This window comes from Phoenix dactylifera, chromosome 2 (genome assembly GCF_051530095.1).
Source record: "Phoenix dactylifera cultivar Ajwa chromosome 2, Ajwa_hap1_PhDact_Kaust_v1.1, whole genome shotgun sequence".
Taxonomy (NCBI): domain Eukaryota; kingdom Viridiplantae; phylum Streptophyta; class Magnoliopsida; order Arecales; family Arecaceae; genus Phoenix; species Phoenix dactylifera.
The window spans coordinates 31,440,412-31,512,010 of record NC_143191.1 but is presented as its reverse complement, the minus strand read 5'-3'; the positions used below and the strand labels follow the sequence as shown (position 1 = coordinate 31,512,010).

Below are 71,599 nucleotides of genomic sequence, written 5' to 3'. Positions count from 1 at the left end.
TGTTTTAATCTTCTCTTTTCTCATCATCATCTTTATCCCCTTTGTTATTTTATTATTATTACTATTATTTGCAATGAGATATTTGGAAGAAGAATCCCTGGCAAATCTATTTTGCTAAAAAAAGGCTAATATCTAAGCTCCAACAAGTCCATTACTGAAATAGCAAATCACTAGCAGCAATGCAAAAAAGACGTATTAGCAAAGAAAGCGAACTTAATCAAATTTATAAGTTGTTATGCCACTAAAAAGGAGAAAGAAAGGCAAATTGGAGAAGGAACGAATACCCGTTCGATGAGGTTCCGCTCGGTGAGGGTATCGAAGGCGCGGACCAGGGAGTAGGCGCCGGCCAAGACGAGGGCCGCGGCCCCGCCATCCTGCACCAGCGCTGCCGTTGCCGCCAGCGCGGCGGGGCTGCCGCGCGGGCGGAGAAGGCGCACGGGAGACGAGATGGGCGAGGCTTTCCGGAGGAGTAGGGAGGGAGAGGAGAAGGAGAAGGGGGCGAGGCGGAGGTCGACGGGGAAGAGAGGCGTTCCCCAGAGAACTCTCGACCGGAGGAGAGGTTGGGGAGAGGATACGGCGCCCCCCGACCACATCGTCGAACGGAGAACAAGAAGATCTACCCAACTTTCTATTGTTCTTTATTTTTCTATAGTTAAAAAGGGTGGCAATTTATTTTTAGTTACTGTATTTGTAGTGGTCATGAGATGCAAACTTGAAACCAAGACCCATAGTGTTTATATTTAAGGTTTTTATTTTTAATATAAATACCTTTCGAAATACCAAATTTTGTATGAATATCTTCTCAACATTAATATTTACATGTACATCCTCGTCAAACACTTATTTTACTATTCTATCTATTTTTATTTTTATTTTTGCATATATACCCATGCAATCTATCACCGTTAACTAAAATATTCTTAATGGGTAGACGTGTGAAAATAAATATTTATAAAATGATCGTGATGGAAAAACAAAAAAATAATTTCAAAATTTTATTTTATTTTTAATTAAAATAAATGTGGGTTTTATTAACGGTGTTAGAAGAACCATTATATTATGGGCATTTGTGCAAAAACAATGTTTTATGAGGATATAGAAATAGATATAAATTTTAGGAGGGTATTTGCGTAAATTTAAATTTTTAGAAGGATATTCATACAAGAAAAATTTATATTTATCCTATTTTGTAGCTTGAACTTGCTTTTTTTGAGTCCCGCCGGTCATAGGGGAAAGGGTAAAAAAAAAAATCTAAGAAAAAAATAAAAGAAAAATCCAAGTACTCCTCTTATGGACCAAAAGATTGTACATTGGATAGAAGGAAAGTGATGGAGCTTCATCCTCCAGCTTTTATTCCCCTAATGCTATCCGACTATATACATTCTTGATCACCTAATATCCAAATATACCAATTGGCTCAAACTCTTCCTCAAATTTCTATTATATAGACAGCTCACCTACCTGACATTTATTAGTCATCCTTAACCAAGCGTTTATCGGCTATCTACAACGGTTTGCTCACAAAGTCATTATCCTTATTAGCAGTATGAATGAAAGGTATAGAAGTTACTTATCCAAAAAAAGGTATACAAGCTTTTTTTTGTCACTATGTTAGTCAACTCTATCTTAAAAAAGTTGCAAATTACAATTTTGGCAGGAACAAATTCCTCAAGTATGATCAAATGACAAGAAAGTAGTACTTGAGATATTGGAGTTAGATTAGGGATTAAAGGGCGAAGGGAAATGATGGAAGTAGCTTCACCTCAAGGAGTTAGTGTGAAGGCATAATCATTTCATTCAATATATAATATCTGCAATAGCAACAATTTCAATTGAACAACTATAATAATGAAATTTAAGATACATGCCAGTCGGCTTGAACAGGAAAGGAACCACCTTGTATTTTTATTACATGCAATCAAGGGGAAAAAAAAGGAAAAATATGAATCATGAGCCTTAATGTTTATGAACCATACAATGTTGAGCTTAACAATTGATTCAATTGACAAAGTTGCAAAAATTAAATACCGAAGATCAAAAGTATAATTTTTTATTTTATCATATATGTCTCTCTTTGATCTATTGATGCTAATTCGTACTATTTGTTACCAATTCCTTCAATTTGGTAGGCTCCACCAATTCTTTGTTATTTTTGTTCGCATTGGCGGCTCATACTAATCTCATATGAGCACAATCAGTTGAATCACTAAAAAATAGGCTGCACCTAAAAGTTCGGAGAATTTTTTATGAACGGTGGACAGTAGAAGAGGTGATGCAATCAACGGATCTGTTTGCCTCACGAAGTGTATGTATGGCCTGAAAGGCGCAGCATTCTTTCTTGGTCGCCGAATATGGTCGGAATGTGCTTAATTACCCGGGATAAGCCTTTATCGAGGATGATGCACCCAAAACAAAAGCACCTGAGTCTTCCTTGTTATGTAGTGCTAAATAAATGAAGGCTTTAGGAAAAAGCGAAAAAGAAAGAAGAAAAGCAGCAGCCGAGTACAGCTCGAGCTCGGTCCTCCTCCTCTTGCCGTCGTCGCGTGTGCCGCGCAGCGGGGAGGGGGCACTCCCGTCATTCCACCGACTTGGAGGAGTCCCACCGCTTTCCTCTTCCAGGCCCCTCCCCTGTCTCCGGCCCTCTCTCTTTCTCGTCTACTCCCATCCCACTTTTAGTAGTAGTTCCAAACAGCAGCAGGGGCGGCAGAAGCGAAGGACATCGATGATGATGGATCCCAGACTGCTCTTCTTGCTGCTTTCGATCGCACTTCTCCTGCCTTCTTCCATCGCTTCCTGCTCCCCTCACAGCTGCCAGGTTCCGCCATTCTCTCTCCTCTCTCGGATCCGAAAGAGTTCTCGCTCCCCGTCTCATTTCGATCTGATCCCCCTCTTCAGCTTTTGGACCCGTGCTCGACGGCGGATGACTGCGCCCCCGGCCTCTACTGCGGCAACTGCCCCGCCTCCGGCAAGACCCAGCCCTCCTGCATCCGAGGCCAGGCCACACTTCCCACCTCCATCGTAACCCCACCCCTAATTCTTTCTTTCTACTTCTTTCCTTAATGTAGCAGTGAGAGTGTGAGGAGGAATACCGGGAGTGGTTTCGCTTTCAGGTGAACGGGCTGCCGTTCAACAAGTACGCATGGTTGGTGACGCACAACTCCTTCTCCATCGTCAACGAGCCCTCCTCCACCGGCGTCCAACGCGTCACGTTCTACAACCAGGAGGACACCGTCACCAACCAATTGAGAGTATTCCTTTGATTTACGCTCCGATCTTTGTTCAAAATTTCTTCTTTTGGTGCACGATTCCTAATTTTTCTTCTTCTTTTGTTCGTTTTTGGTGTTAATTAATACATCATGCTAGAATGGCGTCCGGGGCTTGATGCTGGACATGTATGATTTCCGGGATGATATCTGGCTCTGCCACTCGTTGCAGGGCCAGTGCTACGACTTTACTGCCTTTGTAAGTCCAATTCCATATCTTTTCTCTTCTTGAATGCGTAGTTATCTGAGGCTGAGGCAAAGAAAGAGCTTTACATATAAATTAGTTTGGGTCTAGGTTGTCTAACGAGTTGATGTGATGCTAGGAACCAGCAATTAACACTCTGAGGGAGGTGGAGGCATTCCTGACTGAGAACCCATCAGAGATCGTGACTATCTTCATTGAAGATTATGTGCATGCCCCTAAGGGGTTGACGAAGCTGTTTACCAATGCTGGCCTGGCCAAGTATTGGTATCCGGTCTCAGAAATGCCCACAAATGGCAGGGATTGGCCAGGCGTGACTGATATGGTGGCGAAGAACCGCCGACTACTTGTCTTTACTTCCGATGCTTCGAAGGAGGCTGATGAAGGGATTGCTTACCAGTGGAGGTATATATTGGAGAACGAGTGTAAGTTTCAGAAAACTTGCTATCAACATTTGATGATTATCCGTACTCTTTGTTAAATGTGAGTTCTTTACACAATTAATCACCATCAAAGAGTAATTTGAAAGCAGCTACAGACTGCACGAAGATGATCTTTTGACATGCCGATGTTGCATGATAGATCAAGACTGCTTTATTTTCCTAGTCATGTGCGGACTGCATGATAAGGTAAAGAAGTTTTCATTCTCAAATGCCATGACCTGGATCAGCTTCCTGAACTAAATCAGATCCATCTACCATAGTGTTATTAGCATCATATGATAGGGGTGGGAAGGATGCAGATGCCCTAAGTCATCTATATAAAAATGATTGTTTATGGAAGCAATCTCTATGCGGCTTGATCAGTTTCCTGCATGAAATGAGATGCATTGATTATGTAATGGTCGGTGTATTAAATTTGAGTACACGATAAGAGTGGGAAAGATTTAGATATTCTAGGGCCATTATGTGAACAGGGTTTGTTATAGAATAAATCTCTGTTCTTCTAAAACCAGGTAGAGGGAACATCAGTGAGAAGTGCTGCATGATAAGACAACAAATATAGGATCAAGTTGTCAAAACTCTCTTGACCAAAAATGCCAACCATCAAGCTCAAATAGCTTTTCTATGTTCACCTTTAATTAAAAAAAAGATCTCCTGACCTTTTCTCCCTAATGTCTTATAGAATGTTCCACATTCTTTATTGTAAGCCTATCAACAGCTAGAATTTTAGGCTTTTGCTCTCCCTAACTAGTACATAGCTTTCAGATCCATGTTCTTTATTTCACCCAGCAAAAAGATCCATATAAAGTTAAAAACCAGCCTATCTTGTGTTCACACTTTATCTAATAACGGCTTTCTGGTATTTGTGTGTAGTTTGCTTGTTCTTCACAGCCTTTTGTCTTGCTGCACTTTATCCACCCATTAAGTCAGGAAATCTTCCATCATGCTTAAAAATGCATTTTCTTAGCTAAGCCATTATTCACTTCTAGCAGACATAATAAATCTCCTCTATCCTACATGCAGTCTCCCGTATTCTATGTATTCTTTATTCTGTTCATCTGAAGCTAGGAAGTCCACTATGAAGACTGGAGCAAATCAAATGCTTGTGAAAAGATGAAAAATTTAAGATGAAATGTATTGTGTAAGCAAATATCTGGGAAAGCTCTCACTGACAAGGGATGCCTCCCAAGTGAACTGAAAAGAATCTTACAGAGGAACCCAAGCTGTTGGGATAAGGCTTGTTTATTGTGGGTAGGCTTGATTTAAGTCTGTGTTCATGAGTACCACGGTTTTCTGTTTTACTTTTTTACAAAAGTGGCTTTTGATTTTTTTTCCCCACCAGGAACTACATCTGTTAAATATATGTTAGCTAATTAATGGCGTCGATATCCTCCTTTAGCATTCACTTAATTTTTCCTGAGCATCCATCTTCCTTTTTTTTAGTCATTTACATCTACTGCTGTCTCTATGTAACGGTTAGATATTGCCCTTCTCGACATGCATAAGCTGTTTGCTGTCATCATTCTCCTCGGTTGATGTTATTCGTTGCGCATCAGGTTACTGCCTGGGAATATCCCTTTTCCCAGTTGCTAGATGAATTTTCTTGGAAGGCTAAACAGACCTCTAAATTCCATCTCATCTCACCATGATCAGGTTCTAAACTGGTGCCTCCAGAGGATGCAGAAGAAAGATTCGTCACCCATGGATTGCTGACATTTTGCAGCCATCTTGTTACAAAGAAATATCAGTGGCGCTAATCTTAAAATTATTTTACAGTAATTTGATGAAACTTCAAATCTAATCCTAAGTGGTCTACAGATTGTAGTATTGATATACAATTTTTGGAGATATCTTAAGCTGATCATAGAAGGTACATGTAATGTGTCAGGGATAATGACCAAACCTGAAACTATTATATCCTTATTTTTACATGGTTATTTAGGTGTGGTAGTTACATATGTACAGTAGACCACTTCAAATATTAGTTATGTACATATGTCTATGTACAAGTGTCAGTTCATATTTTGCTCAATTCTAGGCTCGATCAAGCTCAAATTGAGACTAAGCAAGCCAAGATTGATAATGGCTTGTACACTTGAAATTAATTTTAAAATACATTTTAAATATCTAATAGTTAGAATATTTTTTTAAAAAATATTTGATATATAATGTATAACGTTTTCAGTTCATATTTGGCTCAATTCTAGGCTCGATCGAGCTCAAATCGAAATTAAACAAGCCAAGATTGATAATGGCTGGTACACTTGAAGTTAATCTTAAAATACATTTTAAATATCTAGTAGATACTTTAAATATTTTTTTAAAAAATATTGATATATAATTTATAAGATTAGAGTGGGTATGTACATACTACTTTTCACTCAAAAACTAATATCTATATTCAATCGTTGAGATAAATTCAATGACTAAAATCGATAGGATGGCTTATTGAACAATTTGATGACGTCATTAAATTATTACAATTTATGGTGTGATGGGTTGCATGGGCATAGACAGTAACATTTCCATGGTTTAACAGGTCATATGGGACTTTTTTGTCTAATAAACATTGATTTTCAAGCACGAAGAAAGCTTGAATTATGCTTGGTTTAAACTTTTCTCACTTTAACTTGGTTCAAAATTATCTAGGCGGTTGAACTAGTACGTAGCTTTCAGATCCATGTTCTTTTATTTCACCCAGCAAAAAGATCCATATAAGTTAAAAACCAGCCTATCTTGTGTTCCAACTTTATCTAATAACGGCTTTCTGTTATTTGTGTGTAGTTTGCTTGTTCTTCACAACCTTTTGTCTTGCTGCACTTTATCCACCCATTAAGTCAGGAAATCTTCTATCATGCTTAAAAATTGCATTTTCTTAGCTAAGCCATTATTCACTTCTAGCAGACATAGTAAATCTCCTCTATCCTTCATGCAGTCTCTCGTATTCTATGTATCTATTCTGTTCATTTGAAGCTAGGAGGTCCACTATGAAGACTGGAGCAAATCAAATGCTTGTGAAAGGATGAAAAATTTAAGATGAGATGTATTGTGTAAGCAAATATCTGGGAAAGCTCTCACTGGCAAGGGATGCCTCCCAAGTGAACTGAAAAGAATCTTACAGAGGAACCCAAGCTGTTGGGATAAGGCTTGTTTATTATGGGTAGGCTTGATTTAAGTCTGTGCTCATGAGTACCACGGTATCTGTTTTCTGTTTTACTATTTTACAAAAGTGGCTCTTGATTTTTTTTCCCCACCAGGAACTACATCTGTTAAATATATGTTAACTAATTAATGGTGTCGATATCCTCCTTTAGCATTCACTTAATTTTTGCTGAGCATCCATCTTCCTTTTTTTAGTCATTTATATCTACTGCTGTCTCTATGTAACGGTTAGATATTGCCCTTCTTGACATGCATAAGCTGTTTCCTGTCATCATACTCCTCGGTTGATGTTATTCATTGTGCATCAGGTTACTGCCTGGGAATGTCCCTTTTCCCAGTTGCTAGATGAATTTTCTTGGAAGGCTAAACAACCTCTAAATTCCATCTCAGCTCACCATGATCAGGTTCTAAACTGGTGCCTCCAGAGGATGCAGAAGAAAGATTCGTCACCCATGGATTACTGACATTTTGCAGCCATCTTGTTACAAAGAAATATCAGTGGCGCTAATCTTAAAATTATTTTGCAGTAATTTGATGAAACTTCAAATCTAATCCTAAGTGGTCTACAGATTGTAGTATTGATATACGATTTTTGGAGATATGTTAAGCTGATCGTAGAAGGTACATGTAATGTGTCAGGGATAATGACCAAACCTGAAACTATTATATCCTTATTTTTACATGGTTATTTAGATGTGGTAGTTACATATGTACAGTAGACCACTTCAAACATTAGTTATGTACATATGTCTATGTACAAGTGTCAGTTCATATTTTGGCTCAATTCTAGGCTTGATCAAGCTCAAATTGAGATTAAGCAAGCCAAGATTGATAATGGCTTGTACACTTGAAATTAATTTTAAAATATATTTTAAAATATCTAGTAGTTAGAATATTTTTTTTTAAAAAATATTTGATATATAATGTATAATGTTTTCAGTTCATATTTGGCTCAATTCTAGGCTCGATCAAGCTCACATCGAAATTAAACAAGCCAAGATTGATAATGGCTGGTACACTTGAACTTAATCTTAAAATACATTTTAAATATCTAATTGATACTTTAAATATTTTTTTAAAAAATATTGATATATAATTTATAAGATTATAATGGGTATGTGCATACTACTTTTCACTCAAAAAGTAATATCTATATTCAATCGTTGATATAAATTCAATGACTAAAATCGCTAGGATGGCTTATTGAACAATTTGATGATGTCATTAAATTATTACATTTTATGGTGTGATGGGTTGCATGGGATAGACAGTAACATTTCCATGGTTTAACAGGTCATATGGGATTCTTTTGTCTAATAAACATTGATTTTCAAGCACGAAGAAAGCTTGAATTATGCTTGGTTTAAACTTTTCTCACTTTAACTTGGTTCAAAGTTATCTAGGCGGTTGAAATAGGCCTGTGTTCTTATTAGCTTGAAGCTCGGCTCAGTTAGGTGCTTGACCAAAGAGGAAATGAGCCAATCTTGATCCTGAATTTCAGGTTTGAAATTAAGTTTTGGCCAAGCTTTGTGAGACTCAGGGTCCAGCAAGCTTCGCTCAGTTACACCCCCTTCATTTCACTACCAGATGGGCTTAGGACTGACATGATTGAGATTTGGTGCCTCATCATCTTGCAGAAACAAATTTGATGTTAGAGATTATAAATCAGAAAATCGGCTTTTCTACATGGTTACTAAAAGATGAAAAAATTGAATTCTTATGGTTTTAGGCAAACTTTGTTCATTCAATTCATTTACAAGTGATGCAGAATGCAATAAGCATGATATTGGCATTGCTTCTGGATTTCAAACCAATATTTGGTATTTTTAGCAAGCTATACTCTATATCATTGTATAAGGGACTGATTCTCATTCTTTTTGCACTTTTACATCCCTTCTCCCCTAAGATTTTCTCCTTAGATTTTCACTTAGTGTCATCTTACATTCTGGCTTCTTACATGACCTTATGATCTTGGCAGCTGGAGATCCAGGAATGGTACCAGGTTCCTGTCCAAATAGAAGGGAATCACAAGCACTGAATTCAAGATACGCATCTCTATTTCTGCAAAATTTCTTCCCTACAATCCCTTTTGAAAATGAAACTTGCAAAGAGCACTCAGTTGGACTTGCCGAAATGGTTGATGCTTGTTATAAAGCAGCTGGAAATATTCTGCCTAACTTCATTGCAGTGAACTTTTACATGGTATGACTAAATTACCACTTCAAGAATGGAAAGGTATTCAAAAGTAAAACAGGTGGAACTGACTAAACAAAGGACATACTTGCAGAGAAGTGATGGCGGAGGTGTTTTCGACATACAAGATAGAATGAATGGATTAAACCTATGTGGGTGCAACACGGTTACTGCCTGCCAGGTTTGTTTCGGTGACTGTTGTATCTCTTAGAACCCAGAACTTGCTTAGCCAGCATATCTATGACTGTTGCATCTGCCTGCTGCTGGTTTATGTTGCCATTTCTCCATGATCAAAAGAATCCAAACACTGGATCCAATAGTTGTAATTGTTTTTGTAATTATCTTAAAAGACCTTTTTTGACATCTCTTTAAGATCCGTCTATGAAATTTTGCAGGCTGGGGCACCAAAGGCAGCCTGCAAGAACACTGGATCATCTAATCGAACTCCCACAATTAATGGAGGCACCTTTTCTGGGTATGTGCAGCTGTCAGGATCTTCAAGGTTTCACTTTTATGATCTCTTGGTGATCAATTTGCTTTATGCTTTGCTGATGTTAGTGTTCTCATTGTAGCTGATAATTCACGCTCTGTTATTGCATCATTTGTTAATGAGCTTTTTGCCTTCTGGCGGGTTCTCATGTTCATCATTCTGTTCTTCTTCAAAGTATCCATTATTGCATTTCTGACATGGCTATTGAAGATTTGGAAGACAATATGGTGACCGGGACAGTATTTTTAAGACTTCTATTGTAGAGCCCAACACATTATTGTCGAATGATACCAAAATTAATAGTCATCATGTTTTCTGAACCAGTCACCAATTGTAGTTATGCCTGTAGTTACTAGACAGCTGGTAACTTGAGGAGGCAAATAGCTCAAATACCTGTGCGGACACGGAGAGGTCTGATTATATGGTGACCTGCATTAGCATATGGCAAGCTTCACTTTGTGAACTTGCAAAAACCTCACCAAATAAGCACCATCATGGTCTTCTGAGGGATTGATCACGCTGGATTGACCAGTTGCTGGTGATCACCAGATAAAATTAGGCAGACTGAGTTTCACATAAGCTCATCAAACCATGTTTATGAAACCTTCATTCATATTCTATAATCTTTAGCAAGGGAAACACTAAAGATTGATTGATTTTTGTCATTCAATTACCTTGCAAATATTCTTGCCCATGTTAAAATTGCTAGTTCAAAACAGGAATACACAATTGGCTCATGGAAAAACAGGTGTTTCATAGTTTTAGCAAGCATCAAATTATGGTTATGAGGTAGATGTTGGTTGGTTTACTTACCAAGGGATATTATCGGTTGGGTAACAAAATACCATTGTTGGGTAACCAAACGCAGCAAGCCAATGTTTAGTTAAGGCTTAAAGTAGAATAAGGGGGAGAACCTATTTGCTCCGTGTCATTCTGCCACTTTTCTCAGGGGGTAGGTGGGCATTCTAATAAGTTTTAGCCGCATTTTTTCTGGGTAACCTGATTAACCTGGAATCAAATTACTCCACCTAAGGCTTTGCTTCCTGCTTAACTTTGACCAGAATATTCAAATAAATTATCCACCCGGATATTTTTCCTCTTTACCAGCTAAACTTAGAATGTTCATTTCCCCCCTCCTCCGTATAGCTTTAAAACTTGGTTAAAGAGGTACCGGGAAAGATGCTTTCTTAGCTTTCCTGGGATCTCGAAACTACCCTTTTATTTGCTGATCTAATCGAGTGCAGAAAGAGATTTGATTGAATGATATTGGATGAATGCACTTTATTCAGATCCGTCCAAGTTTATCTGCAAGCCAAACAAGTCTTTCAATCAAAAGAGGGGGAGCAAGCCTGCTCCAGATTAAAGCCGGCCAAGGGCAGTTTTTTCTGGGTAAACCATTATTCATACCAGTTTTTTTTTTAGTACAATGGTAGTTCATGTCAGCCTAACATGAACACTGCCCTCAGCGTCAAAAGAAAGAAAACGACATAAAGGTAATGGGGCAGAATCAAACTCAGTCCATAGAACCTCTTCCGAATGATGAAGGCGATCCAGTCTGCCGCTTTATTCGTCTTCCGAAACACATGAGCAATCTGAATTGAACGACAACCCGCCACTAGTTTCTGGATGTCCTTGAATATGGGGTGACCATCTCTCTGGCGCCCAACATCACGAATTCACTCGGTCACCATAATAGAGTATCTCTTCAGGATTAGGTAGTCTGCCCCAAGGCTCCTCCTCGCATAGGTGACTTTCTCTCATGCTGCCCTGAGCTTGGCTTCAATAACTGTCATATCACATATGCGTTGCTTGCCTGCCGGACTAGTCTGGAGTTATGATTTCGAATCACAAACCTAATTCATCTTCTATCTCCTCCTGCTGAGAAACTCTCAAATCCACTCTATGTTGATTGCGTAGCTACTTCATACTTCCTGACCTAAAAGATCTACTTCACTAGGTGTTGGATGCTGATGACCGACCACCTGGGTTTGTCACTTTGGACGAAGTACTTTTTATTTTTGCTCAAAAACTCAGTCTCTTCTTTATCCCTTACTCAGCGTGAAGCGAATTAATAGCCTAAAAAAATCAGTATAATTAGGTGCAAAAGTACACAAGATCAGAGCCATCCGCTGTGTCAGATGAATTGCATGTGCCCCACACGTGCTTGTTTAATCATGCATACTTTAACGAGCATCTTTGGAAGCCGACCTCTTTTCAAAAGCGGCCCTCGTCCGTTGTGGGGCTGATGTGCCCCGATTCATCGCATTCGGTTGATGCAGCTGGCTCCCAACTTAGCCAACTTGGTCCCCTTTGGAGCACCTTTACGAGGCGTCTTGGGTGCGCAGTGTTGCTGCGTGGACGTAAATACTATATCTAAAAGTTGCGATCTTAATCACTTTATGTCGAGAAAAAAAAAAAATCCCTCTTCAGGGGAAATTATTAGACGGATGGCTAGGATGAAATCATCCTGGATGGATTCATTTCACTCTAGATCCACGATGGTATGCCTAATGATTTCTCCTAAAATGTACTCATTCTCCTGTCGATGGCCACTTCTTAATAAAGATCTAGTAATCTATCGACGAATTAGATAAAAAGCTTATAAATGGAACACAAATAAATCATCGATTATCGGGAACTAGATGCGTTGGTTTTCCTACTCCTGGATCCAATTTTGGTGTTATATATATTTGTGCCACTTTGAGATGGTAGGTTGTGCATGATATTAGCGCAAGACAGTTTTTCATACTTTGCTCTGCTCTTTATCTCGTTGAATCTAGATTTTTTTTTTTTAATTTGTTGATTAGTTTGTTTTCCACATGGGATCCTCCAAATCATGCGAATCTAGCTGGGATAATTTTCTATGCAACAATGCTTTTGCTTTTTTTCACTAAAAAAGAATGAAGAGGAGAAAGATTAAGATACGCGATTTCGGTACTGGATTCAATATCGATACCACCTAGTTACTATATCAGCACGTCTTGTACTGAGACCGATTCGGTGTACTGAATATTAAGATGTGTTTTATGCCGCATATTTGATATTAAAATAATTCGGTACGATACGACATATCTTGAGAAAGATAATCAACTCCTTTTTGTCTATCCATGCACATATATTAGAAAATGTGGAACCCAGACTCTCTTGATCCATCGTATCCAACTCTAGAGGGCGACACCTATACCGTTTATTGATGGCATTGGAGCGGTTGGGGGGGAAGGACAGATGCATGGATAGATATGAGAAGGAGAAAGGGAGCAAGAAAAAGGCACAAACAATGGAACGACCGCTTTGGATCCTTTCCTGTTTTGGATATTCAGTTCAATTTTTTATACTTTGAAAAGAGACGAAATTAAGGCTTTGGTTGAAGATAGTCCGGCATAACAGAATAAATTTTATGTCAGATTAGCATGTTTAGTATTAAAAAATAGATAAAAAAGATAGTAAAATAAATGATGGATCTTATATCTATTTTTCTAAATAAATAAATAAATAAATCTCACCAAAAGGATGGTATTTATTTTTTCATGCTAGATTACCAATTGGAGATAATCTGAAATATAGAAATGCTCTTACTTATATTATATTAATTTATCATTTAATTAATATTAATTATATTAACATATTGTCAATATATTAATATAATGATTTAAATTTTTATAAATAATAGTATATATGAATATATTAATTAATAAGTCTTAATTATTGATAAATAATTAAAATATTTATTAATTATCAATAAATCTAACATAGAATTTATTAGTAATTAATATATCTATTTATATACCGAAACATATTAAAATTTATTTATAACAAGAAATATATTTTCTAATATATAATTATTAATTTAAAATATTTAAATTAAATACATAAATGGATATGTTAGGAGAAAAAATGGACCACCCACAAATTAAAGCACCCAAATCAGAAGGCTGCCGAGCTCAAAAAGCTGCCGAGCTCAGAAGGCCGAGCACAGAAGGCTGCCGAGCTCAAAAGACTGCCGAGTTCAGAAGGCCGAGCACAAAAGGCTGCCGAGCTCAAAAGGCTGCCGAGCTCAGAAGGCCGAGACCAGAAGACTGCAAAGCACAAAAGGCTGCCGAGCTCAGAAGGTCGAGCACAGCAGGCCGAGACCAAAAAGCTGCCGAGCTTAGAAGGCTGCCGAGCTCAGAAGGCCGAGCACAGAAGACTGTCGAGCTCAGCAGGCCGAGACCAGAAGGCTGCCGAGCACAGAAGGCTGCCGAGCTCAGAAGGCCGAGAACAGCAGGCCGAGACCAGAAAGTTGCCGAGCTCAGAAGACTGCCGAGCTCAGAAGGCCGAGCACAGAAGGCCGAGCACAGCAGGCCGAGACTAGAAGGCTGCCGAGCTTAGAAGGCCAAGCACAGAAGGCCGAGCTGACCTCAGAAGGCCGACCTCGTCGTCTATATGCTGCGGCCATGCCCTGCAGCAGCCTCACCGCACCATGCTTTACTTGCCGGCCACGCCATGACATATCAATCAGGGACCATACCCTGCTACGACTGTCAACGCCTCACCATTCCCAAGAATGTACTGCACTGCGCGCCACAAGCAAGCTCTGGCTACGCGCCATCTCCTCCCATGATGGGAACGGGCCATCTACGGTAACTCATTACTTCACACGCCCACGTCCAATCGTGACGGTAACCCATTAATTCGCCCAGTCACATCACAGGTAATACTACCACTCTCCCTATAAAAAAGGAGGCTTCTTCCTCCCGAGGGAGGGCTGGGGACTTCTACATACAGTCCCTCTCCTTCTCCAAAATTAAGCCCCCCCTCTGACTTAAGCATCGGAGGGCCGGCGCCGGAAACTCCGACCACTGGCATTTTTGCAGGTCTCCTGGAGGACGCCGCCCGTCGACGGACCGCCACCCGCCATTCTCGCGCCGGAGCTCCTCCTCCTCAGCCGACGGCCGCCCCCGGGTCCAAATTCCAGCAACAGGATAATAAATGGATTGAAAAAAAATATTATTACTTGAATTATTTATTTAAAGATAATGTTGAAAAATTAGTATTATTTTGATATAAAATTATCCCCGACCAACTATGGTGAAATTCTACGCTATGCACGGCGTGCCCTGCAGGCCAGCTCGATCATACTGAAAGGTGACTCGGCCACATGACCAGATAAATCCAGGGCGATCCGAGCAGTAGGGACCACCATTTGATTCGAGACATCTGTGCGATGGGCAAGCCTTCTGAGCCAAGCATGTATTTAGGGAAGCCAACGAAACCACGGATTGGGTGGTTGTATATGTGGCCTGCCATTCTGATGGTATCGTATGGACCCGAAAGGAGGAGCTACCTAGGGCACTCCGTAATATTTTGTTTGCTGATTTTATTGGGTGTGTCCATATCTATATAGTATGAGTCATCCGCTTTAGTAAAAAAAAAAAAAAAGTGAAATTCATTTTTCTTCATAATTAATTTTTTAATAATTTATATTATTCTGTAACCCGATATAGGCGAAGGAAACGAAGCCTAGGAGAAGTTAACATCATTCATACGTGGCCACGCACCCAGAAAGGGCTCCGCCCTTGGCTCCATCTGGATGGATTGTTCAGGCAAGATCAATACAAATTAAAAGATGGATTGTTCACAAGCTAAACAAATCTTTAGGCGGTCCATTGGCCATCTCTTGAGGTGAGGCTCGCAGGGCCATTCCTCCCCCCTGAGACTACTACTTATTATTAGCGTAGAGCATCTTGGCTTGTAGTTTTTGCCAGCCTCCATCATCTCGTCCTGTAGTTGTTGTCTCCTGTTTCCGTATGCACCCGTTGCTTTCGATGCGTTCCTCGAGTGGCTGGAAATATTTGATTACTGCCGACTTTAGATTTCACATGAAACTCACCTACGTAACAAGCTAAAGTGGGGCACCTTCTTACATAACAAGTGCAATAAGTGGGGGGTGACGGCGAAACGACGCAAAACAAGGAAATATTAACCCATCAAATGTTATGCTTTCTTTGCCAATCTATGCTCCAAATCCAGCAGCGAGTCCTTCTCAGGTTGGAATTCCATTAGCAAGGGCTTGAGGAGAATCTCTTAGACCCTGTGATAGCTTTGGAGATGTTCCTTTTTTCCTCGCCATCAGTATTCATTCGCTCACCACCATGATCGAATGCCTACAAATAATGAGTCGTCTTCACTGCATTCAAATAAGTCACCACCTTCCCCACTGCAGTTACCGTAGCCAACTCATCAGCCTATGACAACTCTCTCTCAAGGTGGTACAAGAGAGAAAAGTTTATCGAATCATTAAGAGCTACTGACAACCCATTGTACTGCCTTTATCTCCATTCTTGACTCTTCTATTGAACCATCCACGTTTAGGAGACTATTTGTTATTCCGGATCGAACGGAAGCTAGTGTGAAAAATTTGTCCCTCCGAATCTGATCTATTTATTAAATAAGTCAAAGATTCACATTTAAATATGACGTATTTATGAAACATGCAATCTAATCCGACCTATATAATCCATCTATGAAATAGATTTTTTTTAACCGATTAAATAGATCTAAATGAGTTAAGTAACTTAAGCGGATGAAGTTAAATTAGTAAAAAAAAATATGTTAAGTAAATTTTAAATAGATTAAATAGATTTTAAGCAGGCTAAACTGGTTAAGAAGGTTTAACATATTAGATGTCTAAAACTAAAATCCGATCCAAATGTTAAACTGATTAAACAAATCGGTCTATTTATGTTCTAAATCCATTTAGTCCAAATTCAAATCTAGTTATGTCGAGCATGAATCAGTTTGACCGATTGGGTTACATTTTGCCAGTTCTAAATAGAGCACTCTTTTTTTTAATATAAAACAAAGACTTAGGATGCCTCGTGAATATAGTGGGTTGTAAATGGGTGTTTTGCATCAAAAGAAAAAGTGGGGCCATTGAAAAGTACAAAGCCCGTCTCGTGACCAGTGATTTTAATCGCCATCTGAACGTTTAATCTACGGACACCTCTGCGTCCAGTTATTCAACCATTCCGTATCAAACCATACAGAATGGTTCTAACTATTGCAGTGTCATGAAACTATTCCATTCGGCAGCTCGATGGGAAAAATGCACTCCATTCATGGTCTCCTCAAGGAAGAAGTTTATATGCAACAACATTACTTTCTTGGTATTGAACCTCATTGAATATATAGTGGTTTATGCTGGGGAGAAAATGGATCACTCAAAGTACATGGTCAAATCGCCGAAACCTGATGACGAACGTGACGACGGCGAGCATGCTCTCAGCAGTCCCGACCTTAACATGCACAACCTCAGAGCGCCCGACCTCAGAACGCCCAATCTCAATCCCGGCATGACCTCGGCAGGCGCGGTCTCGGCTGAGTTCACCCGAGATTGACCTCAAGGCCAAGAAAGACCCAGTCAAAGAAAGAAACCAACCCCCACTCCACCGGCAGACAGTTTGCAGCCAGTTTCGCTACCAGCCAACGCCAACGGCGAACATCGGATTCTCTTCTTGACATCAAGCAGAAGGAAGGAGAATCCCTGAAGGACTACATCGACCGCTTTACTGCCGCAACTTGGGGGGTCCGCAAGCTCGATCAATTTATCGCCATGTCGACATTGAAGACAGGAGCTCGCTCATACGAGTTTCTCTTCTCCATCGAGAAGAATTTTTCTACCGACTTCACAGAGATGCTGGTCCGAGCTCGAAAGTACGCAAAGGCTGAAGAGGCCATGGCCTCTTGGTGTGACGCCGTCAAACGACCCTCGAAGGGGCAGAAGAGGCGTCACGAGGAACGCGGTCGCCCTAGGAGCCGGTCACCTCGCCGCGAGAAGAACTTGCCTAGGTTGAGGAGTCCACCTCGCCCGAGACCGCGACCACGACCGAGATTGCCACCTCGGCAAAGAACACCATTGGAGAGGTACGAAAACTATACTCCCCTCACTGCTACTCAGTCCGAGATACTCATAGAGATAGAAAGCCGAGGCTATCTCCAAGCTCTACCACTAATGCGAGAGTCGGAAGCTCGGCAGCGCTCTAGGAAGTACTGTTGTTTCCACTGAGACCATGGCCACGACATCGAGGAATGCTTCCAGCTTCGAGATGAGATCGAATCGCTCATCCATCGCGGAATACTCAACTGGTTCGTGCGGAATCGACGAGATGAAAGAGCACCAGCAGAGAATGCCGCACCACCTAAAATTCAAAATGACAATAGACCTATTGTCGGCACCATCAACGCCATAGGGGGAGGCCCTGCTGAAGGGAGCTCGGCCGAAGAACCAGCTAGAAAAGAAGCCCCCCCGAAGCGTCAACGCACGACCGAGGCCATCTCGTTCTCGGATGAAGACCTAAAAGGAGTCGAGACTCCCCATGATGACGATGTGGTCATCTCTATGATTGTAAATAAATTCGATATAAAGCGCATTCTGGTTGATAATGGAAGCTCAACAAATATTTTATTTTATGATGCTTTCCAGAGAATGGGAATGACGGAGGGACAGCTCCGAAAAATGAATGCTCCGCTGGTCAGATTCACCGGAGATTCAATCCCGGTCAAAGGCAGAGTTAACCTACCTGTCACGGTTGGGCTCGCCCCTAGAGAAAGTACTGTGAGGACAGACTTCCTAGTTGTCCGCGTGACTTCGGTCTACAATGCTATCCTCAGCCAACCAGGACTCAATGCTCTCGGAGATGTGGTCTCAACTTATCATCTGCTCGTGCGGTTCCCCACCAAACAGGGAGTCGGCGAGGTCCGAGGAGACCAAGCGACGGCCAAACAGTGCTACATAGCAACACTTAAAGCAAAGCAACTGATTGAAACGCCGAGCCATGCAGAACAACCAGCTGAAGCATCAGCCCAAGTTTCGGCCCAGGCATTGCCCATCGAAACCCTGGAGGTACGCAACGAGCTTAAAAAGTAACGAGCAGAGCCTGGCGAGCTTTTCCTTCAAATCCTTTTGAGCAAAGATCTCTCTTCCTCTCTCTCTGGCCAAAGAAAATACCTCTCTTCATTCTTTCTCTCCATCAAAAAGTCCCTCTCTAACTTAAGTATCGGAGGGCTTACGCTGGAACCCCCGGCCACAGGCTTCTTGCAGGTCCGCTGGAGATAGCTGTCCGTCGCTGCACCACAGCCGGAGCTCCTCCTTCTTGGTCCGCGGTCACCTCCGGGTCCAATATCCAGCAACAGCTTATTTTCTCACTCGAAACAAATAGTCTTCTTCACTTTAACATGCTGATATGATGGGATGTAAACCATGTTCCACTCTAGTGGCTAAAAATGTCTCTTAATTATGGCTAACTCTCTGCAAGCTGACCCTACTGAGCCTTTCTGGATATTGTTGGAACCTTGCAATGCTTGCATTACTAAACTAATCTTATGCAGCCAACCAAGTTTGCCAATTCCTGCATGTCCTGGCAACTACACATGGACAAAGCGATTACGTGCATTCTATGCTACCTCAAAGGAACCCTTGGGTTTGGTCTGTTCATCAAACTTGGACCTCCATCTCTTGTTGCCGCATATACTCGGATGTCGCTCGGGCGAGTGGCCCGAATACTAGTTGAGCAAGTATTAGGTTCCATACCTTCTTTGGCTCAACTATTCTAGCTCTCTTTAGGCTCCACGAGACAACCAACAATTTTCAGGTCCGGTGCTGAGGCTGAATACAAGGCATTGGCATGCAATGACTTATCTTCTCTGAGACTTAACAAGTTGTGTATTCACTGTGACAACATAAATACAACCCATATGGCAGCTAATCCAGTCCTTCATGCTCGTATAGAACATATCGAAGTTGGCTATCATTTTGTACGTGATTTAATGTCAAATGTCAACTTTGGATATTATCTCGTAAGATCTTCTGATCAATTGGCAGACATCTTTACCAAAACGCTGCCTACCTCCGGCTATTTTCACCGATGTGCCAAACTGATTCTCCCTCCTCTCATCAGCTTGAGGGGGGGTGATATGGAAATATACTATTATGCCAAATGAACAGAGCATGGAGATGCGATTTATGTACAATTAGAAGCATAATCAGTGGCTATTTGTCCTCCCATCAATCCTTAATTGATTCTGAAAATATACGTGCATGGTGTTTGTTGCTAGTATGATACCGGAACCATTAGTCAATGAAAATGCGCAAATTTTTTCCAGAAATCTTTAGGCAAATTTATTTTGTCATTTAGATAGATAATTTATTTAATCAAAACCCAATCCATTGAATCAGCAAAAACTAATAGAATTAACTTTTGTATATTTGACCATGTAAATTCTATTAGCCCATAAGTACCATCCAACTGTCTAATCAAAGCATTTGATGAATATTTCAAGCTTTTTCTTATAAATTTTTCATAACTTTATAACTTTTTAATAAAATCTTGTATTTAAGATTAGTGTTGAGCATGTGAAATCTTTATACGACCTTTGATTAATACCTTCTTACCCTTTAGCGTTTTCAGAATTAAATTTGATAGACATTAAAATTATTAAGAACTAATCATTTGGAGTCGGTCGTCTAGTTGCGTTATAACGGTAGGTAAAGACAAAGGAGTTGCGTGTGGTTGCTGTGGAACATGCGGACCCACGAGATAAGGTTTCATGAGGCCACGGTCTTTTCCATCACAGCAAGACGCGACGGGCGCAAAAGGCCAAATACGACGAGCGAGCGGCGTTCAGCTGCCTGGCCCCAAGCCTCCACCCACCGACCAAACCTAGCTAAAGCATAGTAGCGGTGACAATTTGCATCCCGACCCGTCAACGTCCACCAACGATTTAGTTCAACCAAGTTTAAATTCAACATAAATAAATTTAAATTTTAACCAAATTAATCTAACTCAATCCATTTAATCTACTTAGCATGTTTAAATCTATTTAATCCGCCAAAAATATATTTCATTTAACCTTACGGGCTCGTTTGGTTCGCGGGAAGCATTTTTCCTCTTAGGAATATGATTCCTGGGAAGGGGATTCCTATGAAGAGGATGTCTAGGAAAGTACTTTTGGCATGTTTGGTTAACCAAGGGAAAGTGATAGATGTCCAAAGTGTTTATGCCATCCACTTCTTGAGAAAGTTATATATAATTCCTATTATACCCTTAATAAAAATTAGGTGTTTAATACCTCTCTAATGTTTCTTTAATATTAAAGGATCTTTTTGGGGAAAAATAAAAATGGAGTGATTCCCGTCTCATGGGAAAGACTTTTCCATGAATGTGGGAATCATATTCCCATGAAAATATAACTTTCTCATCTCTCTCATTTGAAAACTCCAACCAAATAAAAGGCATCTCATTACTTTTCCGTTGACCACACTTTCCTCCCTTTTTTTTCCGCGAACCAAACGAGCCCTACTTGATCGGCTTAATAGACGGATTATATGGGTTGGATCAGATTATCCATTTAATAAGCATATAGAATTTTGATTTGAATTTTTGACTTGTTTAATAAATAGATTGGATTCAGATTGATGAATTTTTTTTAATTTGATTCGTATTCAACCCGATCTGTAGTCAATCCGACTAAATCCAATTGCCACCTCTGCATTCAAGAGAAGTGAAAAAAAAATAGTAGCCGGAACCAAAAAGCATATATTGCTATATCATATTTATCCTTTTTTTTAACCTAATCCATTTAATCTACTTAATATATTTAAATCTATTTAAACCGTCATAAATATATTTCATTTAATCTTACTTGATCGGCTTAATAGACAGATTATATGAGTCGGATCAGATTATCTATTTAATAAGCATACAGGGTTTCGATTTTTGACTTACTTAATAAATAGATTGGATTCAGATCGATGAATTTTTAATTAGATTCGTATTCGACCTAATCTGTAGCCAATCCGGCTAAATCCAATTGCTACCTCTGCATTCAAGAGAGGAGAAAAAAATAAAATAGTAGGCGGAACCAAAAGGCATATATTGCTATAAAATATGTTTGTTAGGAAGGATTGGGCTGGCCTGGATCCCTCCACATACCACCACCACCGAGTCCATCTCCCCTGGCCTCAAACTACCACGTCAGTGTCAGATGCCAAGAATTTGGTTCCTCATATCGCTTTCCCAAACCAAACCTCCAGTCTCCAACTCTGTTCTTCGGTGAAAAGACCCCCACCCCATGGCTTGAGTGAGATCTCCGAGCCCACAAAACCATCTCCTCCAGTTTTTGTCCGCATGATAGAGGCTATGATATAGAAGTCGAGGTCTCCTGTGCTCACGCGTCCGCAGAGAGAAAGTCATGGTCCATTTTCCTGGTTCTCTTCCAATATTCCCTCCCAGCATCATACTAAATAATATTTTTTGAGTTGATGACAAATTCTTGAGTCATTCGTGAAGTGAGTTGATTCTTTAAATTATTCTCAAATAATCGACCTCAAAATGTTTACAAATTTTATATTTTGTGGATGAAGTACTTGTTTTGAGTAATTCAACAAATACTTGATGAATTACTTGCTGTTATCTTTAGCATTTGTTGATTGTTCTTGGCCCTCCAATAGCATATATTGACAAGAATGTTACACTGATGAGTTTCTTATCTTTGTTACTTGTATTTTAAATCAGTCATATACTTTCTCTAAGCTTTTTTTTTTTTGGAAAAAAAAAATCTGAATGTTCGGCTCTAAAAGAAGCGTTATTAAATCCTAAAGTTATCACTACTTAGGATTAACCTTCCTTTCCAAATCCCTTGGCTCTTGTAGTCAAATTTCTGTAGATGTAATGTAGAAAGGAAAAAAGTGTCTACTTTAAAGCTATTTTCCTTTTTTTATTTTTATTTTTTTTTGAATTTTTCCATTTTATTTGATCTCGGACCCCCAAGCTCGGAGCATGTTATGTTTGACCATGGACCGAGTAGGCCACATACTGCAGCACCCTAATTTTACAGGATGCAGGGTTGACCAAAACCTACTTACCTTTATCACCTATACAGCACGCAGCAGATGCTGCAAGTCAAACTACCCATCAATTCTCAAATTAACTTAAAACCTTCCAGCTAGGGTGCAAATATATGGGGTTGGACCAGGTCACAGGTGCCCCTAACCTGACTTGATTTCTTGTTCGGGTTTTATTACTGGACCTAGATCTAACAGAATAGAAGATCGAGTCGGTTGGGTCCACGACTAAAATTTTTTAACCCAACAGATCATTAGAATTGGGTCGGATCTATATATAACCAGGTTCCAACCCAAAAATTCAGATTTGGAACATATTCGAGTCATGCAGAGTTCTAAAATAAAAGAACTGAGCGCATATCTACTATTCCTAGCTTCATCACAAGACATGAATATCTCTTTAGACTAGAAAGTGTATCGGGAACTAATTGCCTCTATTTGTCAATTTGAAATTATAGATAATAGGACCTTTCTGCTAGATGGATGCATATTGTTTCCTTATGCAGTAGGATTTAGAGTGAAGTTTTCTTCGATGTCCTTCTTTCTCATTTTAAAAAAACTGGATGCAATTTAAGCTTATATCCTTCTCTTCCTGCACATGCTTAAAGCACACACAAAACTTAAAATGTCAATGGGCCTGTAAGCATGCCAACAAAAGCTTTTCTATACACCTAAGGAAATGCAATTTAAAATGAGCAACAATCAAAATACTCAACATTTACTGATTAATGGAATGAGAAAATTGGATGCGATATGTCTTAACTCAGCCACAACAATATTCACTAAATGCAGGAGGCATAATAAACTTTATTAAGGCTATAAATGAGAAAATCATACTCCTTATCCATATTATAATTTGTGCTTAGAAAAAAGAAAAGATTTATCCATATTATAATTATTTAGATCTTAATACCTGATAATGCAATATATAATTTTTGAACTAAAATTTCTGATCATTAAATAGATATATGAGCATGACATCATATCATCCTGAGGTCTCTCATATTGAGAAATAGCCAATTTGAGAAATATATGAGGTCTCTCATATTGAGAAATGTTTGCCTCCAAACTTAATTTGGGCTGACCTAAACTCACTTCTGAGTACTAGCTAGAGGTAGAGTTGAAATGATTCACCATCAGTCTATTCAAAGCAAACCAAACTAAATCCTTATTTATTTTTAGATATGCACAAATTATTATTTATGTTATGTCTAAATCAGATCTGACCACTAAACATCCATCATATGGTCGCTCTTCCACTCGAATCAAGCCCTAACTGATTTGGTTAGAACCGACCTACCAAAGCTTGTCACGTGGCCCACCATCCAATAGAAGGTTGTTGTAGCTTGACCCTTACTCATGGATATTAGTAGAAGATCGAAAGTTAAGAAATTGAGATCCAAGTTGAGTTGAGATTCTTTCCCAATAATAAACTCCAACGAATTCCAACAAAGCCTATCTATAAATAAGACTAACCTAAGGATCTTCAAGTAGGTTGATGTGAGTCCTAATCTATCACAGTCTCAAATCTCTATAAGATCTTCTCTATTTTTCTTAGATCCTTAGATATTGGAAGATCTTCTGCCGGACATATTATGTCAAAAAAAAAAAATCTTGCTTATTAAGCTCTTTTTTCTTGAGTACAAAAATCAGCAGCGAGCCCAAACCGGGCTCTCATTTCAGCAGCAGCAGCAATTTATGGAATAAATATTTATTACTATTGTATGCAGTGTTTAGTGCCCACGCTAGCGACGCTGATCCTTGGAATTTTCAACTGCATGCATGCGATGGTTGAAAGCTGAAACATCAACAATAGACTAAAAGACGATAATTAAAATAAAAAAAAACAATAGACTAGGAGACGAAAGGCGGTAAGAAAGAAATAATTAAGATAGCGAAGAAATGCGCACTAATAATCAACGGAGTCCAAACAACAATCTTTTAATTCCGTTTCTTCCGCCGCTTCCCCACCACGCGCTGTTTCCTCGCAAGTCCCGATGCTCATGCCACCGACCTATCGCGTATTGCGGTTCGACGGCCCCCGTCAACCCCCTCCGAGCCGTCAGATCCCCGTCCACCTACTCACACGACCTCCATCCCGTCCGTCCGTCTGACCTCGCCGCCTAACGCGCTGCCGTGACCCAAGCGGAAACGTCCACGTCGGCGGCCGTCACGTGCCGTCGGGCCGCCACGTCGAGACAAGAAAGCGGCCGCGGTAGCTCATTCCCGGCTTTGTCGGCGAGTGTCGTCGTGTCGGCCTCTCCGACCGACACCCGCCATCCCGACTCCCAGATTCCTGTGCCCCTTATCTCCTCCCACGGTCTTCGTCCATCTAACGTCCGTTATTTCCTTGTGACGGCCTGTAGCAGGGCTCTGCAGTTGCGGATTTATCCGTTTGGATCATGACAAACTTGTGAGTAGATAGCTGTTATCCGATAATTACACAATCATAACAGCCCTGATATGACAAAACGTTGGACATCATTTGACATCTTTGATCAATAAAATTCTAATTATCAATTCAAATCACCGTCCAAGCCGATGGATAATTTGCTATTTAATAAAACACATCGTTAATCAATAATCTAAATAAATTGCTGTTTTTCAATCTAAATAAATGATAGTTAGAGTGTGCAACATTGTTACTCCCGCGGGCTTATTCATTACCCTAACTGATAGGGTTGTTGCACGAGCTAGTACTTTTATTTTGATATATTTGGATGGTTACGGTGCAAATAGGTTGAATCGGACTTGACCATGAGCGACTCCAACCCAATGTAGTTTCTTGTTTAGGCTTAATATTAGATCTAGATCCAACCCAATAAAATTTTGCGTGCTTGCTTTAGCTGCATGGAGTATCAACTAGCGAGTACGATTGCCAGCAAGGAACTATCAAACTGCAACTAATAGCTGTGAGAGGTAACTTATTATTATGATACTAATTTTATGTTTCTTGTCTTCTTGTCTCTTTTTTCATAGTTTCCACCATACCTTTCTATCTAACTTTATAGCCTTCTCTTCATATGCCTCTAACTTTTTTGTCTTTTTTTTTTTGCCTCGCATCTTTTTCTTCTTTTTTTTTTTCTTTTCGGTCGAAACACTGATGAAACACTATTATTTTCTATATTATTTTTAATATAGAAAATAATATATCATGGTAGAAACACTGACGATCATGGGTTGGGCCTCGGACCTAAACTATATTTATTTTTAATCGGGCTTCAATCTGAATTTGTGTAAAATTAGATATTTTCTATATCCAAGTCTCGTCTATAATCAGTTTTACTAGTAATTATTTTTCTATTATTTATTATTGTTTTTCTATTTTTCTACATAATTTATCGAGAATACAATTAGAATGAGAAGAGGTTTCCAACTGGAAACTCAGTTCCCATAAATCACTACCAAATCACTGGAATGATACATCATCTATTTTCATTTTCTTATTTCTTATTTTTGAGAAAAAATTATTTGTATTGAATAATCTTTTCAATTATAAATTGTTAGTGCTAAAATTTTAAACTAGTCGGTAAATAATTTCCTGGAAGCGTTTTTATACATTTCCTCCAACCAAAAATGCGCCCAAGTGGGGGTAATTTAGTCACTAAAAGACAAAGCGACAAATAACATCATCATTGAAGCTGGGCGTTACGACAAAGATAACGGCGTTACGGGAAGCTTGTCCTCTCCTTCCGACCTCCTCCACCTTTGACTCGCCCTTTCTCCCCTTAAACTCCTCCCTCTGGAGTCGGATAAGCTATCTAACAGTAATCGAACCACACGTGCTTCCAGTCCCCGCGTTATAAGTATCCAACCCCAACCGCACATGGAAAACAATTATATAGCAAATAATATATAACTGGGAGAAAGAGGGAGGGGCCTCTCGGTTCCACGGATCGACCGAGATCGAGATGGAGGGGGAGTCGCCGTCGCCGCCGCCAGCGAGGAAGGACGGCAAGGAGCGGCCTTACCGGGGGGTCCGGATGCGGAAGTGGGGCAAGTGGGTCGCCGAGATCCGCGAGCCCAACAAGCGCTCCCGGATCTGGCTCGGCTCCTACTCCTCCCCCATCGCCGCCGCCAAGGCCTACGACACCGCCGTCTTCTACCTCCGCGGCCGCTCCGCCCGCCTCAACTTCCCCGACGACATCGCCGTCGACGCCCACGCCGACGCCGCCATGTCCGCCGCCCTCATCCGGAAGAAGGCCACCGAGGTCGGCGCCCGCGTCGACGCCCTCCACGCCACCGCGGCCGCCGCCGCCGCCTCCCCCACCGCCGGGGCCCGCTCTCCCGGCGCGGACCATCGCCGCCGGCCGGCCTATAAGAGGCCGGACCTCAATCAGAAGCCCAGCCCTGAGAGCTCCGACGACGACTGCGAACTCTTTGGCTAGTCCGTTCCGAACCTCCTCCAATCCAGGGCTCCGACGATGGTGATGAGTTTATATAAATATAGCGTTTTATTTCTTTTTGTTTGTTCAGAACGTTAGATTAGACTTTTGTCTATCTTTAGGTTTTTCTAGATGGGGGTTTGAAGACCAAGGGTTGGATAGAGGAGAAGCTCAGCAAAAGGGAAGCGCAGAACCATGGATTGGGGGTCCGTCGTTGGGGTGTTGATGATGGGATGGGAAGATGAGGGAAATTCTATGTGTATGTGTAAATTAAAGAGGATATCAACAAGAACAAATCAAAGAAGGTAATGATCATAATCTTCTTCTTTCCATCTGGTACCTTCAGGCTGAAGGGATGATTTAAAAAAACAAAAAAAAAGTACTTTTTGATCATTCCAATGCTCCTTTTTTTTTTGCGTGTGTGTTTTGTAACTTCTTAGCTGTTCCATACTCTTTGCGAGTAAGACAGTATATACAAGGAGATTAGACTCGAGATCTCTTTGAATTGGATAACAAGATTCTCTTGTATAGGTACATGCTGAATCCCTTTAAAACCAAAATTAAGGCAAACCATTAAGTTTGATTCATAACATATGTGACAACTCGAAATTTTCTTGTGTTTCGATAATTCTTATCTGGTTCATGGTGTAAAGGTATTAGAACCTATTGCACTAGCTTGGATTAGCATGTTCCATGCGTTTCGAGATAAAGACATAGATTAAGAACCAAGGCGGTCGATTACCTTGGTATATATGCGGGTAGAAACATGCTTATTTTTATGTGGGGAGTTTATTTATAATGGGGTTCGGACTTTACCAAGTGATGGTGGTGTTATGTCGTGCCTAAACACTTACAAAATTTTGATTGCAGCAGTGACATTTGTAGTCCTTCTTCTTCCAAGTCAGTTGTAGCTCAACTATACACTGCACTCGGTTTTCTCTTTCAGTTAAGAAGTTTGGTGCCGTAGCAGGTACCACTCCTAGTTCGTAGCATATACTTTGTTGAGATGTACATGTCAATCCAAAAATTGCGTGTAAGGATGTAAAAGTTTTCAATGTCAGCTTTGACATTTGCCGTCACAAATTCTTATGCCAATTTGAGTCTCAACCAAATATGGTTATCAAACACCTTTTTAATGCAAGAAGAAGTTAAATTATGTAGGTCGGTGCATGAGATGTGCAGGGAAATCTGCATATCTGAGATTCTTTCAGGGAGCCTTCTAAGCACTCACCAGAAAAGAAATTGAGACTTCTGAGAGTATGATATTAACCAAATCAATTTACCTAATTTGGCATTGACCAATCACTTCAAAATGCAATGCCTGTGTGACTATAAGGATTATTGATTGATTTCTCCCAAACAAGCAATGAGGTGCATCGAGGGACACGACCAAAATAGTAATAGGCAATGCTTCGGCAATTTTGGTATGAGTATAGCTAGTTATGTGGCAACCTCAGCTCATGACATTGGCAAATAAGGGCTCCACTAGAGAGAGAGAGAGAGAGAGAGAGAGAGAGAGAGAGAGAGAGAGAGAGATCCACCATTAATATAATTAAGTTTCAATACTTGGTATTCACCAACTGAGGCTTGAATCCCGATTATTTGGTTGCTAAACAAAGAGGTATGACCATTCGAACAAGCCCCAATTCGTAGTCAGGATCTAAATTATAGTCCTAGGCAAAGTCTGAAGTTGAATACGAGTCTCCAACCAAAGATGAACACAACTCTAGGCAGGGCCGGCCCAACCCTTAGGCAACTGAGGCGGTCGCCTAAGGCCCCGGACCAAAGAAGGCCCACCGCAGGAAATGCCTCAAAGACAAAATGGAAAAAAAAGGCCCCCTGTGAATTCGTCTTAGGGCGGCCCACTGTAGGGAAGGCCTCAAAGACAAAACGGCCTTAGGCCCCCAAATACATTGGGCCGCTCCTGACTCTAGGTTTTCTTTTCCTTCTTATTTTGTAATCACATGCTACTTTTACTATGATCAAAAACCTTGAAAGAAGGTTCTGTCATTTTAAAAGACTGTGGTCACATCCTCTCCATCCATGTTTGGATTGAAGAGAGTTTGTTAATTTAGCATGATGACCGTTTTTGAATAAGCCCATTGCAGTACATGGATGGCAAACCATGGGAGCCTGGGTCAATCCTGGCCATGGCACCAATCATGGACGACAATGATTGGCTAACTTAAAAGAAATAATGGTACTTTATCTGAAAAACAAAGTGAAAAAGAAATATTTCCGGAAAAAAGATTGTATTGTATTAATGTTGAGGGGAGAGCAAAATTTGAGGAGCATTAAACTGGGAAAAAGAAACTAGCGTAAGAAGAAAGAAAGAAAACTGGACTAAATATCATGTCCCTAACAGTTTGGCCCAGCCTAAGCCTAGCCGACTTAAAAACCTAGCCCGACGTGACTTAGGGTAGCCCGGACCAATTCCAGCCTGTATGAATGTGACCCGTGGCCTCATGGACCAATTCCGATGTTAATATCCTACTGTTAGTGTACAAACCTCCGGATCCATCGGCTTATTTGTCTAAAAATATCTCCAACATCTCCCTTCCCCATTCAATGCCGTACCTTCCCTTTCCTACTAATAGCGCAACAAAAATCACATAGGGCAGGCACCAAAAAAAATAAAAAAAAAAAAATCTATTTTGCTATATTTTTTCTAATACCTCAAAAATTTGTTTTATTAAGTGAGTCGTCAGTTCTGTGATCGGAAAATATATAAGTAATATATATGAAGCAAATTAGTCATTTAGTAAGTCAATACGTATATCTAAATAAATCGATACACAATTTTTAAAATGTGGTATTCACCAGTATAAGTATACGATTAGATGATACACTACTTAGCAAATTAGCCGTCTAGCAATCCAATACATACAACTAAACAATTGATGCATAGTTTTTAAAATATTATATTCACCAGTACATACATACTACATGATTAGTGATACACACTCGTTGACTTTCTGATACATACTACGAACTTATTTTTTTTGTACACATAGTAGTAATTTAGTACATATCTCTAGGTAAATCAATACATAATTTTCAGAACATGCTTTTTACTAATGCACTACATGGCGAGATGATATACTCAAAGCAAATTAATTATCTCGTAAGCTAATATACACTTTTAGGTAGATCGATATATAGTTTTCAGGATATAGTGCTCATCCCAATACATAGTTTTCTAGCTTTGTCTAATATAAGAAACTGTATGCATATCATTTCTTAGATTCCATGAACTCTCAGGTACAAAGATTTTAGAAAAAAAGAGGGATTTAAAGAAGGAGAATGAAATTTGGGAGGAGAAGAAAAATCTTGGCTTGATAAGAAAGAAGATTGATGGAGAGACTCGATGAGGAAGAATAAGGATGCAGATGATTTCTCTTCGTGGACAATCTCCTTTGGTGCATTTATTTTTTTTTATTTTTTTAAAATTTTGGGATTGATGGATTCGGTTAATCGGAGTTCTATTTCTATTGGAGTTTTAGCCTTTTCTCATAAAATAGGTATTAGAGAAAATATGGTAAAATAGAAATTTTATTTTAGATGATGTTGTATTAGGGGTGTACATGGGTCGGGTCGGGTCATGAGTGATTCCGACCCAATCCGGTTTCTTATTCAAGTCCTAATTTTGGATCCAGATCCAACCCAATAAAAGATCGGGTTGGGTCGAGTCGGATCCACCGCTACAATTTTTGACCCAATGAGTCATTTGGGTCGGATCCATATATAACCCGGACCCAATCCAAAAAATTCGAGTCCGTTTCGAGTTCGGGTTTGGTCGGGTGCGGTTCGGGTCAACCTGTCCATGGCTTCAGAACTTGTTTGCATTCCTGCGGACTACGGCCTGCAGGCCTAAATAATTTATAGATTTGGGTCGGGTCGGATCGGATCGGTCGTAAGATTGAAAATTCAAAATTACCCAAATTTCAAATGGGTCGGATCAGGTCTAAATTCAGTAAACCTAGGTCCGATCCAGAAAATGGAATGAGTCTAATTTTAGAATCTGACTAGCTCTATGGGTCCTCCAAAAAATAATGGACTAGATTTAAATAAGTTAGATTAAATCGAGTTAGACCACGGATCAATCCGACCTATTTGCAGTCGTATTATGCCCGCCCCATTTCATATTTGCTCCTAATAACAACTAGGTTGCAACTGGGTCGGGTCGGCTCCTGAGTGACCCCGATCCGACCCGGTTTCTTGTTCCGATCCTAATTTTAGACCCAGATCCGGCCCGATTGAAAATCAGGTAGGTCGGATTGGATCGGGTCTATGCCTATAAATTTTGACCCTACAGGTCATTTGGGTCGGGTCGGGTTCGGGTCTATATATTTTTATATTTAAAGATCTACTACATAATAGTAAATAACATCAAGCAAAAAAAAGGGTCAGATCGGATCCGGGTTTGCGTTGATATTGGGTGGACCCGACCCGACCTGAAAAATAGAATGGGTCCAATTTTAGAACCTAGCCCGGCCCTGCGGACCCTAAAATTTAGATCGAGTCGGATTTTATGCGGGTTGAGCCGGGTCGGATCGGGTCGGGTCACGAGTCAACCCGACCCATTTGCAACCGTAATAACAACGGCTGATGTCCATCCAATCCCCTTCCCTCTATCCTCTTTTGAGCTGACTCTCCTCCTCTCTTCCTTCGCTGAGTCGGAGATCAGGGAGCGTTATAAATAGAGGGGAAGCGGGCACAGAGAGGGGCCGGAAGAAGTACAGGAGGAGAAAAGTTCATAAAGAAAGAAAACAATGGTCTCACTCGTTCTCTCGAATGCCCTCCTCCCCCTCCTCCCCTCTTCCTCCTTGGGTTCGGCGCCCTGCATTCCCCTTCTCTGCCGAGGAATCCTTTCGACGCCTCGCCTCGCCATCTCACGGCGAACTCTCAGAGCGGGTCTCACGGTGGCGTCCGGCAGGCCCTCTGCCATGGCCAAGAACGGGGCCTTCATGACCGACTCCACGTCGGTGAGTCCGCTTTGTTCCCTTTGATCTTTCTTGGAGAGTTTAATTTTTCCGTGTTGATAAGTTTTCGTTTTCTTCTGCTGGAATATCGGTTCATGAACGTTGGAGTGATCACTTCCTTCTAATTAACCTTATCGGACCGCCTTTCTTGGAATTTTTCTCGAGTGCTTAACGTTGGAATATTGGTTCTTGGACGTTGGAGTGACTGTTTTTTCTTCTAATTTCGCGCAAAATTATCTTGAGTGCTTAACGTTGAAATATTGGTCTTGGACGTTGGAGCGACTGTTTTCTTCTTCTAATTTTGATTGCTCGGTGGACTTCCTTTCTTGATGACTAGCCTGAGTGCTTAACGTTGGAATATTGGTTCTTGGACGTTGGAGTGTTTGTTTTTTCTTCTAGTTTTGCTCGGTTGATTTCTTTCTTGATAACTATCTTGAGTGCTTAACGTTGGAATATTGGTTCTTGGACGTTGGAGTGATTGTTCGTGGACGTTATCTCGAATGCTTAACAGGACTATATGTACTCAATATTTGGTGTTCGGGATGAGGGAGTTTTGCGTTCTTTATTATAATCTTATTGTTTTGATGATAGCACTAGACGAGTATGCAACTAGGCAATCACTTTTGTCGATATGTTAATTAACATAGTTTGTTGTATGGTGGTGAGCCTTAGTCCATCCCAGCTTTATGCAGTCAGCTTTTCTGCATCAAGCTATCATTAATATGGTATTGCTATTCTTTAATATTAGCTAGAAGACTAAGTTTAACCCAAACCCCCCTTTTTGAGCAAGAGAATGGGATAAATTCCAATCCTTAAGTTTATCCTTTTAAATTAACAGAATTCCTGGCTGAGGGAACTATGCAACTGTTAGATAATTCAGGGTCATGTAGGTTGGTAATCTCCATTTAGCTATGCGGTTTAAGAAGCTCAGTCATGATGAAAACAATATGGTAAGCAAAAACATACTGGTATATGGTCAGGGATGTTGAAATAATTGAGGTTCATAATGAACTGATACTTATGTGCAGTATCAGGAACATGTTATTACCCCTCTAAATCCTCATATGATGCACAAGGGATCTACTAAATTGAGCCTATGATAGTTGATCAGTGGAACACTAATTTTGAGAAATGCAGAAAGCATATATGTGCAAGAATTCAAGTAATTCCATGGGCCTACAAAATATGATGATGAAAATGCACACTTCCAATTGAGTTGAATACTTGATCTTACAGATCCCATTACAGGATTTAGAATCTTGCTGATTGGAGCACAAGGAGAAGGTCATCGTCAAGGAACGTATTGTTGTCCATGCCTAAATGCGGTGATGTGAAAGAAGGGTGTGGGTTGGATTTACCAAGGGGTAGAAGAACAGCTGCTTAAAGAAATTTGTGCCATCACAGGTGGATCATAGGACCAATATTTATCAAGTCTGTCTCCTAAGAAGACAAATAACCTAGCAACTTCATTTCAATGGATCATATTTATTTCCAACTTCTTTATGAACGTTGTGTATATATATGGGATTTAATAGGAATCATGGAATCATCTGTCGTTGGCAACTGAATAAAGACTGTAGCATCTGTTTGGTGATCTTTGTCTCTATGTGTCTAATTATGAATCTTTGTATAATAATTCTCAGATGGGAGTCTGGTGCAGAAAATTTGGTCAAGGGACTTTTTTGGGACCAATGTTTACTTATTTCCTTGTTGTTCAATGTGCTGAAATAAATGCAAGAAATGAAATGTAAGCGACAAATGGAAATTGTGCTCGAAGAAAATACAATGCGGAAAATGAGAAACGGCAATGTAGTATATGTAAAAGATTATTAAAATATGAAAAAAGAACAAATAAATCAAAGGAAAATCATAGAGAAGCTAGTCCTTTAGGAACCCCTTTTTATTGTTGATCACTCTTCTTGTCTCTTTCATAAAACAGAAAGTTAAATCTACCATAGTAGAGAGGTGTTTGTTTAATCAAGTCTTTCAAAAGAAGACAAATACCAGTACAACACACAACACTCAAAAAATAAAAAATAAAAAAATAACACAACTACTATAAATCTTCTGCCTCACTTTTTCAACAGCATGAAGGGACTTTGGTGAAGTTGTATATCAAGTAGGTAATTTTTTTCTTTGAAGAACCTTTCCCTTTCTTTTCTTCCTTATCCATTGAATTTCTTTATTGGCTTATCTCTGTATCAATAAATCATGGACTTGGGTTAAGTAGAATAACATTGGACCAGCTATAAATAACCATAAATAAAATTTGTGACATACCAAAAGTAAAGAATTTGTTTCCCCATGAGTTTCCGATGCGAATCTTATCTGTTTTCAGCATGTTCCTCTATAACTGTAGTCTTCTTGTCTGAGTGTGATGTGGTGGTGGACAAGAGACACTTGAATTTTCTTGGAAACTCGAATTATGTTTTTCACAAAACCTGCTCTTCATCCATTTCTTAATTCAGTTTCTCAAGAAACTCCTGTTGGATACGGAAACCTATTTCCCAGCATCTATGGATTCTACAAATTGGCTTTCATTTCTCATTTTAATCTGTACATGTTGATATAGTATTGTTAAGCTGTTACATGTGGTGTTGTTTCTTGGTTTGTTGGTTTGCAGCAAAGCAATGGTATTCATACAGTTGGAGATTTTATGACTAAAAGGGAAGACTTACATGTTGTAAAGCCTGCAACTTCGGTTGGTGAAGGTATTGAATGGTTTGTTGGTTTGTATCTTTGTACATTTAATTAGTTTCTTATGACATCCATTCATCATCATGTCAACAGCTTTGGAGATGCTAGTGGAGCATAGGATCACCGGCCTTCCTGTAATTGATGATGACTGGACATTGGTGTGTACTTTTTTCTTTTATTTCTTTTCACTAGTTTTATTTTCTTGGTTGCTTTAATATGACCTTCATGAAACTTTTCTGTGGTAAATGATTCTGTCTTTGTTCTTTTTCATCACTTAACAATTTTATTTTCTATATACTTTACAATCGACATGATTCTTATGGTTGAAAATTCTATTGTTCTACAGATTTAGGGCCCCTCGTCCTCCTCCCTCCCTCTCTTCCCCCCAACCTGCAGTAGTGGATGAACAGTATCATGAATATGCAAAACTAATTGATTATGTTAAGAATGTGATGATTCCATTTTCCATGCGATATCGTTAGAATATGCAGAAGTAAACTATTACTTTTATGTTAAGCATGAAGAGAGATAAGACAACCACAGGTCACTAATGGAGCTAGATCTTGATACATGCATAGCATGTGGAGATATGTTTTTCCCTTGAATGTCAATGGGAGGTTGGTTCACTGATTGTCTCTTTCTCCAAAGAAAGCCCGAAGAGAGGAAATTCAAGGAGACTGATAAAGATGGATGGCAGTTGCATGAATTTATTCTCCCCTTTTATTTACGATTCTCTTATTGATAAGGCATGGTTGTGGTTCTTATTTTATTTTTGATAATACTGATCCTCCTTTTTTTTGATTCTCAACCAATGCACTAATCTCAAAATAAAGTGATTCCAATTTTCCTCTCATTCTTGATCATGTGAGAAACTTGAGATCAAGGTCCGCTGGACAAGTATAGGGACCTGTATCGGTCGATAGCCAGTTCTCCTCCTCCTCCTCCTCCACCTCCTCCTCCTCCTCCTCCTCCTCCTTCTTCTTCTTCTTTTCCTCCTTCTTCTTCTTCTCATTCTTCTTTTTCTTCTTCTTCTTCTCCTTCTTCTTTTTCTTCTTCTCCTTCTCCTTCTCCTTCTCCTTCTTCTTCTTCTCCTTCTCCTTCTCCTTCTCCTTCTCCTTCTCCCTCTCCCTCTCCCTCTCCCTCTCCCTCCCCTCCTCCTCCTCCTCCTTCTCCTCCTCCTACTTCTTCTCCTTCTTCTTTTCCTTCTTCTTCTTCTCCTTCTCCTTCTTCTTCTTTTCCTCTTCTCCTTCTTCTCCTCCTCCTCCTCCTCCTTCTTCTACTTCTTCTACTTCTCCTCCTCCTCCTCCTTCTTCTCCTTCTGTTTCTTCTTCTCCTTCTTCTTCTTCTGTTTCTTCTCCTCCTTCTCCTCCTCCTCCTCCTCCTCCTTCTTCTTGTCCTCCTTCTCCTTCTCTTTCTTTTCCTTCTTGGTGCGGACACCAGTGCCAGGTCAGCCGGTCGCCACAGGATCCAGCCAGCTCAGCGGGTTCCAGCCGATTCAGCCAGCCTGATTTTATTTTAGATTGATTTATTTTATGTTGATTGGGTTTATTTGCATATTGTCATTTGGGTTTATTTGCATATTGTCATTTTAGGAGCTTTTTGGAATTATTTTATTTGTAGGGGTTATTTGTTAATTTGTGACCCTATATATATGGGTCCATCCTGATGTTTAGGTTTTAATGAATTAATGAATGAAAAATTGGTCTTCTTCTTCCTCCTCCTCTTCTCCTCTTCCCTTCTTCTTCCCCTCTTCCTCTCCTCTTTCTCTCTGTATTTCAATCCGTACTTCCGTCCTGCATCAGCTTTGGTATCAGAGCAGGGCTGACTTTGCCTCTGTTGCTGAAGTCGAAGGATCCGGTTTATGGACGGACCCCCGCCGATTCCTTTTCGGCCTTTTCCTCACCTGTATTTTGCTAGATCATTTGCACCGCAAACGCTGGAACGCACGGAAGGTCGTCGCATGGCACGCACCCCGAAGAAGAAGGGTCACTCCATTTCTTCCTTATTCTCTTCCCTATTCATCACCTCACCCGTTGTGAAGAAAAAAGAAGTGAAACCCTCCCGTCGGTCGGCTGCTACCCGGCGTCGATCCACAGAGCTCCTTCGCAAGACGCCGTCGCCGCCTTCATTTCCCTCCGCCGCTGCCTCCGACGCTCTCACCCTTTCTTGGCCGTCCTCCTCTGTCGGATCTCACGCAGAGAAGGAAGGCTCGGTCGCCGGAAACCCCCAAGGCAGCCCGGGAGGCAAATAAGCCGGCCTCCTATCACTGTGAAAGCATCATCCACCGCCACCGTTTCGCCGCGCCGCCGATTTACCTTTGATCGCCGCCGATTCGCCTTCGGTCGCCGCCGTGCTTTCCGGAGGTCTCGAAAGCATTTTGCTGCCACCGACCGTGGCCGGATCCAAGTGAAGGACGTCGCCGCCCCGATCACTGCTGCACCAGCACCCTCTTCCGCCGGCGCAACACCTCCCCGCAACCACCGCCGCAAAATCAGGCGAGATCCGGCGGAAGCGAGCGGACGGTTGAAGGTTGAAGATGATCTACAGTACGGGTAAGGTCTGTACCCGTTAGCCCGTTAACCCATTATCCATTAACCCGAGTCATTTCAAAAAAAAAAAAAAAAAAAATTGCGGGTCGGACTGTCCTAGTGGGTTGGGTCTGTTAACCCGATAACCCGACAACCCGACTTGAGTTAAAAAAAAAAAAAAAAAAAAAAACTGGTTGACGCACGTGACGCATAAGTCGCGCACGTGCGGGAGGTTTCCTCCTTCCTTTTTTATTTTCCCGATTTCCTGGTTTCGTTTTCTTCTTCTCTTCCGACCACCGTCCCCCGTCAACCCCACACTGTTTCCTCTCCGCCGTCAACACCTCCGCCCACCGCCACCGCTGCCGCCGTCAATTCTTCCGCGTCACCACATCTCCCGTCTCTTTCCTCTACCATAGTTGTGTCACTCCGCCGGCATTCATCGGCCCGGCCGAGTCCACCACCACCGTTTTCCGCCCTCCCACCACCGTCAACTTCGGCCTTCCACTGCTGTCAGCGCTCCCCGCTCGCTCCCCACCGCCGCTGCCACGCCTGCTGCTGCACCCCTGCGCTGCGCGCTGCCCCTGCAACTCTTTACTGCCGCTCGCCGCTACTAAGTTGCTGTCGCACCGCCGCGCCGCCGGGTTGCTCTCACCGCCGCGCCGCCGCGTTGCCGTCGCCGCCGTCGACTGCTGCACCACCACTGTCGGCTCTGACAGTCATCACCGCAGACCGCTCCAACCGTCCTGCATCAGCTCCTCCCTGCCAACAGTTGCTCCGACCACCACCACCGGACCCTGCAACGCCGTGACCTTCTTCCCAGCATCATCTCAGCTGGAACATCTTCGGCAAGCACAGGCCTCAATCAGCTCTGGCCCCCAAGTTGCTGATATCAAGTCCACCGAGTTGCTGTGCTCAGACCCGATTCGCGCTATTTGCATCTGATCGTCGCCCCAACCCAGGACAGGTTTCTTCCTTACTGCAAATTTTATTTGTTTGTCTAAATTTAGAATTAATTAACTCTTATGTGCTCTATTGATATTGCTTCCTAAAATTCAACACATCCACTCCAAACAACCCCAAAACCCTAGTAGTGGCCTGTCTTTGTTATTAATTGTAGGGCTACCTAATCTTTGGAAGTTCTTTGAGGCTCTGTGCAATCCTGCAACACACTGAAAACTAGTACTATTTGACTGCAACTACTTATCTAAATTTGTTACGTAATTCAAAGCCAATTTCAATTGCTTGAGTTAGCTTCCGATTATATTAAGTATCTACTTTGCAATTTTGAATTCATTTCATGCATTAGGTCTACTTAGGAACATTTATAGTTGGTCGGATCATACATTTTGACATTCATTTTATGCATCTACGTAGTGGTCGTGACGCATCTCATCCTGAGTCCCAATTAGGCATGGATTCCAAAATCGAAGCCCTATTAAAAGCTATCCAAAACACTAATGCCCAAGTCCAAAAAACTAATGCTCAAGTCCAAAATACCAATGCCCAAGTCCAAGCAAACAACTTTGATAATAGGCATGTTCCAGGTCACCATTATGCCTACCCTCGCCCTAGAGGACCAGGTCCCTTTCCTAATATGAATAGAGGTTACCGACATAACGTAGAACCCAGAGCTCTTCGTGACCCTGATGAAGACGTAATGAGAGGCATTAGGGTGGAAGCCCCCACTTTTGACGGTCGTCTTGACCCGAAAGTCTTCTCCGATTGGTTACATGAAATGGACCACTTCTTTGAGTGGTACAATCTGTCTGAGAACAAAAAAGTTCGATTCGCTAGAATGAAACTCCTTGGTCGAGCTAAGCTGTTTTGGCAAAACACTGAACAACTATTAGCTAGGAGACATCAACATGAAATAACTGATTGGGTAGAGATGAAAGAGAGACTTAAAGAAAAATACCTGCCCCTTAACTACCAAGACGATCTCCTAAACCGATGGAACACTAAGTCCACATTTGTAAGGCGCCCTGACACACGGAGCACTCCCACCGGCCTTAATTCCTTAGGGTCCAAACCTTCTGTAGGGTCCACTACTCATAGGCCCCCTCCTATTGCCCATGTCACAAGCCGAGACACTAATGGCAAGGGAATGCTTGGTGAGCCTCCCAAACCACATTCCAAAATTCGGTGTTACAAATGCCAAGGTTTTGGTCACGTTACCTCCCAATGTGCGAACAAATTTTTCGTTATTGCTCAGCAAGAGCAAGGAGGTGACATAGATGACTTAGAGGAGCAAATCTATGAACCAAACCTCGATGACATTCAGGACATTGAGGAAGAGTGTGATGACAAACCTGAAACCCTAGGATGCACCCACACTCCACCTAGCTCGCTTGCACAGTCAGATAACGAGTCTGACCAGTCTACCATGAGTGTAGTTGGATATGCCCTCGCACAACCCATCGAAATTGATGTTAGGATTTCTGAGCCTGCATATGCATTTACACAACACATTCATAAGTTGTATCAGGAAATCCATAAGGGCATTCATGCATGTACTGCTCAGTATAAGATGCAAGCTGATTTCCGTGCTAAAGAATTTCAAACTTGGGGTTACGTAATGATCCATCTTAAGGAATTGCAGTCTCTTAGTATTGGACCATTTAGGGTGTTGCACAAGGATGGCACTGACGCCTATGCCATTGACTTTCCATTTGATTTCGGTCATAGCCTTACTATTAATATTAAAGATTTGGTTGCAATCCCTGATGACTCTTTTGCTGCACACTCTCCTGCGCCTGATGTTTATCCTATTATTGATTCCATGCCATCTTCGTTTCCTTTTACCCTCCATCGAGCACAAAAAGAGTATATTGATTCTATTTTAGCCGAGCAAATAGTTTTTACCAGTGATGGAGGCATCCAACATTTCCTGGTTCGTTGGCGAGGACGACCAAGGTCCGGCTACACTTGGATCCAGCGCGAGGAGATACCGCCGATTGACCCGGACTTGTTGGAGTACTACCGGGGCTTTACCGAGCCGCTTTCGTCGAGGTCGACTTCTTTCCACCCGAGGAGAGTTGGTGCGGACACCAGTGCCAGGTCAGCCGGTCGCCACAGGATCCAGCCAGCTCAGCGGGTTCCAGCCGATTCAGCCAGCCTGATTTTATTTTAGATTGATTTATTTTATGTTGATTGGGTTTATTTGCATATTGTCATTTGGGTTTATTTGCATATTGTCATTTTAGGAGCTTTTTGGAATTATTTTATTTGTAGGGGTTATTTGTTAATTTGTGACCCTATATATATGGGTCCATCCTGATGTTTAGGTTTTAATGAATTAATGAATGAAAAATTGGTCTTCTTCTTCCTCCTCCTCTTCTCCTCTTCCCTTCTTCTTCCCCTCTTCCTCTCCTCTTTCTCTCTGTATTTCAATCCGTACTTCCGTCCTGCATCACTTCTCCTCCTTCCTCCTCTTCTTCTTCTTCTTCTTCTTCTACTTCTTCTTCTTCTTCCTTTCCTTCTTTGTCTTCTTCTTCTTCTCCTTCTTCTTCTTCTTCTTCCTCCTCCTTTTCTTCTTTCTTTTCCTCCTCCTTTTTCTTCTTCTCCTTCTTCTCCTTCTCTCCTCCTCCTCCTTTTTCTTCTTCTCCTTCTTCTCCTTCTCCTTCTCCTCCTCCTTCTCCTCCTTCTCCTTCTTCTCCTTCTTCTCCTTCTCCTTCTTCTTGTTCTTCTCCCTCTTCGTCTTCTTCCTCTTCTTCTTCTTCTCCTTCTTCATCTTCGTCCTCCTCTTCTTCCTCTTCTTCTTCTCCTTCTTCTTCTTCTTCTTTTTCCTCTTCTCCTTCTTCTTCCTGTTCCTCTTCTTCTTCTACCTCCTCATCCTCTTCTTCTTCTTCTTCTTCCTCCTCTTCGTCTTCTTCCTCCTCTTCGTCTTCTTCCTCCTCCTCCTCTTCCTCTTCTTCTTCTTCCTCTTCTTCTTCTTCTTCGTCTTGTTCCTCTTCCTCTTCCTCTTCTTCTTCTTACTCTTCTTCTTCTTCTTCCTCTTGTTCATCTTCCTCCTCTTCTTCTTCCTCTTCTTCTTCCTCTTAATCTTCTTCTTCTTTTTCTTCTTCTTCCTCTTCTTCCTCCTCCTCTTCTTCTTCCTCCTCTTCTTCCTCTTACTCTTCTTCTTCTTCTTCTTCTTCTTCCTCTTCTTCCTCCTCCTCTTCTTCTTCTTCCTCTTCTTCCTCTTCCTCTTCTTCTTCTGCCTCCTCTTCTTCCACTTACTCTCCTTCCTCTTCTTCTTCCTCTCTTTCTTCTTCTTCCTCTTTTTCTTCCTATTCTTCTTCCTCTTCTTCTTCTTCCTCTTCCTCTTCTTCTTCCTCTCTTTCTTCTTCTTCCTCCTCTTTTTCTTCTTCTTTTTCTTCCTCTTCTTCTTCTTCGTCCTCTTCTTCTTCTTCTTATTCTTATTCTTCTTCCTCTTCTTCTTCTTACTCCTTGTCACGCCTCAAAATCCCAACACCTGGGTCACATGCCTAGGTCCGGGCACGTGACACGACCGCATGAGTCCTAGAGCTCTGCCCTAGAGATCATGAAAGGCCTGAGATGAACAAAATTTATACAATACCAACAGTTATATTTTAATCAATCCACTAACATTAAATCATCAACTAGTTTAATTACAAAATTTTCAATGTCCATCAGTATCAGCAAAATAAAAGAAATAACTAACTAACTAACTAATTACTAGCTGCACGAACTCCATGTCCCTCCCATTCAAAAACTAGGCCTCTTGTGATTGAAAAAAAAGTAAGAAGCATATGAGCTTTTCCAGCCCAGTAAGAATCTCAAATCGCTATACTATAAGTATTAAGAAAATAATCAATTAACAATATCAGATAAATGGATATCGTATCAATACTCAGAAAGCTCATAAATAACATGCACAAAAGTTCTCATTATCATCTTTCTAAGGAAGCATATATATATATATATATCTCAAATGTAACCAATTGTTCGACAATAGTTTCTTTTGTCATGTCATCCATTTTTCATTAACTTGATTTTCAGATTTCTCAATAATTAACTTCTGACCTTGGACTAACTAAGATCATGACTCAGTCCAAAACTGATATAATACCATGCGTAAGCCCGCGGTGCCCCATGTGTTAGCCCATGGTGCTATATGGATTCCACGCATAAGCCTGTGGAGGCTATCCCATGCATAAGCTCGTGGAGGCTATCTCAATGTGTCGGCCTATAAAGATTCTACACATAAGCCTGTAGAGGCTATCCCATGTATAAACTCGTGAAGGCTATTCCATGCGTCGGCCTATAGGTGCTATTCCATGACGAGGTTAGTCCAAATCATATCTTATTTGTATGATTCACATATTATTTTTGTCAAATTAGTTACTACTTATACAACAAATTTTTTTCAAATTCAAGGTATCTTTGTTCATATAATTATATTCTCAATATCTGATACGTATAATAACCATACGAATATATTTGTACTAAAAATCATATAAAACATGTAATCACATGCCAAACCAAATTTATTGATGTAAATCTCATGATATAAATCTAGCGGTACAAACCAATAGACATATATATATATATATGGTAACCGAGTATAGGGATTCTTACCTTTATCGAAGACTGATTAAACACATGATCACTGACCCGCTTCACGGTCTACGAGCTAGGGTGCAGAGTACCCCGATTAGAACCTTCCTGCATAGATGACTCTTCCTCTTTAGTATCAAACTCGATTATTAAAAAAAAATCAAACAATGGATTGATAACCTAGACCGCCTACGACGTCCACCAGGGGTCCATCACCAGATCCCCTGAGACTGTGTTACCATCTACTCGGGTTAACTAGAAAGAGACACCAAGAGAGAAAAAAATGAAGAGGAAGAAAGAGAAACTGGAGAGAAAAAATAGAGATGAGAGAGAAAAAGGGAAGAGGAAAGAAGAGAGAGAAATCCTCTCTCCTCTCTTCACGATCGGCTTGAGCCTTTCTCCCTTTTTCTTTGCAGGTCCAAGGGGGTGACGGCCATAGTGGCCCGCCCCTCACTTGATGGCGGTCACGGCGGCGGCGAAATAAGGATGATGAAGGCCGAAACAGGGCATTCCTATTTTTGCAAATTCTCGGTGATTCGCCGGGTCCAATCACGACGAACATAGCTATAATCAACAGAAAAGAAAGAGAGGAGGAAGGAGCCTTACCTTAGTTCGGTGAGGCGCTCCGACAATCCATCTCGGTGGAAAAAAATAGAGGAAGAACTCGAAATCGGAGTGATTTCTTGCCTAATCTTTGATGGATCTCAAAAGAGGAGGATGAGGAGTTAAATAGGCATGATCCTAGAGTTTGAGTCGAACTTGGATTGCGCTGAAATTTCTTAATTTTCGGTAGGATCTCGATTGAGATCGAGGAGAAAGAAGACTTCCAGCCAGAGTCTTCCTTCCCGATTCCCTTCATGTGCCGCGCATGGGTCAGTATGGGCCTGGCCTCTTCGGGCCGGTGCACAAGCCCATGAGTTAGGCTAGTCACGGGTCGGACTGGGCCTGGCCACTCTGTGTCGGCCCATGAGCCAAAAAAAATCTGGGCTATTACATTCTTTCTGCCTTAAAATAATTTCGTCCTCAAAATTAACATACCTGAAATTTCAAAAAGCTGCGGATGTTTAATCTTCATCTCTTCTTTGAGCATCCGAGTAGCCTCTCTTTCTGAATGATTATTCCATTGTACCTTGAAAAAAAGAAATGGTTCGATGTCGTAATACATGATCCTTTCGGTCCACAATTCGTATCGAAAACTCGTAGGTCAAATCTTCATGTAGACTCAACGGTTCATATCTACCACATGATTCGGGTTTGGAACATACTTAGCATCGAAACATGGAATACATTATGTACAATTGATAGAGCTGGTGATAATGCCAATCGATACGCCACCTCTCCGACCCTGTCCAAGATCTCAAATGGACCAAAATACCTAGGGCTCAATTTACCACAAACTCCAAACCTCATCACACCTTTAGTGGGAGATACCTTCAAGAAAACATGATCACCAACCTGAAATTCTAGCTCTCTTCTTCTATTATCGGCATAACCCTTTTGTCTGCTCTGAGCAGTGCAAAGTCGTTCTCTGATTACTTGAATCTTATCCACCGTTTGTTGTACTATCTTTGGATCCAATAATTTTCTCTCCCCTGCATCATCTCAACAAATCGGAGATCGACACTTCCTGCCATATAATGCCTCAAAAGGAGCCATTTGGATACTAGCTTGATAACTATTATTGTAAGCAAACTCAACTAGTGATAGTAACCATCCCATGCACCATCCAAATCTATGACACAAGCCTTTAGCATATCTTCTAAGATCTAGTTGGTTCGTTCCAATTGTCCATCAATTTATGGATGAAAGGCCGTATTGAAGTTCAATCTGGTACCAAGGGCTTTGTGAAGGCTCTTTCAGAATTGTGACACCAATCTACTGTCTTTATCAGACACAATAGTAACCAGAATCCCATGTAGTCTCACAATTTGCTCTATGTATAAGCCTACCAATTTCTCCAAAGAAAAACCAATCCTAAATGGTAAAAAGTGTGCTGACTTGGTCAGCCAGTCAACAATCACCCATACATCATCATTACCCTGAAAGGTCTTAGGCAAGCCAGTCACAAAATCTATGGTGACATGCTCCCACTTCCACTGGGAAATGAGAAGAGACTGCAGTGGCTCAGCAGGTCTTTGATACTCACTAACACACCAAACACTGAGTGACATACCAAGCTATATCTCGTTTTATTCATGTCCACTAGAAATTTTTCTTCAAGTCTCGGTATATTTTAGTACCTCCTGGGTGCACAAAATAAACTAAATTATGAGTCTCATCAAGAATCTCCATCTTCAATTCCAGAACCTTTGGCACACATACCCTATTACCGAACCTTAGAGAACCATCCTCATATATCTGATATTCCAACTATACACCTGACTCTGCAGCTTCTCTGATCTTTTGTAACTCTTGATTCCTCTTTCTGAGATAATTTAATTCTCAATCAAAGTAGGCTACAATGAGAGAGTAGGATCATGTAGCCATACCTCGATCCCAGATCTCTCTAGATCTAATAAGACATGTTTTTGTGTAGTGATCAAAGCAGCCAATTCACTTTAAAGTTTTCTGCTCAGAGCATCAGCCACCACAATTGCTTTCTCTGGATGATAACTGATAGTCAGGTCATAATCCTTTAATAGTTCCGGCCATCTTCTTTGCCTTAGGTTCAACTCCTTCCGAGTAAAGATATATTTTAAACTCTTATGGCCTATGAAAACCTTGCAGTGTTCTCCATACAAATAATGCGTCCATATCTTCAGAGTAAGAACTACAGCTGCCAACTCCAAGCTGACAATAATCTTCTGTTGCCCGGCCTGGCTCACGCGGCCGTCGGGTCCCGTGCACGGTTGGGCATACGGGCGCTATCTGGCTTGAAGAAAAACTATGCGCATGGGCAAGATTGCCAAGCACGCGTGCAGATGGCCAGGATGCGCCTTCCGTGCGCCCAAGACGCGCGTACGGTTCAGCCCCATTTGCAATGCTCCTCAGTACTTTGGAACCCCTAGGGTGGGCTTTGGTCGGATGCCCCGCTGGGGTAGTAGGAACAGCTGCTGTCGCGGCCTGTGAGCTAGACAAGTGCGCGCGCATGTGCGCACGCGGCTGGACGGGCGCGCAGAAGCTGGTGGGTTGCGTGCTCAGCTGTTGCCTTGTTTGGCTGGTCCGGTCTGCCTCTGTGCGCGACCTGGCACGCGATGCTGCGGGTGCGCGGATGGGTTTGTTCGATCTAGCGCCCGGTGGGCTGATGGCGCGAATTCTAGCACACGGGCTGATCTTGCACACTGATGTTAGTGCTGATGCCGCACACAGGCACTGGTCATGGCTTGTGCATGCACTTGTTTGCTTTTGGTTCTTTTGGCCGGCTATAGCCTGGCCGCCCTCTAAGCTCGTCAGTTACCCGATCTGGTCTCCGAATGTTGCCTGGACCTTGCTGGCTTGGTGCCATGACAGCGCTATTTACAGGGGTTTTCATCAATCCCCCTTCCTTCAAGAACATCCTTGTCCTCAAGGATGAAATTTGGGTACCTCCGGACTACCTCATCGTAGTCCTCCCAAGTAGCATCCTCTCTTGGCAATCCACCCCACTGAATAAGGACTTGCCATATCTTCTGTCGAACTCGTCCTCTTCGCCGTATTCGGTACTCGAGGGCTTCAATCGGTTGAAGAAGCAATTGGCCCACCTCGTTAAAGGATGGTAGTTCCCGCTCAATCAAAGTTGGGCTACCTACTTTTTCTTTCAGCCATGATACATGAATGATTGGATGGAGTAGGGATGATGCTGGCAGCTCCAATCGGTAGGCAACTTCTCCAATATGTTCCACAATCTTGAATGGCCCGTAATATCTTTGAGGTTGCTTGTGGCTGAACTTGTTTTTGAGTGATTTTTGCTTAAAAGGCTTTAGCTTCAGGAAGACATACTAGCCTGGTTCAAAGGCAACGTCTCTTCGACCTTGGTCGTAGTATCTTTTCATTTTCTCCTGCGCCTTCCGAAGCTCCCTTTTAACATTTGCAAAGACTTTGTCTCTTGCCACCAGTTCCTTCTCAACCTCGTCGCTTTTGGCCGTGCCTCTCTCATAAGAAGTTAACAGTGGAGGAGGCCTCCCATACACCAACTCAAAAGGACTCATTTTAATAGAAGAATGATGGAAAGTGTTGTACTAGAATTCAGCCCATGTAAGGTAATCTTTCCATCGTGTCTGTTGCTCATGGCAGAAGCAACGTAGATACTGCTCTAGAGTCCTATTAATGACCTCCGTCTGACCATCTGTCTGCGGGTGGTATGAGACTGTATTTCAGCTTGCTTCCTTGCAGCGTGAACAGTTCCTTCCAAAAGGTACTCATGAAGATCTTGTCCCGATCCGTGAAGATGCTCTTCGACACTCTGTAGCTGCACCACCATCTCCATGAATGCTTTGGCTACGGATTTGGCTGTGTAAGGATGTTTGAGGGGAATAAAATGTGCATACTTACTCAGCCGATCCACCACCACCAGGATCACTTCGTAACCCTTGCTTGCCGGCAATCCCTCTACGAAGTCCATGGTCAAATCCTCCCAAATAAGGCTCGGTATGGAAGTGGCTGCAACAATCTCAAGGGTGCTCTTGGGTCATATTTGATCCTTTGGCATGTCTCATTCAGCCACCAAGGTTTTGACCCGTTGCTTCAGTCCCTCCCAAAAGAAGAAATGCTTCACATGCAAATAGGTGCGAAGCCAGCCCGAATGACCCCCTTCCTTACTGTTATGGAAGTAGTTTAAGATGCTCTTTCTCAGATTAGGGACGTCAGGAACATAAATGTTTCGTTTGTAATAGATCAGTCCGTCCCTTAGCTTGAAGTTGGCAACACTTCCCGTAGATGCTTCAATTTTCTCCTGGATCTTCTGGGCTCAAGCATCTAATTTAGTGGCTTCGCAGATTTGGTCCCAAATCCGCCAATCTGCTCCGCTGATAGCAGCACAAGTCTATTGTCCATCTTCTTCTGAAACCCATAGAACTTGGCTGCTTTCTTTTCGAGACAGTGCATCTGCAGCCTTGCTCTCCTTGCTCGGCCGGTATACTATATCGTACTCAAATTCCAGCAGCTTGACAAGGAACTTCTGTTGCTCTGGTGTTACGATCTTTTGGTGTAGGAAATGCCGCAACGCCTGCTGGTCTGTAATGATGGTAAAACGCATGCCTAAGAGGTAGGGCCTCCATGCCTTCACCGCATGAACTACCGCCAGTAGCTCCCTTGCATAGGTACTCGAGGCCCTCTTCCTTGGCCCCAAAGCCTTGGAGATGTAGGCCAACGGTCTCTTCTCCTACATAAGAACAGCCCCAATACCTTCGTTGCTTGCGTCAGTATATACTTCAAAAGTTTTAGTTGAAGTCTGGCAGCACTAGCACCGGGGTCTGCGTCATGGCCCTCTTAAGGTTGTTGAAGGCCTCCCTTGCTGCATCGGACCACTATAATTCATCCTTCTTTTGACATGTTGGCGGCGGCTTTGCGATCAACCCATAGTGCTGCACGAACCACCGGTAGTATCCAGTCAGCCCAAGGAATCCCCTTAAGGTTGAGATGTCCTTCGGTAGAGGCCAATCGATCATAGCCTCGATCTTCCTTTGATCAACTTGCACACTGTCTCTGGAGACAATGTGCCCGAGGTACTCCAATTCTTCTTGGATGAAGGCACACTTGGAAGGCTTGATATGAAAGTGATGCTCTTCCAAGATTGGTAGGACTCGATTCAGGTGCTGTAAGTGCTCGTCCATGGTTCTAGAATAGACCAAAATATCATCAAAGAAAATTATCACGAACCTTCGTAAATATGGTCGGAACACTTCATTTTGTAGCCGCTTGGAAAGTTGACGGTGCATTGCACAGGCCGAACGGCATGACTAGGTATTCGTAGTGCCCCGAGTGAGTACGGAAGGCCGTCTTGTGGACGTCTTCTTCCCGCATCCGTATCTAATGGTAACTGGCCCTCGGATCCAACTGTGTGAAGTACTTTGCTCCATGCAACTCATCGAGCATTTCATCCACGGTCGGGATAGGGAATCGATCCTTGATAGTGGCCTCGTTTAAGGCCCTGTAGTCGGTGCAAAAGCGCCACGTTCCATCTTTCTTCCTCACCAAAAGGACTGATGAAGAAAAGAGACTTGAACTTTGGCAGAATAGCCCCTGTTTCAACATGGTGTCCACCTGCCTTTCAATTTCATTCTTTTGGTATGTGCGTACCGGTATGGTGGAATGTTGATGGGCTTGGATTCATCCTTCAACCTGATGGGGTGGTCGAAGGTCCGTCGTGGTGGTAAGGATGTGGGTTCCTCCAGGACGCCCCGATGTGCCTCCAGTAGGCGCCGAACTTGCAAAGGCGGTGCCTCCAACTCCATGCCCAGTTGTGGCCGAGAGTTGGGTTCCTTTTGGTTGTGGCTAGTCAGCAATACGGTGAAACAGTTGGCTCCGCCTCGGCACCATCGCTCAAGCACATTGGCCTCACAAGGCCACACCTTTTTGCTGCAAGTTGCTGTCCACCGCTTCTTTTTTTCCCCGATCTTGAACTCCATGGTCATGGAGCTATAGTTGGTGACTACTTTGCCCAAACTCCGTAGCCATATATTGCCAAGGACTACATCTAGCCCGACAAGCTGGAGCACATACAAATCTGCTTTGATTCGGACCCCTTGTACATTTAGTCGGACATCCTTGACAATCTCCTCACATGTAAGCATTTCGCCGCTTGCTACCTTTACATCAAACGACTCTATGACTTCTCCTTTCAAGCCTACTCTTCTGAATATCCCAGAATTTATAAAGTTATGAGAAGACCCATTTTCGACTAACAATGATACCTTGTGCTTGCCGATCCATGCCCTGAGCCTCATAGTTGAAAGCTGTTGCACTCCTGACAATGCGTGTAGGGATAGCTTGGCTTCATCTCCCTCTTTGGCTTTCCATGACCTTGGTAAAGATCGAAGAACTTTTTTGACAAGGTCACTGTTAGTATAACTTTTGCCAAGGCTTTTTAGGCCATTGACAATATCAGTAAATCTAATAAACATGCAAGTGATAGTTTCATTAGATTCCATTTTGAATAGTTCATACTTATGAACTAGCATGTTTATTTTGGATTCCTTGACTTGATTCGTGCCCTCGTGGGTCGCTTCAAGTCTATCCCATATCGCTTTTGCAGAATTGCAAGTAGAGATTCTATTGAATTCATTAGGGTCTAAGGCACAAAATAGCACATTCATTGCTTTGGCATTTAGTTGTGCCTTCCTTCTATCACTATCATCCCAATCTTTTTCAAGCTTGGGTATAGAAATGTTATCTACACAGATAGAAGGAATATATGGTCCATTAACTATGATACTCCAAACATCATAGTCTTGGGCTTGGATAAATATCCTCATTCTAGCCTTCCAATATGAGTAGTTAGTTCCATTGAAGAATGGAGGCCTATTGGTGGATTTTCCCTCACTAAGAGAAGATCCAAAAGGGGTTGTTATTTTGATCTTTTACTCTTTTAATATAAGAGCTCCGGCTCTGATACCACTTGTTGCCCAAGAAGACAACCCAAGAGGGGGGGTGAATTGGGTTTGGATTAAATCTCGACCAATTAAAAACTATGATTAGTAATTAACTAAATCTATTGCAAGCAAACTAGTTAAGTTACTAGATGAAGTGAATGAAGAGAGATAAAGAGAGAGAGGACAGCAGCTAATACAAACACAAACCAATTTATAGTGGTTCGGAGCTAACCCTTGCTCCTACGTCCACTCCCCAAGCTTTATTTGGGAGTTCACTATAGTCCCTTGGATTACAGCCGGTTGTTTTACAAGTTCACAACCCAACTTGTTTTCGTGAGATCACAACGAACTCGGTCGGTTTTCACAGGCTCACCGACTAGAACCACCCGATTGTTTTTCCGGGATCACAATCGAACCCTTACACCGTTGGTTTTAACCTTGGCTCACCAACAAACCTTACAACCCTTGATTCAATCCCCTGATTGAATCAAGTAAGAAAATAGTTTGGGAAAAGTTACAAGGAAAGCTTCTTAATAAGCAAATATTAACTAATATGAATAGAGTAGAGTTAGAAGCCCTCAAACAGATTTTGGAAGAGGAAGAAGGGGCTTCTCGAACTCTAAGTCTCCTCTTTGAGTGCACTGAAGATCTGATGTCAGAGGAAGAGCCTTGAATGCGAAGGAAAAACTTCTAGGAATGTATTGAATGTGTTTCTTCCTTCTTTTGCTTGTCTTTTCTATCAATAGACTCTTGGTAGATGGAAAACACTTAATGCACAAATGGAGTAACTCTCTTGGTGTCTACTACTGTTCACTCTGGCTATTTAAGCAGTCCCCTTTGAAAACTAGCCGTTAGACACTAATTTGTGGCCGTTCTACACAGTCTGCAACTCCTGACAATGTATCCGTTGGGGTCGGAGTCGACTCGCTCGATCTGGAGTCGACTCGGCTGTTGCTGGAGTCGACTCTTGCTTTACTGGAGACGACTCGCCCACTGTTCGGGATTTGAATTAAAGTGCTGTCCCGTTCTGGAGTCGACTCGGCCAAACCTGGAGTCGACTCGCCAATATCTGAAGATGACTCAGCACTTTTGGAGACGGCTCGTTCTCAGGGTTCCAGAGATCTATATTTCTGCATTTCTTTCTCGAGTCGACTCGGATCATCTTGGAGTCGACTCGGCTCTCAGAGCCCGAAAAACTGATCCTCTGTCTTTGGAGTTGAACTACCTTGGAGTCGACTCGGATTATCTTGGAGTCGATTCGGCTCTCAGAGTCCGCAAACTGATCCTCTGTCTTTCGAGTTGCACTGCCTCGGAGTCGACTCGTACTTTGTTGGAGTCGACTCGGCTGACTTGAGGTCGACTCTCATATTCTCGGAGTCGACTCGTTCACAGAGTCACTTTGTTTGGTTTTCTGCCTTTCAGTCTGCTTTCCTCTGAGAGTCGACTCTTGCATGTTTAGGAGTCGACTCGCCAACCTTCGAAGTCGACTCGGTAACAGGGTCCAAAAACCATCGTTCTGTCTTTCTGTCTGTTACCCTTTGGAGTCGACTCGAAACTGTCGGGAGTCGACTCGGCAAGCATCAGAGTCGACTCGAAATCGTCGGAGTCGACTCGGTGACAGGGTCTGAAATTCATCTTTCTGTCTTTCTGTCTGTTCTCAGTCGGAGTCGACTCGTAGTGAACCGGAGTCGACTCGAGCTTGTGCCAGAACCTCTGAAACACTTGGAGTCGACTCGCAAGCTTCCGGAGTCGACTCGAGCTTCAGACTTTGGCTTAATTGTGTTCAACACTTAGCCAAATAATCTTGAACAAAAGCTCGATGCTCTTAAAGATAAATTCACATATATTTGCCTGAAACACTAGATTGAATTCATTAGTACAACATGAAATATACTCAAATGCTTTGAGCTCATCAAAATCAAATAGGGGTATAACCAATCGCTCCACACTTTTGCACTACTAGCCTCATCTTCTTAGGCTTTGTGGTCTCAAGTGATGGAATCAAGATGGATCCAAGCAAGGTGGAGGCTATCACAAGCTGGCCTATTCAAAGTCCATTCAAGATATCTAGAGTTTTCATGGGTTAGCTTCATTTTATCATTTATTTATAAAAAAATTCAGTAATATTATTTTTTCTATCAATGATTGCTTGAAAGGGGGGGGGGGTCTTTAAGTGGATTGAAGAAGCTCAGAAAAGTTTTGAGATTTTGAAGAGAAAGTTAACTAAAGCTCCTGTCTTAGCATTGTCGAATTTTGAAGGCTTATTTGAAGTAGATTGTGATGCATCTAATGTGGGGATTGATGTTGTCCTTAGAGTTAAGAAGGTAATCCTATTGCCTATTTCAGCAAAAAATTGAATGAGTCTCGAAGGCGATACTCAACTTATGACAAGAAATTCTATGCCATCATGCGAGCCTTGGATCACTAGAGCCACTATCTTTTGCCCAAGGAATTTGTTCTCTTTTTTGATCATGAAGCACTGAAGTATATCAATAGGCAACACAGGTTGAACCGACGATATGCTCAGTGGGTAGAATTTTTGCGGACCTTTTCATTCACCCTTAAGCATAAGTCCGGATTTCAGAATAAGGTGGCCGACATGCTAAGTCGAAGATATTCCTTGTTGTCTACTATGCAAGTGAAGGTCTTAGGCTTTAAAGTTCTCAAGGAGCTGAAGGGTTTTAGCATGTTATAATGCGCAGCGGAAGTTAGGAATTTTAAAAATTTTTTGATAAAGTTTCTTAACATAAAACCCTTATAAGCCAAGATCACCTTAATGGAAGCAATCAAATAATATAATATAAATGCAGAAATAGAAGAATACCTCTAACGCTAATCCAATATGCAGAATTTCTACTAGGTGCCCAAGTGTTCACCCTCCAACGTTGATCCACACGAAAACTTGATTTAAGTCTTAAGCTCCAAAGACTTTGATCCTTAATGCAGAATTCTTAAAGAACTCTAATGGCTTGCTTTCCTTTCTTTCTATTTTTCTTTAACCTTCTAAAATCACTTATAATCCTTTTGTCCTAAAGAAGACCACCTTGTCTTGGCTTAGGACACACTAGAAGCAATGCTAGAAAGAAAGAAATTAATGTAAGAAAGAAAGAAGAGAGGAGTGGGGTGGAGTTGGAATGATGAAACCCATGGAGTGCTAGCCTATTTATAATAGGTGTAGGGATGCATCTCCAAGGGATGCATCCCATCCACACATCCTTTCATGAAAGGACATCATCTAAGGGCCATATCAAATAAGAGGAGGTGCAGATCAAGTGAAGAGGTGTATCAAATGATATGTCCTTTCATGTGGTGCCATATTTTGACCAAGTCAACATCACATGCTAATCACATGTCCATCATGCCTCACCTCTTGATCTTTCATGATGATGATCCAAAGGCTCCAATGCAAGGCGCCATTTACTTGACCCATTATGTCTTCATCCAATGGTGGGATTAAGATCCAATGGTCAATTATGATAGCCATCCTCTAACCCAATCAATTGGGTTAAACCAACTCTCCATTATGTCTTCATCCAACGGTAGATCAAGATCTAACGGTCTAGATTGAATGATTTATTAAATCTAATCCAATTAGACTCAAACCAAGCCAATTAGGTGCCAACTCTTGGCTAACCCATATTAGAAGATGATCTAATCAAATTAGATCAATTAAGAATCAGATTCGAATCCAATTCGAATCAAGAGCTAAGGGTTTGCAACACCTGCTAGGATGTCTATCTTGCAAACATGATCTAATCCAATTAGACCCTTAATAAGTTTTCTTGTGTGTGACCCATTGGGTTCCATACTTAGCCAGCAATAGGTGTGAGTGCAAGTTGACCTAACTTGATTAGAACTCTTCTAATTGATATAAGTTCAAACTGTGCGAACCCAAACTTAACAATTAGAATCCTTTCTAATTGGTGATCGAATTAAACTCTTTAATTCGATCAAACCTATAAGACAAGATTGACGTCTAGCAACGTGTCATGTCTATCCGGAAAATATGAAATTTGGTGGAAATACCAAAAATACCCTTCAGTGGCAAGTTACCGTGCAATTCAATCCTTTAATCAAACTGCATCCCAAATATGTATATGAGTATGAATATATGTCCAACTCAATTTCATATTCATATTTTTCTCAATCTTTTAATGATAATTCAAATAATGAAACATTAGAAACTCTTTCTAATTTTCATTCTGCTTTGATCAAAGGCTTTCTGAATTATCATATGATTAGAATAAATAGGATGCTATCTTCTCTTACTAGAAGTGATTAATTTCTTGTTGACCTACTCATAATCTTCGTACACAATTCACCATATCCAGAAGACCTCGTACATAACTTATTGTCATGAATGAGTGTAAACCAAAATATGGGTTCATGTGCACAAGATACCATGGTGATCTCAGGTCATAGGATCAGTTGCACAACTCCCACTAAGAGAATCATCTTTTGACATGTAAGTAAGACTTCATAAGATTTCTCTTTGTAGGTCAATTCAGTGAACTCATTCCTCTAATGAGCACCCACATCTTTGTATTAGTGTCTCCACACAAATGATTGTGAGATCAATCATCCTCTGCATCGAGCATACATAAGACATGCCAGTCTTTCTGGTAATCATTGATCCCCGACTCAATGTACCAATGACTGGGAATATTTAAGATTAGGATTTTAGGATTTTAAGTCTCACTAGTATGATCTCATCATAGTCTTAAAACCATTGCCCTAATCTAAGGAGTTTATCATAAATATAATCAACAGCATATGATAAAACATAACGCCTTTATTCATATTTAAATGTCATGTACATGATTTGGACAAATCAAAAGAAAAAACCTTTCGCAATACATATTGCGATTGGCTTGTAGGGCATCTACTCTTTCAGGAGCTATATCAAGATGATCCATATTTTGGTACCATTCTAACTGAATGCATGAATTCATTTAATCATTTTTGTCTTGCAGGATGGATTTTTTTTCAGAGACAATCGGTTATGCATTCTTCAATGCTCATTATGAGAGGCAATTATTCTAGAAGCTCATGGAGGTGGCCTAGCTAGACATTTTGGGCGAGACAAAACTCTTTCGTTGGTGGCGTCTCATTTCTATCGGCCTAGAATGAGCGAGACATTATGAGGCACTTGGAGCGTTGCGAGACTTGTTGTATAGCCAAGAGTTATGGACAAAACACGGGCTTGTATACCTCATTACCAGTTCCAAATTCACCATCGGAGGAAGTTAGCATTGACTTTGTGATGGGGTTGCCACGGACACAAAGGAACAAGGATTCTATCATGGTCGTTGTTGATCGTTCTTCGAAGATGGCGCATTTTGTTCTATGTAGCAAGATCGTGGATGCTTCACATGTAGCTGACTTGTACTTTTGGGAGATTGTGCAACTTCATGGCGTGACAAAAATGATTGTCTCAGATCGAGATACTAATTTCATGAGTCACTTTTGGCGCACTTTACGGAGAAAGCTTGGAATGAAATTACTTTTCAGCACGCCACATCATCCTCAAACCGATGGTCAAACTAAAGTTGTTAACCGAAGCTTGAAAAATTTATTAGGAGTTTTATGGATAAAAACATTCGTTAGTATGATCTTGTGTTAACTCAGGCGGAGTTTGCCTACAACCGTTCTGCAAGTCAAACTACTGGTAGCAGTCCTTTTGAAGCAGCATATGGCCTTAATCCAATTAGCCCCTTGGATTTGGCTTATTCCTTCAACACAACAATTCAACGAAGATGTCGATGAGCGAGCCAAGGCTATTAAGAAGATGCATGAGCAGATTAGAGAGAAGATTGTCAAGCAAAACGAGAAGTATCGTGCTAGTGCCAACAAGCATCGTAAGCCGACGGCTTTCAAGAAAGGAGATTTGGTATGGATTTATCTTCGAAAGGAGCGTTTTCCAATCGAGAAGCATGGGAAGCTGATGCCACGAGCTGATGGTCCATTCAAAGTGTTGTGTCGTGTCGGGGAGAATGCTTACAACGTTGAACTTTCAGGAGACTGTGGTGTTTCAGCTACATTCAATGTATCTGACTTATCCCCTTATCATGGAAATGAAGATGAAGCTGGTTCAGACTCGAGGACGAGTCTTTTTCAACTGGAGGAGCATGACACAGGTGCTTAAGGAGAGTCCTTTTCAACCGAAGAAACTAAAAAAGAAATTTTTTCTCATGACACGAATGCTTAAGGAGAGTCCTTTCAACCGGGGGAGCCAAAAAGAAGTTTTGTCTATGGCAATTTATTTTTTTGATTAATGCCTAAGCAAAGACTAATTTTGGGATGCCAATATATGGTGTGTTTTTTTTTCTTTCCTATGGAACGCCTAATTATGGTCTTTTTTTTCTTTCTCCTTAAGTTTAGGAATACTTATTGTAATTGCTTAAAAAAGCACTCCAAACGTGCCTATATAATGGCATGCCCTATGTTATATTTTCAAAGAATTTAATTTCAAGTTTTGAGTGAATTAAGGATTAAGCCTTTGGCTTGACGAGTTTCTTTTTTTGGGTGTTTTGTATCTCTAGGCGTTTCTTTAGGTGGTGAGCATGTTCTTGCTTTGTATCTCAGGGAGATTATCTTTGAGTGGTGATCACTAGAACTCTATATCCCTATGGTGGATTTCTTTGGGTGTTGAGTTTTCTTTTCTATCAAACTCTATATCTCTTGGGTGGATTCCTTTGGGTAGTGAGTTTTTATCTATCTATTGTTTTTGTCTTTGGGAATTTGGGTTTACCATTATTCTCAGATTTCTGGGTGGTTTTGGTTTGCTCGTTGTGTTGGTCTTCCCCTTTTATTTGTTTTCCTGGCATCAGAAAGATAGCTATGAAAAGTTGGCCTAGGATTGGAACTTTTTACTTTAATTAAATCTGGACATAGGCCTTCAATCCATGAAAATTTGGGTCTAAAATTCTGTGTCTAGCCTGGGCAAAAAAGTTGTAATTCAGCCATCAGGTGTAGTGCCCAGTAGAACAGCTACTTCAAAACAGATATAAAATAATCCCTTAGAGAACTAGATCTTGGTATTTTCATATTTAAAGTTCTATATGTTTAATAAATACATTAAAAAGACCAAAAAAAAAAACTCGAGGGCAACCAACAGAAGGATTTAATTGAATACATTCACCATTGTCTACAATAAGTACCAATCTAATTTTTATTTTGAAAAACCTAATGGCTGAAACTCCTTTTTTTCTAAAAAAATCTAAAAGACTAGTCTCCCAAATAAATTATGAAATGATGAATACCTTAATCAGCAAAGTACTCTACAACATTTTCTTCTTCCAAAAACCAAGATTTTGTCCTTTCCTTTGAATTCTTTGCAACCTTTATTCCTTCCTTTATCTTCTCTCCATGACCCCGCATTCCTTCCTTTTTTTCTTTTACAATGAAATAGAGAGAAAAATTGGGCTTTCTAGGGTTTGTCTAAGTCCAGAACTCATGCAAAATATTTAAAAGTTTGGTTCGGGTTTAGGGACAACTCATTAACTTGTTATGGACCTGCTATAACAGGTCTGCACAGCAGACCCAACTTAAATTCATAACTTGATAGATTTAAATCCAATTATGCCAAAATTAGTACTCGTTCCAAAGCTCTCAAAGTCTACCGTCATATAAAATTGGTTTCATGCAAAAATTCTACATGGTTTTCAATTTATGGCCGATTGGAGCTTGCTGGGTTGAATCCTCAGCATGCACCACTAAATCTTAAGATTCTGTCTAATGCCACTATTTATTAGTAACCTTAACAAACACAAAATTAAATATAAGAAGACACCCTTAAAATGTGTTTCAAAGATACAAATGCATCTTTTTTTCTTATTGGGCCACAAATTAACCTATACAAATAAAATAAAATAAATAAAAAATAATTTTAGATCAAGAAATATACAAGTTGTCACATCAGTTAAGTTTTTTTAGCTGAACTTAATGACAATATCAGCAATATATTTAGGTTTGTTCCATTCTCATTGATGCAAACAACAAAAATTAAGCATTTAAATTTTTAATCATTTCTTTCATGGATGTGAGTTTTGAAAGGTATCATGAGAGTTGCTTATTGCAATTTTTCATAGTAGAAATAATAATTAATTATAGTAGCAGTAGTACTAGTAGGTGCTAGTTGACCAATTTGGTCAAGTCTCTGATGGTGGTATAGGAGACCTGGGTTCAAATCCCACCTTCTTGAGGGTACAAGAAACTCTACTTACGTGCCATTCTATTTAGGGTGTTTCTCATGTGGTATAAATGTTTCGGAGTAAAGTATTATTTAGTAAAATTACCTTGTGACATAATGAACTCTGCGAAATTAACTCTAGCTTTGTAGTTCTAAGTCATTTGTTTTCATTATCCAACTTATTTTGGCTTTCTTTAATGGTGCTATCACATTAATTTTCCATTGTCTTTACATTTTGAATGAATGCTTACAAAAAGCTGTTTTTTCCTCTTGCAGGTAGGTGTAGTTTCAGATTATGATTTGTTAGCACTGGATTCCATATCAGGTTTCTATCAAACCTTTTTTTATTATTGTGAATATTTTGTTGGTTAGTAGCAAGGTCCCCGCAATCTCGGTACTGGGTATTGTATTGGTATCTTATCGGTTCGGTATGATATGGTACGGTACGATATACCTTCATACTAAAATAGCTTTCTAACCATTTTCTTAATTTTTATCTCGGTACGGGCCGGTACGCATCTTGGTACATCTCGGTACGAGGCGGTATGTCTCAGTATGGGCGTACAGAGCTTGTATCGATTTGAAGGTAAGTTCCGTATCGGTTTTCTTTCGGTACGGTATAGTATGCTCGGTACTAGGCGGTATAGGGGTGGTACGGCAGACCATGGTCAGTAGCATCTCTCTTTCGCAATAAAGTAGGCCAGTCTACTTAATACCATATATCATTGAACATAAGAGCACACTTTTCTAACTACCGAGTTGGTGAATGATAAACTTATTGAATTTACATTCAAAAAGATGAACTCATTGAAGTTTCTGTTAGGAGTATGTTTCTTCATTCATTGAGTATTCTCTTTTGTTTCATTTTGTCGGTTGGCATTTTGAACTTAAGGGCAAGTTTCTGCATTGCATTTCTCTAATCTCCTAGTTTCTTCATAAACAATGAATTACTACATTATTCATGGGACAAATGTTGAATCTCTATCTATCCCTTTTCGACAACTGTTACATTCAGAATTCTGGCAAGATCTTCTATTGACAAGGTTGTCAAAATTAGCACCTAGGCATAGGCGCCTAGAGAGGCTGTGCGGCCCAAGCAATGCTATTTAAGCAATTTTGTATAGAATTAGTATAAACTCCATATAAAAATGACACTGTTTTCATTTGATACTTTTGGTTGTTGGTTGTTTGTCAGCTATGGAAGCTATATGGGAATGAAAATAGCACAATTTGTTACTTTGCTAGACCCAAAAACCTTAACTTCACTCGATCCATCTCTCCTCTCTCTTTCAATGCAAGCTGGGGCAAAGAGCCCCCTTCTACTCCACTAGTTGACACCCTTCTGTCCAGCAGCCTTCCAGCTCCCAGCAGCCTCTTAACAACTTGCCAACTGTTCATCAACCCCCTTTAGCAGCATTATGGCTGCTGTCCAACCACCCAAAAGGCAAAAACATTTTCCTTTTTTTTCCGATATCCTTTGATTTCTTCTGCTTCTTCACTTTTCTTCTACCATTTTTCTATTCCTCTTCTTCTTCCCCTTTCTCTTTTGAAGGATCTTTGTTTTATTCCATCTTTATTCTATCCCTTTCTTATTTTCCCTTCCTTCTTTATTTCTTCTCCTTTAGTCCTTTTCTCCTCTCTCTCCCTATCCTTTCTTCTCCTTCTCATATTGTTTCCCCTATTTTTGTCCTTTTTTTCTATGTTTTTTTACCCTGCTTTAATTGTTCTTTTACCATTTTCCTCTAATCTTCTTAATCCTGTTTTTATTTTTTTTTACTATTTTTTCTCAGGTTTTCTCCTCTTTTCTACATTTTTAATTTTTTCCTGTTAATTACTTGGTTCCTCTCATCTTATTGCATATTATATTGCCTATTGCGTGCTTAAATACATTGGATGAAGATGAGGAACTCGACTTTTACAAGAATACTAGAGAAGATGGTGTTTATCATGTCTAGGGTAGATATGACTTGAGTGATGATGAATTGACGATAAGTATAATCATGATCACGATCATGATTGAGGTTATGATTATGATTATGCTTGTAATTATGATTATGGTTATGATTACAACTATAGTTGTGATTATGGTTACGATTATTGTTAGGATGCTGATGGTGGTTGTGAAGGGGATGGTGGTGTCAATGTCATATTATTAAGCCAATAAAGAGTGGACAACAGAGGATGTTTGGACCATTTGGATAGAGGGATTAAGGAAAATATAGTTTATTTTCTGACTTATGATTACAACAAAGGTTCAAAATCTCATAGGACAAGGGAGCCTTGGTTTCTCTGCGGAGCAAGATGTCTTGTGTCTCTCCCTCTCCCTCTCCCTTCCTTCCCCCCTCTCTCTTTCCTCTCTTTCCTTCTCCCTCTTCCTCCACTTGCTGGTTCACCATTTTGAATGCCGAAATTGTCCCAGTCTGCCGCTAGCATGACTCTGTATGCCCTGCACCGGACGGTTTCGCATTCTTTGGTCTTCTCCTTTCTTTCTCTTCTTCCTTCTTTCCTTCCTTTCTTTTTGTTCTTCAATCCTTTCTTTCTTTCTTTTCTCATCTCTCTCCTTTCTTCCTTTCTTTTTCTCCTCCCTTTCATTCTTTCTTTCCTTTTTCTTCTTTTCTTTCTTTTCTTTCTTCTTCTTTTCTTTCTTTGCTCTTTTCTTCTTTCCCCACATGGATGAGCTTTTCACAAAAATGGGACGGGATGGCTGGAACACCTCCCCGTCCCTCCGAGATTTGAAATCTTGATTATGGATATGATTAGAAATATGGTCATGACTAGGGTTAAATTACAACTATGGTCATAATCAAGAAAAGCTGAACCGGCCAGTTCTGCTTGAACTGAGCCGACGCAGTCTCCAACAGGGTCAGTTCGGCAGCCCTCTCCCTCGCTTCTTTGATTTCAGCGAGGTTCTTCCTTATTAGCAGTTTGATCTTCAGTAGGCATGAGGGGCACGTAGCTACCTCACAAGAATTACCAGTTAAGTACTGCTTCAATCCAGTTACCCTTTCTTCCTTGAATTCTTTGTCACACCAGTTGCACTGAAACTGGTGCCGGCCCTCGAGCATTCGCCCATATTTCTAGCCAATATCAGGCTGTGTGGGGTTGGTTTTTCTTGATGGCTTCATTCCTACGAGGATGATAATTTTTTAAAATTTTTTATTTTTAGAAATATATTTTTATTATATTTTATTTTTAAAAATTATTTTTAGTTAATTTCAAAAATTTTGAAAAATAAAAATATTTATGTCAACATGCATATCCTCCGTAGATCTACAACATATAAATAATCATGCCCAAATTGAAAAATTTAGCATGATCTTCTCTTATTTTGTAATTTTTGAGCTATTTTTTCTAAGCCCCTTAAAATAAATATTAAAGAAAAAAGATAGAAGAAAGAAAATCATACCTTAATTAGCCTTCGCCAAATTTTTTTTGGAAAGAGAAGAACGCTCTCTCACTTCCTCAATTTTTTTTCCTCCTGAATCAATTTTGGGAACGCTCTCTCACCTTCTTCGGCCTTTCCTTATTTAGCCTTTCCTTACGGAAACCGTTCGGCTATAATCAAGTGACAGCGCATCCGTGTTGTCGGCCACAACGCGCGTCGCGTGGCATAATCAACCCGTACCGGTGCAAATCGGTCCAGTTTGCATCGGTACAGAGGCATACCGGTGCAAACCGGTCCGGTTCGCACTGGTATACTCCATACCGATCTGTTCCAACCTCAGAGGGGCCGGAACAATTTTCATTGCTGTACCATACCGGGCCGTGATCGGTACGGCACGCCTTGAATCGGCCGGTACGGGCCGGTTCAGCATACCCTGTTAGAAGGAGTGTTATATGGAGTGATAACATGGATATGTTGCTCAGGCTAAGTCACATAAAGTGCATAGACCAAGGAAAGCAGTTTGTGGTCTGAAGTATAATCATTGAGCTTGGTTTGATAAGTTGAACGAAACTTTGAAGGTCTATGGGTTCAAAAGAATCCAGTTAGATCATTTTGTCCTTGTTAAATATGGCATGTGCGATGTGATCATTATGGTTGTGTATGTATATGATATTTTAATAAGTGATGAAGAAGGTCTTGGAAAAGTAAACAAGCATTTTCAAGAATACTTTTATACTAAGAAGGTATATGTTGGACCTTTTGACTGAAACTAGCATGCTTGGTGCTCAGCCAATGGATACTCCTATGGGATCCCAATATAAAGCTTATATTGGATTAGGGAGACTTGTTGAACGATCCCATTTTATATAGAAGACTTGTCGGAAAACTTATCTACTTGACTATTACTAGACCAAACATTACATCGCCTTGAACCTCCCATTGATGGCAGGTATCTGTGCTTTGAAGTACTTGAGAAGATGACCAGGCAAAGAAATCATTTATAAGCTCACTGAAAATGTCTATTAAAAGTTTTTGTAATGCTGATTGGCTTAAATCTCCTTCAAATAGAAGGTCTACGACAGAATATTATACTTTGATTGGATGACAATAAGTGACATGGAGGAGTAAGAAACAAGGAGATGTGGCTAGATCAAGTGCTGAAGCTGAGTGGTACGCATAGTTTGTGAGAATCATGTTTTGTCAAGACAATATTTCTATAGCAAGTAATCATGTCTTCCATGTTTGAGCAAAAAGCATTAGACTGTCACATATCAAAGAAAACATAGAGAGCAAACAGAGAGTTACTTCATTTGTCAAAATAAGGAATCAGCTTGCTCATATTCTCATGGATCCTCAAGCATTCTCACCATCATTGTTATTTCTTCCATGTTGGGCTTTATAGATAATATGCTCTAGCTTAAGTGTTAGTATTAAATATGACCTTTCAATGTTATGAGTTTTATTTTATGGGCCCTGGTCATATATAGCTGCCTATATTCGACCAACCCGTTATTTTTGTGATGTGGAATAAAAGAAAAAGGGGGATGTGTGGTTCTATTTTCTGATCATGCAACTATTTGCTTTCTATTCTTTTGTCCTTACGAACTAGATTAGCAATCTTTGAGCTTTTCTAGATACTGTTGCAGGAATAGACTTTTGAGTCCTTACACTGCCACAGTAGGGGCCCCTATCACAAGGACCACCTGGCTGCCTTGACAAGCTTGTCTATTGTGCTTTCCATTCTTGCTTTATAATTCTTGAGGAAGTTGATGGTATTGAAGATTTTTGATTGTTTCTTGTCAAAAATATGTTGCTAATTTACATATTTGTCAAGATCACCTCTATAACAATCTTTTTATCACAAATAAAGTCTGATTTTTGAGTTAAAAAATATGTATGTTAAGTTGTTAACCAACCTAGTGATTCGAGAAATTTTACCAGGGCAAAATTTTTCAACATTTTGAGAATATCTGGTATATAACTAACATAAACATGATATTAAGTTAAAGAGACGGTAGAACATATTTTGAGATTATTCTCTTCTTTTTGTTGGGTGGGGGGAGTTTATTCTCTTCTTCAATATAGGATTTTTCTTCTTATCTTAGTTAACACTTTTTATGCTAAAGCTAGCAACCATAACCAAATGATGAACATTATGGAACTCTTTAATCAATGGTGTCTAACTAAGCCAATGTTTCTTATTTTGCTAATGACATTATATGTTTCATCATTCATCAACCTTATATCTTCCAAGTCTCATTGTTTCTTGTACTGTAACAATTTGATGGGTTATTCATGTATCTTCTCCTCTTTGCCCCTTCTGTAAAATGATTGAGTAGCATTGACCCTTTATGGATCCATATAAACCACAAATTATATCTCCGTGGGTGATACTGAAATATACAGGTCCTGACCTTTCCCCTAATGATGGAGCTCCATATAGATGTACTTTTGGATCTATTGACCTCTCACACGTTTTTCTTTTAAAAAATTGTGTTAAATTTTTATTTAGAACTAATATACCTTTATTTCTTAACAAGAAAAGACTTGAGTTTTTTTGCTTTCAAATGACAGTATGTTCAAAAGGCAGACCATGATGTTTTAGATAGTCAATGTATAATAGTAGTTTAACTGTTTAAGTGTTATTTCTTTTTAATAAGTAATGCAAATGAAAGAGAGAAGTATTGAGTTAATGGATTGGAAATAACAGGTCTGTAATAAGATGTCTTTGTAGAAATAGGAACAAATTGGAAGGATTAAAAAAGAAACAAACTAGAAAAGGTGTAAAAAAGTAAATTTGTAATGGTTGCTTCTTTCAGCTTATATATTTCAAAATAATATGTTTAACTTTGCCTTCATCCTCTTTGTCTAGACTCTAGACCCTTTCCAAGCTAGGGGAACCTTGGAGGATGTGACTCCAATTTCACAAGTATGAACTTCTAAACAGTAGGTACGAAATGCAAATTTGGTGTATGTGGGAAACATTGCTTCTTTATTCTTTGTCCAAAACCCTTTTGTCCTTTTTAATAACATTGTTGATGACTATTCTATACTTAAATTGTCTGATTGAAGTCAGCACTTAATTGTCTGATTGAAGTCAGCACTTCGGACCATGGTGGGTACATGGTACATGGGCTCGTTACTATTCTATCCTCAAAGATGATGCAGATATACAGTCGTGAACCAACCAAAACCTCTTTTTTCCTAAAATGCATCTTGTTGGCATGATTTACTGAACATGAGGATGATGGGGAGAGGTTGTCTCAGCTCTGGGGATAATGAGACGTGTCAATGCTATTTTGTAGATAGAGTTGGATGGTTGGTGTAAGCTCAACAACGAAGGGAAAAATCAATGGTGGAAGAGCAAAGACAACCCATTAGGATACTAAAGGTGGTGGGAGGATAGGGATGACATAGCATGGATAGAAAATCCTAGCCTTCTCCCAAATGACAAGGCGTCAAGAACACACATGAGTTGAGCTGGATGGTCATAAATGGCCAGCTAAGAGGCCTAAGGTTCAAGGATCTAAAAGATAGAATTCTTCTGGTTAAGGTACCCATGTGCAAAATCTTATATACATGGAGGACTAAAAGACAATATAATACAAGAGACTAAAAGGAAATATGGCCTTTTAAGAGACCTAAGAAGTTATCTAGTTAAGATGCCAATGAGCAAAAGCTTAAAAAATGTTAGAGAAAAAAGACCATACTAAACAAGGAACTAAAAGGTAGTTATCCATTTTTAGTGCTAATTTTTGGATCAAGGCCAACATTAAGTTCAACTTAATTAACAACGAAATATGAGCATTAAATGTGACTACCTCTTCACAAGTCCATAACCAAGATGCTTGACCCCAAAGAAGTGCTTAAAGTAAACAAATATAGAGACAACAAGGTCGGTGGAACCGGTACCGGACCCCGTACCGATTTTTTAGCGGGACCGCTCGGTACGGGCTGTGCCGGGCCTGTACCGATAGCGAATAGACGGGGGAGAAGGAAAAGAGAGAAAGAGAGAGCAGGGGAGGGAAGGAGAGGAGGGCCGGCAGAACAAAATAGGAGTCGGCCGCTTAAGTAGCCTTCTTTCCTGGCGTTGGCCCCCTCGCCGGGCTCCGCCGGCGTCCCTCCCTTCCTCCCCCACTCTCTCTCTCTCTCTTTTCCTCGTTCTACCTCTCCCCGGGGTCGGCTGCTTAAGCGGCCCTTCTTCCTCGGCACTGGTCCCCTCACGGCCTCCATCGGGCTCCGCTGGCCCTCCGCCGGTATCCTTTGCCTTCCTCCCTCGCTCGCTCTCTCTTTCCTTCTCCAGCTCTGGGAACGTGTCTTGTTTTCTGAGCTGGAACCGTACCGGTGAGCCACTGGTACGGTTCGAAATGGGCGGAGCCGGTTGGTTCGGATTGATTCCACCGACGTTGATTGACAATGAATGCTTTTCTAAATGTATATTTTTTTAAAATAAAATCTGATTTATTATTTATACTGAAGAGTATAAAATTAATATACTGACAATAAATTAATGTTCTCGAAGCAGAAATTAGATTAGTATTCTGTTGTTGGCAATAAAATATATAGAGGAGCATTAACTGGTGTTATCTCAGGAGGATTAAGTGATGTGATTGTAGGATACCTGCCAAGTTGAAGAAAATTTTTATAGTACAACCACACAAATCATCTATGTTTTATGGTACAAAATATTGGGTTGTTAGAAAATAATGTGCACATCCATAACGAGGTGGAGATAGCACCAATTAAGGACGAATTGAGAGAATGACTCAGATGGTTTGGATATGTACAACGTAGGCCGAGGGGTGTGCCAGCATGAAGGAGTGATTTGATTCATGTAGAAAGAAAGAGGGATAGAGGTAGACTAAAAATCACATGGGATGAAGCAGTAAGGAAAGATTTGGTATCTCAACATCTCTCAAAAAGTATGGCCTTAAACCCAGTAGAATGGAGGAAAGGATGCATATAGCCAACCCTCACTAATTTGAGATTGAGGCTTAGTTGAATTACGTTGTGTTGAGTTGAGGATTAAGTGGTGTTATCATTATACTGAAGATCTAGTAAGTAATGGCTAAAAGATATTCCTACCATGTTAAGGTGGAGAATGTAATGCAAACCATATGCCTTAACCATAAAACAAAATAAAGATAAAAAGAAGTCTCCTCCAAATTTAGGGACAATTTTCTAACAAATACTAGAAAGTTGCACGAGTAAATTGACGGCACATCAGTATGTTTTTCTCTTCATGTCATGGTACCATTCTATATCTTTTAAGATGGAAATGGCCATGCTCTTATTTATGCATAAAACCCGGAACTGAAGTTTGATTCATTTTAATACTATTATAATATCTTGTTTATCCTTTTATGCTTAGGGAGTGGACAGACTGATACAAGCATGTTTCCAGAGGTTGACAGTACGTGGAAAGTATGTGTGAATTCTTTTATCCATGTCATGAATTTTTTTAGTATTAATTAATGCACCTTGTGCTATTAATTTGCCTTTTGTATTTCTGATGACTCATGTGATTTTGACCCATCGATAATACAAGAAAAATACATGAAAAATTAACTTGCTTTAGCATAGGCTTATCCAATTTCTAGCATGTCTTCGATAGATTATTATATTTGTATATCATATCATTATTACTTATGTGGTGGATCAGAGAGGTGGTTAGTGATATTACTTTATAAGTGGTAAAAAACCTTGGTGTCTTCTTATTGGCATTGAGTGTATCTTAGAGACAGGATAAAAAATAAGAAGGATAGAATCATGGTACGCCGTACTGGTTGGTACCAGTGTATACTGAGCATATCATACCAGTATCGAACCGGCATGCGGTGGGGGAGGAGGCATACTGAGTGTCGGTGTGCCAAATTGACTCCTATATTAGGTGTACCAACACTGTATCAAGATGTTACCGATATAGGGATAGGTATTGAGACGGCGAACCTTGGATAGAATTGATGTTTTGACAGGTAGTGAAATTGACCAATCTTGAGGTACTTGGCCTATTCATTGGTGTTACAAGGTGGAAGATTTATTAACCTTTACCGGTTCTCTTATTTGGCATACAATATGTTTTTAACTTAATAGTGGTATTGCTACAATTAAACCGGAAAGATGTCTTGCAGTATATGTTGAATGAATTAGGAGCATGAGGAGGCTGAGCTATGAATGATGTTTTTACATATACTGAGGTAGTCCATCTGAGGAGAAGTGAAAATTTGGGTTTATATGAAATGATTGGAACTAATTACTTTGTGTGTGTGGAGCAAGTTGCTGTAACTATCTGATTCTGCTGATGAAGTGCTTCTCTTCAGAGTGTACCTACAGAGCATCACCAACATTTTCGTGTTGAGGCTATTCCCTCCACTGTGTTTTTTTGTGGTGAGAAAATAACAATTATTTGCTAGAGCAAAGTGCAAACCCTAGATGGAGAGAAGAATTTGTCCTTACTAGCGGATTCCTCTGATGTAGTATTTCTATTTGCAGCATATTTGTAGAGCATGCCAAGCACTTTGCAACAACTCCATAGAACCACCCTGTCCCCTGCCTCTACTCTAGGTCTCAAAGCATATTCTTTTGGAGTCTTCTTCCAACCCCATATCTTATGCTGCAAACAGAAACCCAAAGGACCTCCTCACCTCTTGTGCTTCTTCCAGATAAGTCCAGAACATCATGCAAGAGAGTTAGATTCTGAGGAAAAGTTAAAGCCATCCACCTATTTTGTATAGAAAACAAAGTGGAAACGATGTTGGACAAACGGGTCCTATATTCCAATAAATACTGATGAGTTGGATGATTAAAATTTCCACATACATGAAATCAAAGATTGAATTGGCATGCAAAAAATCCTTTCAAGGTTGGTTAAACTTTAGGTAAGTCCCTGATTAAGTGGTTGAATTGTTGACCATAAATGGGACATGGGTCATCAAAGAACAAGAACTTGCCAATTAAGATAATTATGACTAAAGAATGCATTCTTTTTTAACAGAATCAAGATCTTTCAAAAGGGTGCCATTGATTTAGAAGCATATTTGGAAATAGGAGTGCACCCAGTGAATATGCTTTGAGAGTTGTGAGCGAAACCAGCAATAAATTTTAAGAGTTTGGAAATAGACTTTGCAAGAAGGGGTTTGCCAGAAATGGAGTTAATACAATTTGAAAGTAACTCATCTATGTTGGATTTTGTTGAACTATTTTTGTTACTATTGGAAATTTAAAAAGTTCCTGGAATTTATGAGCAGTCTGCTATAGGTAAATTGTAATTATCATCTGAAGCAAGCTCAGATGGTGGAAGTGAAGAGAGCAGAACGAGTAGTGGGAATCACTCTGCTATAGATCACATGAAACCATACATTAGAAATAGCATAGCATAATATATTATTCTCTAAATCTTCTGAAATTCTATAGCTTCTATTTCTTAAAATTTGAATTCAAAATTTGACCTTTTAAAATATTTTCCTATTCAAGAAAACGAATAAATGACAAAATGACAGAAAATACTTATTTCTACATTTGATATGGCTCCATAGGTCAGTTATGGCTGGAAGTCCAAAACTGACTTTTGCTTTGAGATTGGTTTCAGGCACATCTGAAATATTTTGATTTTGGTTTTGGAGTTCAGGCTGAAACTTCAAATCTTGGAATTGGAGAAATGATCTCTCAAGATTTCAGATCATTCTACAATGGTCTTTCAACATGGCGACTAAATGTCAAGTGTCAACCTCTGGCTTGGTCCTAGGTTTGTGGCCATTTCTTCTTGGAAAAGAGAGGAGCTGGCATTCTAACCCAGAAGGCCAGTTCTTGGTTACACTGTTCGTGCTTCATGCAACTAGGGAGCAAGCCTACAAGGTTGGCCTTACGTACCAAATCTGGATGATGACAAGGTTGATATGGGAGCTGCACTGATCCGTGAAGCAGAAAGTGCATCAAAGTAGAACATGTTCCCTGTCATAAGAAAGAGAAAAAATGAACTCACTCCGACATGCTGCTATCATATCAAGAGATCTAACTTTAGTGGGATTCTCATTGGATTGTGTAGCCTTTTTTGGGATGTCTCCTCTAGTTTCAGCTCAGCTACTTCTGCCATGCAGGATTACCATGTCACTAGTTATATATAGTTATGCTTTTTTTAAAAAACTGGTTTGTTTTTCACTACAGAATCCAGTAAAATTGGTGGAGTAAGATGGTATATGGGCTTATAATTTGCATTATTTTCCTCCTTGTGTACACCTCTTAATTATTATGCATCGTTTCATGCTGAATAATTATATGGTAATATATTCTACAATCTGCTCCAGACTCCTGATTTTTATATCATTAATTTGCTGCAGACATTCAACAAGATCCAGAAACTGCTAAGTAAAACTAATGGTAAAGTCATTGGTGATGTGATGACACCTTCTCCCCTTGTGGTTCGTGAAACAACAAACCTTGAAGATGTTGCAAGGTTCTATATACCCGACCATGGCTTTAATAATTAAATTGTACAAACTAAAAGCTGAACTGAATTAATGTTCTTTGTTTGCAGGTTATTACTTGAAACAAAGTACCACAGGCTTCCTGTTGTTGACAGTGCTGGCAAATTGGTATGTGACTTGAACCTCATTATATTCAGTTTGCACATTTTCATGTACTTTGCTCTAATATGTTTTCTGTATTAAAGATTGGTATTATTACACGGGGAAACGTTGTTAGAGCAGCACTCCAAATAAAACATGCTAGTGAAAAGAATTCTCAGCTATAAGATGGAAATGAGCTTCAAGCATTCACCATCAGGAGGTCATGCTACTGCTCTATTCATCCTATTGTGTTTCTGATATGTTAGGAGATCCATTGCAAGCATGCAATACGGAGGGAGGGATCATACTAGCCCAACATCTTAATTTATAGCACAACTTGGTTTCTGATGTATATGATTGATTATGTGTGTTTCTATTTTCTGGAAGACACCGAAGTTCGGACTCAGGTACTCAACTATTCTTTGGGATGGTTTCAAAGCCACGAATGAGAAGCAATTTTCAGTTGTGTTATTTTTATGCAAAATTTTTCATGTCATTTGATTTTTCTTCTGTCATTAGCTATATCTCATCTTGATAGCTTCTCTTGGATCAAGCAACTTGAAGGGTACTTTGTGGGGATATTCTCTCGAATACACTGATCTCGCAGTGGATATTCTCTCAAATACGCTTATCTTGCAGTTAAGCTGTTGCTGTCTGTAAATGATCAGTTTGAGCTCAAGTGGAATGACTTGCAGTGCAAAGCAAATGAATGATAACTGTGATGTCTTCATTTTATGTCCCATTTGTCCTTCATAAAGTATTGCTGCGTCTAGTGAAGAATAATCTCTGTGGGATTCAATTTCGGGCTTCATGTCCCAGACTGGGCTATCTAATGTTATTAAGGCATGTTTGGTGTTGCTTTGTATCGATGTACTGTTGTAGCTTTTAAAGCAAAAGAATATTTTTAAAACATAAATGTTTGGTAGGATCATCTGAATAGAGCTTCTGTAGCAAAAAAAAAGTCAAAAAAAAGGTATTTTTAAGGGCAAGCTAGAGAGACTAACTTCGGGCTTCTGAGAAAATTTTTTTAAAGAGCCATTATAATACCAAACATGTTCCAATATCAAGGTTTTCTAGGAGATGATCTCTTTTAATATCTATTGTTTAACACACAGATTGGTGCGTGTATTCTTGTGGAACAATGATAGCTTAAAATTTAACTACTTG

The 71,599-nt window shown here is 40.5% G+C and overlaps 4 protein-coding genes across 6 annotated transcripts in view; 3 read left to right on the top strand and 1 right to left on the bottom strand.

Annotated features, from left to right (window-relative positions):
• VTE5 (phytol kinase 1 VTE5) overlaps window positions 1-700 on the bottom strand; it is a 1,938-nt gene extending 1,238 nt beyond the window's left edge. The window contains exon 1 of one of the 2 annotated variants that reach the window (XM_008797664.5): window positions 285-700. In XM_008797664.5, coding sequence (XP_008795886.2) covers window positions 285-593 — 309 coding nt within the window. In that variant the 5' untranslated portion in view covers window positions 594-700. The remainder of the gene's footprint in view (window positions 1-284) is intronic. The other variant, XM_026806376.4, reaches the window with a different exon arrangement.
• Window positions 701-2,420: 1,720 nt separating this feature from the next.
• Window positions 2,421-9,907, top strand: LOC103711502 (PI-PLC X domain-containing protein At5g67130-like). Its single transcript, XM_008797668.6, has 8 exons — window positions 2,421-2,815; window positions 2,896-3,018; window positions 3,111-3,248; window positions 3,364-3,462; window positions 3,587-3,890; window positions 9,049-9,272; window positions 9,358-9,444; window positions 9,659-9,907. Exons 1-8 carry the CDS (start codon window positions 2,453-2,455, stop codon window positions 9,833-9,835), a joined length of 1,515 nt encoding a protein of 504 aa, XP_008795890.2. The 5' UTR covers window positions 2,421-2,452; the 3' UTR covers window positions 9,836-9,907.
• A 16,480-nt stretch (window positions 9,908-26,387) lies between these two features.
• On the top strand, window positions 26,388-27,348 carry LOC103711503 (ethylene-responsive transcription factor ERF011-like). Its single transcript, XM_017843888.5, has 2 exons — window positions 26,388-27,060; window positions 27,141-27,348. Exon 1 carries the CDS (start codon window positions 26,545-26,547, stop codon window positions 27,019-27,021), a length of 477 nt encoding a protein of 158 aa, XP_017699377.1. The 5' UTR covers window positions 26,388-26,544; the 3' UTR covers window positions 27,022-27,060; window positions 27,141-27,348.
• A 4,299-nt stretch (window positions 27,349-31,647) lies between these two features.
• LOC103711504 (CBS domain-containing protein CBSX1, chloroplastic-like) lies at window positions 31,648-71,348 on the top strand. 2 transcript variants are annotated; one of them, XM_008797670.6, is made up of 8 exons: window positions 31,649-32,003; window positions 34,624-34,711; window positions 34,791-34,855; window positions 58,760-58,808; window positions 67,240-67,292; window positions 70,205-70,320; window positions 70,402-70,459; window positions 70,537-71,348. In XM_008797670.6, exons 1-8 carry the CDS (start codon window positions 31,791-31,793, stop codon window positions 70,615-70,617), a joined length of 723 nt encoding a protein of 240 aa, XP_008795892.1. In that variant the 5' UTR covers window positions 31,649-31,790; the 3' UTR covers window positions 70,618-71,348. The 2 variants fall into 2 exon arrangements, with proteins under 2 accessions (XP_017699379.1, XP_008795892.1); XM_017843890.5 differs by lacking the exons at window positions 58,760-58,808; window positions 67,240-67,292 and having other exon boundaries at window positions 31,648-32,003.
• The last annotated feature ends 251 nt before the right edge of the window (window positions 71,349-71,599 follow it).

Bases quoted from the DNA above. Each gene is read 5' to 3' on its own strand.
- LOC103711503 (XM_017843888.5), top strand. From the start codon at position 26,545: ATGGAGGGGGAGTCGCCGTCGCCGCCGCCAGCGAGGAAGGACGGCAAG.
- LOC103711502 (XM_008797668.6), top strand. From the start codon at position 2,453: ATGAAGGCTTTAGGAAAAAGCGAAAAAGAAAGAAGAAAAGCAGCAGCC. The intron at 3,249-3,363 runs GTATTCCTTTGA...ACATCATGCTAG, and splicing joins CCGTCACCAACCAATTGAGA to AATGGCGTCCGGGGCTTGAT. The intron at 9,273-9,357 runs GTATGACTAAAT...ACATACTTGCAG, and splicing joins TTGCAGTGAACTTTTACATG to AGAAGTGATGGCGGAGGTGT.
- LOC103711504 (XM_008797670.6), top strand. From the start codon at position 31,791: ATGGTCTCACTCGTTCTCTCGAATGCCCTCCTCCCCCTCCTCCCCTCT. The intron at 34,712-34,790 runs GTATTGAATGGT...TCATGTCAACAG, and splicing joins TGCAACTTCGGTTGGTGAAG to CTTTGGAGATGCTAGTGGAG. The intron at 70,321-70,401 runs GTTCTATATACC...CTTTGTTTGCAG, and splicing joins AACCTTGAAGATGTTGCAAG to GTTATTACTTGAAACAAAGT.